Genomic DNA, 62651 nt, shown 5'->3' with positions numbered 1-62651 from the left:
AAATCAAAAGTTAGAAAAAGATATATCAAGAACACCTGATTTTAAAAATGGGTGGTAGCATTAAGATCAAAGATGAATTCAAGGCCAACCAAAACAAGACATTTAAATGTGACTAAGAGGGCTCTTTTACACAGAAAAAGGTCCTAATACATAAGTCATGAAATTTTATACATAAATAACACATCCAAAATTTTAATTAAAAATACAAAGAGCAACTAAGAGTTCAAGTTATTAGAGATTTTAACACACCACTTTGAGTTCACAACACATAAAATTGAGAAAAATAAGTCAGAGGAATTAATATAAAATTATATAACTACAAATAAACATATACTTAATAATATAACACTTACATTGTTAAAAATATTAACATCAGACTAGTAGATATACAGATATATTCGACTGTACAGAGAGTTTCTTCTCAAGAATCCATGAAACACATATTAAAACTGACTGTAGACTAGATCTCAAAGTAAACCTGAATCATCGCCAAAAACAGCACAGACCATGTTCTCCAATCATAATGTGAAACAGCTGAGAACAATAATTTCAAAACAAAAAATGCCCTAACTAGAACTTGAAACCTGTTCTCCAGGCTAACTACTGGATGAAAGAGAAAGTGAAATAAAATAAAGAAATCATGGTAGACTATTTAGAAAACAACAAAAATGGGAATATATACCAAAACTTGGTGTCTGTGTGTGTTAGTCGCTCAGTCTTGTCCGACTCTTTGCGACCCCAAGCACTATAGTCCGCCAGGCTCCTCTGTCCATGGAATTCTCCAGGCAAGAACACTGGAGTGGGTTGCCATTTCCTTCTCCAGGGGATCTTCCTGAACCAGGGATTGAACCCAGGCCTCCTGCATTGCAGGCAGACGCTTTACCGTCTGAGCTACCTTTACCTTTACTGTCTGAGCCCACCAAAACTTACAGGATGTGGCTAAAACCACACTCAGGAAAATCTGTGACATTAAAGAATGTTATTGTCAAAAAGGAAAGGGGAATTCCCTGGCAGTCACAGTGGTCAGGACTTGGTGTTTCACTGCCAGGGTTCAGGTTCAAACCCTGGTCAGGGAACTAAGATCCCACAAGCCACAGGGGAGTGGGGGATAGTAAATCTTAGGAAGGTAGGGGGAAGTTAGTAAAGACATAATTTAATGAAAAAAAAAAAGAAAAAATTCTACCTTACTCATTATATAAAAATTAATTCCAGAAAGCTTCATAAACTTAAAACTACAGTCATAAAAATACAATAGTAGCTGATGGAAATGTTATAACATGATCACATACATATACCTCAGCCCCAAATCTAGCATCTTACTTAAAAGAAAACACTAGAAATGATTCAACTATGGTATATGGTATTCAGCTATTTAACACTATTTAATATTGTAGGTATCGGCCCATGCAATTAGACAGGAGAAAACAGATATAAAAAAAGAGTAAATATATGTGTATGTATAACTGACACATTTTGCTGCACAGCAGAAACTAGTACAACACTGTAAATCAACTATACTCTAATTTTAAAAACTAATTTAAAAATGAAAAAGTAAAGCTATCTCTGTATGAAGATTATATATGATGATATATATAGAAAACCCAAGAGAAGCAATGAGAAACAGTGTTAAAAACAAACAATATAACAGATCTGTAGGATAACAGGATATAAAGACAACAAAAATAAACCACCCTCTTACAAACAATAATCATAAGATATAAGGAAAGAGGAGCCCTATTTGTAACAGCAACAACAAAAAGATAAAATACTTAGAAATAAATCTAACAACAAGGAATGTACAAGGTCTATGCAAAGAAAACTCTTAAAAACTGCTGAAAGACACAAACACAGTTTGCAATAAATATAAAGACACCTCTTTTTCTTGCATAAGATGACTCAACATTATAAAGATATCAAAATCACCTCCCAAGTTAATACTTATGTATAAGGGTGACACTCCAATTTTCTGGGGGTAAATATGGAGTTTTAAATAAATGCTGTTGGGACAACTAGATAGCCATTTGAAAAAATATGAAATTGGGTCCATATCTCACACTACACATCAGAATAACTCTAAATGGATCAGAGATTTCAATGCATAAAATTGAAACCATACAAGTATTAGAAGAGAACGTGGATGGGTGGGAAGAAATACTTTCTAATTATGACTCAAATCCAGAAGCAATAAAAGACTGATAAATTTGACCACTGCTGCTGCTGCTAAGTTGCTTCAGTCGTGTCCGACTCTGTGCGACCCCATGGACGGCAGCCCACCAGGCTCTGCCATCCCTGGGATTCTCCAGGCAAGAACACTGGAGTGGGTTGCCATTTCCTTCTCCAATGCACGAAAGTGAAAAGTGAAAGTGAAGTCGCTCAGTCGTGTCTGGCTCTCAGCGACCCCATGGACTGCAGCCTACCAGGCTCCTCCATCCATGGGATTCTCCAGGCAAGAGTACTGGAGTGGGGTGCCATTGCCTTCTCCAGAAATTAGAGGACAGACTATACAGGGACAGCATGAGGGAGTTTGGGGGATGATGGAAATGTCCTTCATCCTGATTGTAAGGGTGATTACACAAATCTATTCAAGTACTAAAAAGAAAAATCTCATAGGACTGTACATCCCCTAAAAAGTCAATGTTACCATAAGATCATTTAAACACATGAATAAATGAACGCATAAAAATTTAAAAATAATAATTTTGCAAAGAAAAAAAAATCACAATAAACAAAGTCAAATGACAAACTAGGAGAAAACGTCTGCAATTTACATCACAGATTAAGGCTAGAAAGCCATTTTTTTTTCCTTTTGCTATAAAGGACATTACCAGGACAACTGGAAGTCAAATAAAGTCTATAGATTAGATAACAGTGTAACAGTGTTGATTTCCTGAATTTGATCACTATCCTGAAGTTAAATGTCCCGGTATTTTGGGAAATACACACTGATGAATTTAGGGGTAAATGTGCATCGTGTCTGCAATTGACCCCCAAATGGTTCAGAAAAAAAATAATATGCATACAGGTGGAGAGAAATAATAAAGCAAATGTGATAAAATGCTAACATCTGGGGACTCTGAGTAAAGGGGATATAGGTATTCTTCATTCTATTTCATAACTTTCCTGTTTTAACCCAGAAATTTTTTCAAGTATTTCAAAATAAAAAGTAAAAGAAAAAAAGAATACAGGAGCTGGCTTGACAGGATAACTACAGACCAAACTGGGACAGTTTGAGCATCAAGAAATAATAATAATGGCAATGTAGTATAACACATCAAATTAAAAAAATAAGTCCACAGCAATACAATACATGATAAAGTGTTAAAAACAATAAGTTAATATCCTTAATACATGAAGGGCTCTTGTAAAATCAGTAAGAAAATGAGGAACACACTAACAGGGAAAAACTAGGCAAATGATCTTAATAGACAACTTACAAAGAAAAAGAATAAGGGCCTATAAATCTACGAAGAGATGTTCAACCTCCCGGATGATGAAATAAAGGCAAAGTAAAATAATAATGAGAAATCATATGGCAATATTTTCTTAAAATAACCATTACTGATTAGGATTCAGGAAAATGAGCATTCCAGTCAGAGTGAAAACTGATACAACCTTTTCGGAGAGTAATTTGACAATGTTTATAAATTAATTTCATGAAGGAAACCATCAGGGAGGCAGACAAAGATGTATATATCACAATGTACACTGCAGTATAATTCATAACAGCAAAATATTGGAAATAATGCCCGACATTGAAAAGAAGACAATAGACTTAGGAGTCTTGGGGCAATGGCTATGTACTACTTGGCTTAGAATTAGTTCGGCATTAAATGAACTGATGTGACCGCGCTAGTGTGCATGATTTTTTTGAGGTAATGTTCCTCATCTATGAAATGGGGATAAGATCCACTCTGCCTTCCTGCGCTATGTATATAAATATTCTCCGGGCATGGTAGAGCCCTGAATAACTGAAAGATGAGATCAGAGTTCTTGTTTTGTGGGTAAATGTGCCTCTGGTGGAGGAGGTGGCACTTTCCCAGTGGGTGAGGGTTCAAAGGGGCTGAGGTTGTGAGAGGGACTGACTCTACTCTCAGAGTACCCAGAATTTCAACAAAACTAAGAGCTGATTGTGGACAGTGGGGTAGGCCTGCCAGAAGAGAACTTTCAGCAGCTATTGGAGCCAGACTACAGGCTACGTATGAAGAGGACTGGAGCTCGGGGAAGACGAAGAGCTCATCTGCGTGTTTAAGAAATTGGAGGCTAAGATGGCGGAGGGATAGGACGGGGAGAACACTTTCTCCCCCACAAATTCATCAAAAGAACATTTAAACGCCGAGTAAATTCCACAAAACAACTTCTGAATGCCGGCAGAGGACATCAGGCGCCCAGAAAAGCAGCCCATTGTCTTCGAAAGGAGAGAGAAGAAATCCAGCTCCACCCACCAGAACACCGGCACAAGCTTCCCTAACCAAGAAACCTTGACAAGCCACCTGTACAAACCCACACACAGCGAGGAAACGCCACAATAAAGAGAACTCCACAAACTGCCACAGTACAGAAAGGAAACCCCAAACTCAGCAATTTAAACAAGATGAAGAGACAGAGGAATACCCAGCAGGTAAAGGAACAGGATCAATGCCCACCAAACCAAACCAAAGAGGAAGAGATAGGGAATCTACCTGATAAAGAATTCCAAATAATGATAGTGAAATTGATCCAAAATCTTGAAATCAAAATGGAATCACAGATAAATAGCCTGGAGACAAGGACTGAGAAGATGCAAGAAAGGTTTAACAAGGACCTAGAAGAAATAAAAAAGAGTCAATATATAATGAATAATGCAATAAATGAGATCAAAAACACTCTGGAGGCAACAAATAGTAGAATAATAGAGGCAGAAGATAGGACTAGTGAATTAGAAGATAGAATGGTAGAAATAAATGAATCAGAGAGGAAAAAAGAAAAACGAATTAAAAGAAATGAGGACAATCTCAGAGACCTCCAGGACAATATTAAACGCTACAACATTCGAATCATAGGGGTCCCAGAAGAAGAAGACAAAAAGAAAGACCATGAGAAAATACCTGAGGAGATAATAGTTGGAAACTTCCCTAAAATGGGGAAGGAAATAATCACTCAAGTCCAAGAAACCCAGAGAGTCCCAAACAGGATAAACCCAAGGCAAAACACCCCAAGACACATATCAATCAAATTAACAAAGATCAAACACAAAGAACAAATATTAAAAGCAGCAAGGGAAAAACAACAAATAACACACAAGGGAATTCCCATAAGGATAACAGCTGATCTTTCAATAGAAACTCTTCAGGCCAGGAGGGAATGGCAAGACATACTTAAAGTGATGAAAGAAAATAACCTACAGCCCAGATTATTGTACACAGCAAGGATCTCATTCAAATATGAAAGAGAAATCAAAAGCTTTACAGACAAGCAAAAGCTGAGAGAATTCAGCACTACCAAACCAGCTCTCCAACAAATACTAAAGGATATTCTCTAGACAGGAAACACAAAAAGGGTGTATAAATTTGAACCCCAAACAATAAAGTAAATGGCAACGGGATCATACTTATCAATAATTACCTTAAACGTAAATGGGTTGAATGCCCCAACCAAAAGACAAAGACTGGCTCAATGGATACAAAAACAAGACCCCTACATATGTTGTCTACAAGAGACCCACCTCAAAACAGGGGACACATACAGACTGAAAGTGAAGGGCTGGAAGAAGAGTTTCCATGCAAATAGGGACCAAAAGAAAGCAGGAGTAGCAATACTCATATCAGACAAAATAGACTTTAAAACAAAGGCTGTGAAAAGAGACAAAGACGGTCACTACATAATGATCAAAGGATCAATCCAAGAAGATATAACAATTATACATATATATGCACCCAACACGGGAGCACCGCAATACGTAAGACAAATGCTAACAAGTATGAAAGGAGAAATTAACAATAACACAATAATAGTGGGAGACTTTAATACCCCACTCACACCTATGGATAGATCAACTAAACAGAAAATTAACAAGGAAACACAAACTTTAAACGATACAATAGACCAGTTAGACCTAATTGATATCTATAGGACATTTCATCCCAAAACATTGAATTTCACCTTTTTCTCAAGCGCACACGGAACCTCCTCCAGGATAGATCACATCCTGGGCCATAAATCTAGGCTTGGCAAATTCAAAAAAATTGAGATCATTCCAAGCATCTTTTCTGACCACAAGGCAGTAAGATTAGATCTCAATTACAGGAGGAAAACTATTAAAAATTCCAACATATGGAGGCTGAACAACACGCTGCTGAATAACCAACAAATCACAGAAGAAAGCAAAAAAGAAATCAAAATTTGCATAGAAACGAAAGAAAATGAAAACACAACAAACCAAAACCTGTGGGACACTGTAAAAGCAGTCCTAAGGGGAAAGTTCATAGCAATACAGGCGTACCTCAAGAAAAAAGTCAAATAAATAACCTAACTCTACACCTAAAGCAACTAGAAAAGGAAGAAATGAAGAACCCCAGGGCTAGTAGAAGGAAAGAAATCTTAAAAATTAGGGCAGAAATAAATGCAAAAGAAACAAAGGAGACCATAGCAAAAATCAACAAAGCCAAAAGCTGGTTCTTTGAAAGGATAAATAAAATTGACAAACCATTAGCCAGACTCATCAAGAAACAAAGGGAGAAAAATCAAATCAATAAAATTAGAAATGAAAATGGAGCGATCACAACAGACAACACAGAAATACAAAGGATCATAAGAGACTACTATCAACAATTATATGCCAATAAAATGGACCACGTGGAAGAAATGGACAAATTCTTAGAAAAGTACAACTTTCCAAACCACGACCGGGAAGAAATAGAAAATCTTAACAGACCCATCACAAGCATGGAAATTGAAACTGTAATCAAAAATCTTCCAGCAAACAAAAGCCCAGGTCCAGACGGCTTCACAGCTGAATTCTACCAAAAATTTAGAGAAGAGCTAACACCTATCCTGCTCAAACTCTTCCAGAAATTGCAGAGGAAGGTAAACTGCCAAACTCATTCTATGAGGCCACCATCACCCTAATACCAAAACCTGACAAAGATCCCACAAAAAAGAAAACTACAGGCCAATATCACTGATGAACATAGAGGCAAAAATCCTTAACAAAATTCTAGCAGTCAGAATCCAACAACATACACCATGACCAAGTGGGCTTTATCCCAGGGATGCAAGGATTCTTCAATATCCGCAAATCAATCAATGTAATACACCACATTAACAAATTGAAAAATAAAAGCCATATGATTATCTCAATAGATGCAGAGAAAGCCTTTGACAAAATTCAACATCCATTTATGATCAAAACTCTCCAGAAAGCAGAAATAGAAGGAACATACCTCAACATAATCAAAGCTATATATGACAAACCCACAGCAAACATTATCCTCAATGGTGAAACATTGAAAGCATTTCCTCTAAAGTCAGGAATGAGACAAGGGTGCCCACTTTCACCATTACTATTTAACATAGTTTTGGAAGTTTTGGCCACAGCAATCAGAGCAGAAAAAGAAATAAAAGGAATCCAAATTGGAAAAGAAGAAGTAAAGCTCTCACTGTTTGCAGATGACACGATCCTCTACATAGAAAACCCTAAAGACTCCACCAGAAAATTACTAGAACTAATCAATGATTATAGTAAAGTTGCAGGATATAAAATCAACACACAGAAATCCCTTGCATTCCTATATACTAATAATGAGAAAACAGAAAGAGAAATTAAGGAAACAATTCCATTCACCATTGCAACGGAAAGAATAAAATACTTAGGAATATATCTACCTAAAGAAACTAAAGACCTATATATAGAAAACTATAAAACACTGGTGAAAGAAATCAAAGAGGACACTAATAGATGGAGAAATATACCATGTTCATGGATTGGAAGAATCAATATAGTGAAAATGAGTATACTACCCAAAGCAATCTATAGATTCAATGCAATCCCTATGAAGCTACCAACAGTATTCTTCACAGAGCTAGGAAAAATAATTTCACAATTTGTATGAAAAAAACAAAAAACCTCGAATAGCCAAAGCGATCTTGCGAAAGAAGAAGGGAACTGGAGGAATCAACCTACCTGACTTCAGGCTCTACTACAAAGCCACAGTTGTCAAGACAGTATGGTACTGGCACAAAGACAGAAATATAGATCCATGGAACAAAATAGAAAGCCCAGAGATAAATCCACGCACATATGGACACCTTATCTTTGACAAAGAAGGCAAGAATATACAATGGATTAAAGACAATCTCTTTAACAAGTGGTGCTGGGAAATCTGGTCAACCACTTGTAAAAGAATGAAACTAGACCACTTTCTAACACCATACACAAAAATAAACTCAAAATGGATTAAAGATCTCAACGTAAGACCAGAAACTATAAAACTCCTAGAGGAGAACATAGGCAAAACACTCTCCAACATACATCACAGCAGGATCCTCTATGACCCACCTCCCAGAATATTGGAAATAAATGCAAAAATAAACAAATGGGACCTAATAAAACTTAAAAGCTTCTGCATAACAAAGGAAACTATTAGCAAGGTGAAAAGACAGCCTTCAGAATGGGAGAAAATAATAGCAAATGAAGCAACTGACAAACAACCAATCTCAAAAATATACAAGCAACTCCTGCAGCTCAATTCCAGAAAAATAAATGACCTAATCAAAAAATGGGCCAAAGAACTAAATAGACATTTCCCCAAAGAAGACATACAGATGGCTAACAAACACATGAAAAGATGCTCAACATCACTCATTATCAGAGAAATGCAAATCAAAACCACTATGAGGTACCATTTCACACCAGTCAGAATGGCTGTGATCCAAAAGTCTACAAGTAATAAATGCTGGAGAGGATGTGGAGAAAAGGGAACCCTCTTACACTGTTGGTGGGAATGCAAACTAGTACAGCCACTATGGAGAACAGGGTGGAGATTCCTTAAAAAAAACTGGAAATAGAACTGCCTTATGATCCAGGAATCCCACTGCTGGGCATACACACTGAGGAAACCAGAAGGGAAAGAGGCATGTGTACCCCAATGTTCATCACAGCACTGTTTATAATAGCCAGGACATGGAAGCAACCTAGATGTCCATCAGCAGATGAGTGGATAAGAAAGCCATGGTACATATACACAATGGAGTATTACTCAGCCATTAAAAAGAATACATTTGAATCAGTTCTAATGAGGTGGATGAAACTGGAACCTATTATACAGAGTGAAGTAAGCCAGAAAGAAAAACACCAATTCAGTATACTAACGCATATATATGGAATTTAAAAAGATGGTAACAATAACCCTGTATACGAGACAGCAAAAGAGACACTGATGTATAGAACAGTCTTTTGGACTCTGTGGGAGAGGGAGAGGGTGAGATGATTTGTGAGAATGGCACTGAAATATGTATAATATCATATATGAAACGAGTCGTCAGTTCAGGTTCGATGCACGATACTGGATGCTTGGGGCTGGTGCACTGGGACGACCCAGAGGGATGGTATGGGGAGAGAGGAGGGAGGACGTTCAGGATGGGGAACACGTGTATGCCTGTGGCGGATTCATTTCGATATATGGCAGAACCAATACAATATTGTAAAGTTTAAAAAAAAATAAAATTAAAAATAAAAAAAAGAAAAAAATAATATTATGTATGTTAGTTAGATCTCCTAAGCAATGGTGGGTGTTTTACACGTTAAGCTTCATTTAATTCAAAAGAAAATCTACGAGGAAGGTGTTGTCAATATTCCCATTTTACAGATGAGGAAACTGAGGCACAGAGGCAGTAATGCAGTTACAAGAAGTGAAACAGATGATGTCTTTGAGACTGTATTTATCGACACTCAATAAACTTTGTGGGAAAGGGCATTGTCTATCTACATTGTTGGAGAAAAAAACTCAATTTCAACTCTCTCTTCTAAAAAAAAGAAATGAAGTATTTTACTTAGATCTACTAAGTAACATCCTGGATGTGTCATATGCTCTGTTTCATTTAATTAAAAAGAAAAATACCACTCCCATTTTGTAGATGAGTAAACTGAAGCACAGAGGCATTCAGGAAGTGACTAATAAATGAACGAGATGCTTTATGGTGAGCGTATTTATGGACACAGTAAAATTTGCAGAAATGGCACTGTTTGTAGATTGTTGGTGAAAAAGCTCACTGTCAACTCCATCTATTAGAAAAAAAACAAAATTAGGTATGATACTTAGATCTACCAAGCAAAGTCTGTCTTCTTTTACCTGCTTGTCTGCATTTAATTCAAAAGAAAAACTACACAGAAGGTGGAATCAATGTTCCCATTTTATAGATGAGGAAACTGAGGCCCAGAGGTATTAATGAAGTAACTAGAAAGTGAAAGAGATGCTTCTTGGTGAGTGTACCGTCTATAATTAGGAAACTTTGTGGGAAAGTGCATTGTTGGTCCAGATTATTGGGGAAAAATCTAGATTTCAACTCATTCTTCCAAAAAAAAAAAAAAAAAATTAAGTGTGTTACTTCGACTGCTAAGCAATGTCCTCGGTGTTTAGAAGGTCTGCTTCATTTAATTGAAAACAAAATCTATGAGGAAATTGTTATCAATATTCCCATTTATACTTCAGGAAGCTGAGGCATTAATGAAATTTTTAGTAAGTAAGAGAGATGCTTTTGCTAACCGTATTTATCTATAGTTAATAAACTTTATGGGTAAGGCCTCATCTATCTAGAATGTTTAGGGGAAAAACTTGATTTCAATTCTATTAAAAAAAAATTAAGTATGTTACTTAACTCTACTAAGCATGTCCTCAGTGTTTTACATGCTCTGCTTCATTTATTTTTTTAATTTAAATTTATTTATTTTGATTTGAGGCTAATTGCTTTACAAAGAAAATGCAGGAGGAAGCTGTTATCAACATTCCCATTTTATAGATGAGGAAACTGAGACACACAGACAATACTGTTGTTACTAGTTAGGGAAATACATGCTTTTTGTTGAGCGTGTTTATCTATTTAGTAAACTGTGTGGGAAAGGGCATTGTCTGGGTAGAATGCTGGGGAAAAAACCCAATTTCAATTCTCTGTATTAAAAAAAATTAAGTGAGTTGCTTAGATCTTCTAAACAATGTCCTGGTTGTTTTGCATGCTTCTCTTCATTTAATCAAAAAGAAAATCTACAAGTAAAGTGTTATCAACATTCCCATTTTATATATGAGGAAACTGAGGCACAGAGGCTTTAAGAAAGTAATTAGTAGGTGAAAGATGATGTATCAGTGAGCCTGTTTATCTATACTTAATAAACTTTGTCGACAAGGCCATTGTCTGTTAGATTTTTGGGGAAAAAAACTCAATTTCAATTCTCTTAAAAAAACTAAGTATGTTACTTAACTCTACTAGGCATGTCTTGTGTATTTTACATGCTCTGTTTCATTTAATGAAAAACAAGACTCAGTAAGGTAAAAGAAAATCTACAAGGCTGTGGGGTAAAAATAAAGATTTTAACACTCTTAAAAGAAAAAAACCAATACTATGTATGTTAGTTAGATCTCCTAAGCAATGGTGGGTGTTTTAGACATTAAGCTTCATTTAATTCAAAAGAAAATCTACGAGGAAGGTGTTGTGTTGTCAATACTCCCATTTTACAGATGAGGAAACTGAGGCACAGAGTCCGTAATGAAGTTACAAGAAGTGAAACGGATGATGTCTTTGATAGTGTATTTATCAACACTCAATAAAGTTTGTGGAAAAGGGCACTGTCTATCTATATTGTTGGAGAAAAAATCGCTATTTCAACTCCCTCTTCTAAAAAAAAGAAATGAAATCTTTTTCTTAGATCTACTAAATAACATCCTGGATGTGTCATATGGTCTGTTTCATTTAAGTAAAAAAAAAAACAGAGCAGACCAATTTTATAGATGAGTAAACTGAGGCACAGAGGCATTAAGGAAGTGACTGATAAGTGAAAGAGATGCTTTATGGTGAGAGTATTTATGCACACAGTAAAATTTGGAGAAATGGCACTATCTGTAGATTGTTGGTGAAAAAAGCTCAGTGTCAACTCCATCTACTAGGAAAAAAACAAAATTAGGTATGATACTTAGATCTACCAAGCAAAGTCTTTCTTGTTTTACTTGATTGCCTGCATTTAATTCAAAAGAAAAACTACACAGAAGGTGGAATCAACGTTCCCCTTTTATAGATGAGGAAACTGAGGCCCAGGGGTATTCATGAAGTTACTAGAAAGTGAAAGAGATGCTTTTTGGGGAGTGTACAGATCTACACTTAGGAAACTTTGTGGGAAAGTGCATTGTCAGTCCAGATTATTGGGGAAAAATCTCAATTTCAACTCATTCTTCTGAATGAAAAAACAAAATTAAGCGTGTTACTGAGACTGCTAAGCAATGTCCTCGGTGTTTTAGACGGTCTGCTTCATTTAATTGAAAACAAAATCTATGAGGAAATTGTTGTCAGTATTCCCATTTATACTTCAGGAAGCTGAGGCATTAATGAAATTTTTAGTAAGTGAGAGAGATACTTTTGCTAACCATATTTATCTATATTTAGTAAACTTTGTGGGTAAGGCCTCATCTATCTAGAATGTTTAGGGGAAAACTTGATTTTAATTCTATTTAAAAAAAAAACAAATTAAGTATGTTACTTATCTCTACTAAGCATGTCCTCAGTGTTTTACATGCTCTGCTTCATTTTTTTTTCATTTAAATTTATTTATTTTGATTTGAGGCTTTATTTACAAAGAAAATGCACGAGGAAGGTGTTATCAACATTCCCATTTTATAGATGAGGAAACTGAGAGACACATTACTGTCATTACTAGTTAGGGATATACATGCTTTTTGTTGAGCGTGTCTATGTATTTAATAAACTGTGTGGGAAAGGACATTGTCTGGCTCGATTGTTGGGGAAAAAACCCAATTTCAATTCTCTGTACTAAAAAAAAAAATTAAGTGAGTTGCTTAGATCTTCTAAGTAATGTGTTGGTTGTTTTGCACTCTCATGTTCATTTAATCAAAAAGAAAATCGACGAGTAAAGTGTTATCAACATTCCCATTTTATATATGAGGAAACTTAGGCACAGAGGCTTTAAGAAAGTAATGAGTAGGTGAAAGATGATGTATCAGTGAGCGTATTTATCTATACTTAATAAACTTTGTTGATAAGGGCATTTCTGTTAGATATTTGGAAAAAAACTCAATTTCAATTCTCATAAAAAAATTAAGTATGCTACTTAACTCTACTAAGCATGTCCTATGTATTTTACATGCTCTGTTTTTTTCATTTAATGAAAAATAAGAATCCATAAGATAAAAGAAAATCTACAAGGCTGTGGGGTAAAAATAAAGATTTTAACACTCTCAAAAGAAAAAAAAAAACAATATTATGTGTGTTAGTTAGATCTCCTAAGCAACGGAGGCTATTTTACATGTTAAGCTTCATTTAATTCAAAAGAAAATCTATGAGGAAGGTGTTGTCAATATTCCCATTTTATAGATGAGGAAACTGAGGCACAGAGGCAGTAAGGCAGTTCCAAGAAGTGAAACGGATGATGTCTTTGAGAGTGTATTTATCTACACTCAATAATACCGGGGTCCAGCCCCAGCAGGATCTAGGGATACCCTCAGGATGAACAGCGTCGGCGAAGAGAGATGAAAGTAAAAGGAGAGAGAAAGAGGCTGATATTCTTTGGCGCCCAACGTGGGGCAAAGATTCAGAGCACCTTTTCTCCGGAGTGAAGACGCAGAGCGCCTTTTCAATTGGGTTTTAGAAGCCCAGGCAGAAAAGTGAACTCAGAGAGCCTCTGTGCTCCAGGGAATAAGCCTGAAAAAAAGAGATAGAGAAAGAGAGAGAAAGAAAGAGAGAAAGAATGACACGGGGAGGCCAAGCTCTGATGAAGCCGGGTCTGCAGCTTTATTTTTAAAGGGAGCTTTTATACCCTGAGTTACACATTTCCAGACATGAAAGATACAAAGTCATGTAGAGTCAGCTCAACATTAGAGCAGTTTGACCTTCATTGGCACCAGGATGTTTTCTGCATACCTTTTCATTTACAAGGGTCTTTGTGTTATGTACATTATCTTTTGGCCCAGAGGCCTATTAACATATTTGTGACTCTTTCTTGATAAAGGTTGGTCAACCAGAAAACCTGCTTTCCCTTTATCTTTCCGGTCTGCAGTCCCCCTCAGGAAACACAGCTACATTCTTATGGAGCAAAGGTGCAGTGGGTTACAACAAAGAAAGAATGTATTAACTCAAGGGTCTTATGTTGTTAATTCCAAGGCTACTGCTTGTTTTTCTTGCATACCAACTATACTAGCTAATGCACTCCCAGGCGCACATTGGGTAAAGACAAGGAAACTCAGTAACAAACATTGGCTCAACAATGCTGTATTGTTTAATAAAACTTTTTTATCGCTCGAAGGTTATGCTTGGGGTGTTGTGAACAATCATGTGTGTTAGTTGCAAGAGTGTGGATAAACCTGCCAAGCAAACTAAAATAGTAACTGAGGGGTTAAAGTTAAAATACTCCTTTTAAGACCAGGACACTTATTAACTAGATCCTTAAGTTGATTTTCTTCAGAGAAAGGTGGTCGGAGTTAGCACCCTGTTAATGTCAGAAGAGTTGGTGAAAGGCATAATACAGTAAACAGTAGACAGACAGACTTTGCTTTGGGGGTCGATGCTCGAGCAGGTCCAGGCAGTCCCTCGAGTCCTGATCCGGCTTGCCTGTCAGGTCTCCTCAGCATGACCTTGTCATGGGTGGGATCTCCCGTGTTGGCTCCTGACACAATAAACATTGTGGGAAAAGGCATTGTCTATCTAGATTGCTGGAGAAAAAAAACTCAATGTCAACTCTCTCTTCTAAAAAAAAGAAATGAAGTTTTTACTTAGATCTACTAAGTAACATCCTGGATGTGTCATATGCACTGTTTCATTTAATTAAAAACAAAGAGCACTCCCATTATGTAGATGAGTAAACTGAGGCACAGAGGCATTAAGGAAGTTACTAATAAGAGAACGAGATGCTTTATGGTGATCGTATTTATGCAGAGTAAAATTTGCAGAAATGGCACTGTCCATAGGTTGTTGGTGAAAAAAGCTCAGTGTCAACTCCATCTATTATAAAAAAAAATTAGGTATGATACTTTGATCTACCAAGCAAAGTCTGTCTTCTTTTACCTGCTTGCCTGCATTTAATTCAAAAGAAAAACTACACAGAAGGTGTAATCAACGTTCCCATTTTATAGATGAGGAAACTGAGGCCCAGAGGTATTAATGAAGTTACTAGAAAGTGAAGTAGATGCTTTTTGGTGAGTGCACAGATCTATACTTAGGAAACTTTGTGGGAAAGTGCATTGTCAGTCCAGATTATGGGGAAAAAACTCAATTTCCAGTTATTCTTCTAAAAAAAAAACAAAATTAAGTATGTTACTTAGACTGCTAAGCAATGTCCTCGGTGTTTAGATAGTCTGCTTCATTTCAATGAAAACAAAATCTACAAGGAAATTGTTGTCAGTATTCCCATTTATACTTCAGGAAGCTGAGGCATTAATGAAATTGTTAATAAGTGAGAGAGAAGCTTTTGCTAACCATATTTATCAATATTTGGTAAACTTTGTAAGGCCTCATATCTAGAATGTTTAGGGGAAAAACTTGATTTGAATTGTATTAAAAAAACAAATTAAATATGTTACTTAACTCTACTAAGCATGTCCTCAGTGTTTTACATGCTCTGCTTCATTTATTTTTTAATTTAAATTTATTTATTTTGATTTGAGGCTTTATTTACAAAGAAAATGCACGAGGAAGGTGTTATCAACATACCCATTTTATAGATGAGGAAACTGAGACACAGAGACATGACTGTCGTTACTAGTTAGGGAAATACATGCTTTTTCTTGAGCGCGTTTATCTATTTATTAAACCGTGTGGGAAAGGGCATTGTCTGGCTAGAATGTTGGGGAAAAAACCCAATTTCAATACTCTGTATTAAAAAAAATTAAGTGAGTTGCTTAGATCTTCTAAGCAATGTTCTGGTTCTTTTGCACGCTCCTCTTCATTTAATCAAAAAGAAAATCGACGAGTAAAGTGTTATCAACATTCCCATTTTATATATGAGGAACTGAGGTGCAGAGGCTTTAAGCAAGTAATTAGTAGGTGAAAGATGATGTATCGGTGAGCCTATTTATCTATACTTAATAAACTTTGTTGATAAGGGCATTGTCTGTTAGATTTTTGGGGACAAAAACTCAATTTCAATTCTCTTAAAATAATTAAGTATGTTACTTAACTCTACTAAGCATGTCCTGTGTATTTTACATGCTCTGTTTCATTTAATGAAAAACAAGAATCAGTAAAGTAAAAGAAAATCTACAAGGCTGTGGGGTAAAAATAAAGATTTTAACACTCTTAAAAGAAAAAACACAATATTTTGTATGTTAGTTAGATCTCCTAAGCAATGGTGGGCGTTTTACACGTTAAGCTTCATTTAATTCAAAAGAAAATCTCAGAGGAAGGTTGTGTCAATATTCCCATTTTACAGATGAGTAAACTGAGGCACAGAGGCAGTAATGCAGTTACAAGAAGTGAAATGGATGATGTCTTTGAGAGTGTATTTATCTACACTCAATAAACTTTGTGGGAAAGGGCATTGTCTTTCTAGATTGTTGGAGAAAAAAACTCAATTTCAACTCTCTCTTCTAAAAAAAAGAAATGAAGTATTTTACTTAGATCTACTAAGTAACATCCTGGATGTGTCATATGCTCTGTTTCATTTAATTAAAAACAAAGAGCACTCCCATTGTGTAGATGAGTAAACTGAGGCACAGAGGCATTCAGGAAGTGACTAATAAGTGAACGAGATACTTTATGGTGAGCGTATTTATGGGCACAGTAAAATTTGCAGAAATGGCACTGTCTGTAGATTGTTGGTGAAAAAAGCTCAATGTCAACTCCATCTATTAGAAAAAAAACAAAATTAGGTATGATACTTAGATCTACCAAGCAAAGTCTGTCTTCTTTTACCTGCTTGCCTGCATTTAATTCAAAGAAAAACTACACAGAAGGTGTAATCAACGTTCCCATTTTATAGATGAGGAAACTGAGGCCCAGAGGTATTAATGAAGTAACTATAAAGTGAAAGAGATGCTTTTTGGTGAGTGTACAGATCTATAATTAGGAAACTTTGTTGGAAAGTGCATTGTCGGTCCAGAATATTGGGGGAAAATCTCGATTTCAACCCATTCTTCTGAAAGGAAAAAAAAAAAAAAAAAGAAAAAGTTAAGTGTGTTACTTAGACTGCTAAGCAGTGTCGTCGGTGTTTTAGATGGTCTGCTTCATTTAATTAAAACAAAATCTACGAGGAAATTGTTGTCAATATTCCTATTTATACTTCAGGAAGCTTAATGAAGCTTATACTTCAGGGATTAATGAATTTGCTAGTAAGTGAGAGAGATGCTTTTGCTAACCGTATTTATCCATATTTAGTAAACTTTGTGGGAAAGGGCATTGTCTATCTAGAATGTTTGGGGGAAAAACCTGATTTCTATTCTATTGAACAAAAAAACCCAAATGAAGTATGTTACTCTACTAAGCATGTCCTCAGGGTTTTACATGCTCGCCTTAATTTCGGTAGAAAGAAAATGCACGAGGAATGTGTTATCAGCATTCCCATTTTATAGAGGAGGAAATTGAGGCACAGAGACATTACTGCCATTACTAGTTAGGGAATTACGTGCTTTTTGTTGAGCATGTTTATCTATTTAGTTAAAACTGTGTGGGAAAGGGTATTTTCTGGCTAGATTGTTGGAGGAAAATCCCAATTTCAATTCTCTGTATTAAAAAAAAATTTGAGTTGCTTAGATCTTCTCAGCAATGTCCTGGTGGTTTTGCACCCTTCTCTTCATTTAATCAAAAAGAAAATCTACGAGTAAAGTGTTATCAACATGCCCATTTTATATATGAGCAAACTGAGGCGCAGAGGCTTTAAGCAAGTAATTAGTAGGTGAAAGATGATGTATTGGTGAGCCTATTCATCTATACTTAATAAACTTTGTTGACAAGGGCATTGTCTGTTAGATTTTGGGGGAAAAGAACTCAATTTCAACTCTCCTAAAATAATTAAGTATGTTACATAACTCTACTAAGCATGTCCTGCGTATTTTACATGCTGTGTATCATTTAATGAAAAACAAGAATCAGTAAGGACAAAGAAAATCTATGGTCTTAAGATTACTTACAGTCTTCTCTGGTGGTCCGGTGGTTAAGAATCCACTTTCCAATGCAGGGGATGCAGATTTGACCTCTGGCCAGGGAACTAAGATCCTACATGGCTCGGAGCTACTTAGCCACATGCGCCCACAGCTACAGAGCCCGTGTGCCTTAATGAATTATCCCACATGCCGCAACTAAGACCTGACATAGCCAAATAAATAAATAAATAACTATTTTTTAAAAGATTACTTCACAACCATGAATCATGTGCACAGTATCCACCAAGGGCCAATAAGAGGCCAGTAACTGTCCTGAGCTGACCAAGACACTGGGGCTCCCTGGTTCATCTCCAAATTCACCAGCAAAGGTGAAATCCAGGGCCATCACCATGCAGACTCTAGTGGGACTCTGCCAGGCTCCTCATAATCTGCTTCCTGACCCCAGATTAGAGTTCCTTAGCGGGGATAGCCCATGAATCTCCCTTGAGGCCCTGGGATTGAGTGAGTAGACCCAGAGATGTCTTTGGGAAAGCCCTTGCCCAGATTGCCCAGAAGAGGGCACCTGAATACCATTTTCATGTTATTCTTTCCGTCGGTCTGTGCCGTGCTGAGTTACTCAGTCCGGCCCTTTCCGAGCACCACCCCCCCCCCCACCAGGCTCCTCTGTCCATGGGGATCCTCCAGGCTAGAATACTGGAGTGGGTTGCCATGCCCTCCTCCAGGGGATCTTCCCAACCAGGGATCGAACCCAGCCTCCCACATTGCAGATGGATTCTTTACCATCTGAGCCACCAGGGAAGCCCATGAATATTGGTATGGGCAGCCTATCCCTTCTCCAGGTTATCTTCCTGATCTAGAAATTGGTCTGGGGTCTCCTGCACTGCAGGTGGATTTCTTTTACCAACTGAGCTACCAGGGAAGGCCCAACTTTTGCCACTTCTTCAGGAACTTTTTTTTTTTTTTTCTCCTTCTGTGGCCAGGAAGAGGGGAAAATTCTGGTTTGGGGCCTGCTGTGGCACCAGAGGTTCATAGCAGTGGATCTGATGGGCTCTGTGGGATTCAGGCAAGGGAGCAGAACTGAGGCCAGTCTCCAGCATCAGCAATATTCATAGCTCTGGAGTGTGTGTGCTCACCAGTGAGGGGCCATGCAAATCCTCCTTCTTTCGTGGCTGCCTGGCATTGACCCTAGTGAGGGAGAGCTCAAGACACATCGGTCCTTGTGGCACTGAGAAAATTCTCCCCGCTTCTGGGAAGCAGTGGGCTCTTTTTATTCCTCTACTTCTTTGTTCTGTCTGCTGTATTAGTGTCTTCATCATCTTCATGGTAGCAAATGTTTATTGAACACCTACAGCTTGCCAAGTTTTCTTCTGAGTGCTGCACGTGAATCTCTTCATCTTCTTTTCAGCTCTATGAACTAACTACTATTAAGATCCCGTTGTACGGATGAGGTTCAGAAAGCTTGAACCAATCTGTTCAAAGTCACAGAGCCAGTCCATTGCAGAGCTCTGATCTGATTCTGAGTCCACAGTTTGTCTTCTTCCTAGGAAGCCAGCTGCCTCTCACACTTCCTCCTCCTCACCCACATGCCTCTCCCTCTCCAGGTCGTCTCAGCGGCACAGTCTGCGTGTGGGTCCTGGGTTTGTGTGCTGTCCTCCAGGCAGTGAGCTCAGAGATGGCACTTAGCCAAGCTCTTCCCTTTCTTTGTTGGGACGGAGGCATTGTCTTAACGGGAGAAACCAGCCACTCCATATACAAGCACTATGGTTAAGGGAAGGGGCTCCAAACCTTGAAGGTTTCACAGACTAGTAATATTAGTAAAATAAAACTGGGTGTGGACAGAGGTCATAATCTTTTCATTTTACCAATTAAGACCTTGTCATTCTCCTCTTCCTACTAATATTAATAACAGAAATAATATCTAAAGCATATAGAGAAATATTACCATGTACCATATACTATTCTCAAACTTTCAATGAATTACCTGATATTATCCTCACAAAAATCATATTCAGTAGGCATTGTCGTTTTCCCCATTTTGGAGGCAAGGAAAGTGACAAAAAGAAACGTTTTGTAACTTACTCCTGACTCTGCTGAAAACCATTATAGTATATTGTCTCTCATGTGTGTTTGATAATAGATATTTTTAAAAGAAACCATCAAAGTACTTCCCTGGTGGTCCAATGGTTAAGACTCTGCACTTCCACTGCAGGGGGCATGGGTTCAATTCCTGGTTGGGGAGCTAAGATCATGAGTGCCACAGGGTGTGGCAAAAAAAAAATAAGAAGAAGAAAAGAAAAACACTAACCATCAAGCACAGCCAGAGGCCCTGATCTCAGAATTTAGGAATAACCAACTAAAAGCACAGATGGTTCAGGGTTTGTCTTGGGCAAAGCAAATGCTGTCTCTCTCTCTCTCTCTCTCTCTCTTTTTGCATTTTAATGTGAAAGTACTAATATGTGCTTTGAGAAGTAAACGTCTAGATAAATACTGAGACCTTAACCCAGTGACTAGCACATAAGAATACAGTACATACCAGCTGCGACATTTATCATTGTAATTCCCTGTGGCACAACCCTGCAAACTAACCTCTTGCTGGGAGGAAACTGAGCAAGGCAACTCTAGACTCTTCCTGTTACTGAGGTCAGGTTAAGTTTCTGTAACTGACGACACCCTCCTTCCCTCAGCTGTCTCCAATTTCCCATCCTTGAATGAACTGAAGCAGAGGAGTTTTACTTCCCATTGATTGATACTGCTGTTGCCATCAGTTCTGTTCAATTGCTCAGTCGTGTCCGACTCGTTGCAATTCATGGACTGCCGTAACCGGGCTTCCCTGTCCATCAAGAACTCTTGGGGCTTGCTCAAATTCATGTCCATCAAGTCGGTGATGTCCCCTTCTCCTCCTGCCTTCAATCTTTCCCAGCATCAGGGTCTTTCCAATGAGTCAATTCTTCCCATCAGGTGGCCAAAGTATTGGAGCTTCAGCTTCAGCATCAGTCCTTCCAATGAATATTCAGGACTGATTTCCTTTAAGATTGACTGGTTTGACCTCTTTGCTGTCCAAGGGATTCTCAAGAGTCTTCTCCAACACCACAGTTCAAAAGCATCAATTCTTCAGTACTCAGCTTTCTTTACAGGCCAACTCTCACATCCACATATGACTTCTGGAAAAACCAGAGCTTTGACTAGATAGGTCTTTGGCAGCAAAGTAATGTCTCTGCTTTTTAGTATGCTGTCTAGGTTGGTCATAGCTTTTCTTCCAAGGAGCAAGCGTCTTTTAATTTCATGGCTGAAGTCACCATCTGCAGTGATTTTGGAACCCCAAAAGATAAGTCTGTTACTGTTTCCATTGTTTCCCCATCTATTTGCCATGAAGTGATGGCATGCTCTTCCTTTCGTGATTGTTGAGTTTTAAGCCCGCTTTTTCACTCTCCTCTTTCGCTTTCATCAAGTGGTCTTCAGTTCCTCTTCACTTTCAGCCATAGGGGTGGTGTCATCTGCATATCTGAGGCTATTGATATTTCTCCTGGCAATCTTGATTCCAGCTTGTGATTCATCCATCCTGGCATTTCGCATGATGTACTCTGCATATAAGTGAAATAAACAGGGTGACGGTCTACTCGTTTCCCAATTTGGAACCAGTTCCCTGTTCCATGTCTGGTTCTAACTGTTGCTTCTTAATCTGCCTACAGATGTCTCAGGAAGCAGGTAAGGTGGTCTGATATTCCCATCTCTCGAAGAATTTCCCCCAGTTTGATGTGATCCACACAGTCAAAGGCTTTGGCATAGCCGATAAAGCAGAAGTAGATGTTTGTCTGGAATCCGCTTGCTCTTTCTATGATCCCACGGATGTCGGCAATTTGATCTCTAGTTCCTCTGCCTTTTCTAAATCCAGCGTGAACATCTGGAGGTTCTCAGTTCACATACTGTTGAAGCCTAACTTGGGGAATTTTGAGAAATACATTGCTAGCATGAGAGATGAGTGCAACTGAGTGGTAGTTGGAACACTGTTTTGGGTTGCCTTTCTTTGAGATTGGAATGAAAACTGACCTGTTCCAGGCCTGTGGCCACTGCTGAGTTTTCCTAATTTGCGGGTGCATTGAGTGCAGCACTTTCACAGCATCATCTTCAGGATTTGAAATAGCTCAGCTGTTGCCAGAGCAGCACTCAAACTTTCCATCTGAAAACCCTAGGGAACAGGGAGTCATAAACTCCTTCTGAGGCTTCTGCTGCAGCTGCTTGCAGGTTGGATGGCCACTCAGGTATTAATTTATTCATTTTTCACTGAAGGATAATTGCTTTACAGGATTCTGTTGGTTTCTGCCCAACATCAACATGAATCAGCCATAGGTGTACATATGTCCCCTCCCTCTTGAATCTCCTTCCCACTTCCCTCCCCATTCCACCCCTCTAGGTTGTTACAATGCCCCTGTTTGAGTTCCCTGAGTCACACAGCAAATTCCCAATGGCTATCTATTTTACATATGGTAATATATGGTTCCATGCTCCTCTCTGTATGCATCATGCCTTCACTAAGGTATTGAGGGTTAGTAAGAGAGGGCTCCTCAAAAGTCATCTGCAGTGGTTCTCCCCATTCATCACCCAGACCCCAAGCTTGACCATGCTCTTGACCTTTCACACCCATTCTGCCAAATAGCCTCTCATCGGGAAGGTAAAGGGAGAAAAGGAACTAGGAAAGGACAGGGCGTGCTGCTGTGCTAAGTCGATTCAGTCGTGTCCAACTCTCTGTGACGCCATGGACTGTAGCCCAGCGGGTTCCTCTGTCCATGGGATTCTCCAGGCAAGAATATTGGAGTGGGTTGCCAGGCCTTCCTTCAGGGCATCTTCCTGAGCCAGGGATGGAACCCCAGTCTCTTATGTCTCTGGGAGAGTTCTTTACCCCTAGCGCCACCTGGGAAAGGCCCTTAGGAGAGAGGATCAAGAATGATTTCTCTCACTCATATGTGAGAATAAAATCCCAGCCCTTTCCTTCTCATGTTGGAGCACGGGGCTCCACGGAGGGGGTTCTAGATAGGACCTTTGCATAAATAAACACTCTGCCTCATTAGCTTGGCCTTGGACGTCTTGGATTTGGCTCCAAGTCAATTCATCAAAAGCCATCCTTTTACCAAAAGTCAAGACACAATGACCAAATGAATAAGTGTGTCATTCTTTGAAGGATTAAGTTATTATACATGACTAATGTGCCAGAGCTTACCAAACTTACCGACCTACCGAAAACTTTATTGTTGCTTTATATATTTATTTCAACTTGCTACATAACATACAAAAATGCACATATTTAATGTATATATTTGGACAAGTTTGGACATATATACTGGAGAAGACAATGGCACCCCACTCCAACTCTTGCCTGGAAAATCCCATGGAGCCTGGAAGGCTGCAGTCCATGGGGTTGCTAAGAGTCGGACACCACTGAGTGACTTCACTTTCACTTTTCATTTTCGTGCATTGGAGAAGGAAATGGCAACCCACTCCAGCGTTCTTGCCTGGAGAATCCCAGAGACGGGGGAGCCTGGTGGGCTGCCGTCTATGGGGTCACACAGTTTCGGACATGACTGAAGAGTCTTAGCAGCAGTAGCAGTAGCAGGACATATGTACAAAACCATGATACCATCACAATGTTCTTATTTGTTTTAAGAGAAGAAATAATCTGTTTAAAATATTCTACTTATTTTTCCACGCTGGGTCTTTGTTGTGGCAGGAGAGATCTTCCATTTCTTTGCAGTGTGTGGGCTCTTTAGTTGCAGCATGTGAACTCTTAGTTGCTGTGTGTGACATCCAGCTCCTTGACCAGTGTTCCAACCCGGGCCCCCAGCACTGGGAGTGCAGAGTCCCAGCCACTGAACCACCAGAGAAGTCCCAATGCTGTTATTTTTAAATCCAGAGTTTAATGTGGTTTTCTTTGGGCAAATTGGCATGGCCAAGGGCTGGAGAGAGCCAGTTCCATAAGGTTCTGGGCCTGGACACTCCCCTTCCCCATTCTTTAGTCCCTCCTTCCTCTGGGATGGGCAACTGGAGGAGACTCTCTTCCTCTGCCAGCAAATGATCCCCTCCTCCACCCCAACCCCCAGCTACAACCCCAACCCCCAACTTGGCTGATAGCCTGCTCCTTCTCCTCACATACCCTTTCCTGGGTGGTTTCCACCTGGGAATTCCATTTGAAGAAGAAAGGCAAGGTCTTCCTGCTTCTTTTAAATAATGTGATTATCCTGCATCAGTGCTCAAGGGACCACTCTCCCTGGCTTGAGGCAGCAGACAACCAAGTGCCTTCTTTGCAGTATTAAATTAGCTGGAACCCAGGTTCTCCCCAGGATGTTGAAGGTGACAAAATATATCTGAAGGCCACATGATCAACTCTGAGCTGGGGAAGGAGGGCTAAGTTTCCACCTCTGGGAGAGGGGGAAAGTCGCACACTGGCCTAGACAGAGTTTCCTCTTGCATTTCCTCTACAGAGCCAGGAACTCCCCCTGCTGCTGGGGTAGTTTCTATCTGTGCCCCCACCCACCCCGCATATCCTCCGCAAAAGGGAAGGTGGTGAACAGAACTGGGAGAGAACCAGATGAACACCCAGCTCCCTCTCCTCCATAAAGCCCTATGAGCAGCCCCTGTAGAAGTGGCCCTTGGGGTCCTTGCCTCTGACCTCATCACCATGAATGTGACTCAGGCCTGCCTTGGAACACACTCTCCTCCCTTGGAGACCCAAGTGACCCGTCTTGCACATCTAGGTGGTCCCAGTGCTGCAGGGTGGGGGAAGGATGGGTGTTGGAGATGAGGGTGGAAGCGAATGGATGGGTCTCGGTACACCCCTCCTGGGCACCTGGGATACTTCAGAGATGTGTGTGGTCTACTGATGGTGACTGTGGATCAGCAGTTTCCATCAGATGCAATAACCCCATGTGACACACAGAACAAATATGCAGAGAATTCACAACTTTATTGAAAACACAGAAAACGTGCCCTAAAATAGTGGGTCAATGACTCGGCACGTGTATGTAGCACACTTGGCAGGCACTTGGCAGGCCCTGTGTGCTTGATGCTGAGGTATCAGAACTTCAATCTGGCTCAAAGGCACTTTCGACAAGGCTGTCATGGAGACCATTCAAGAGGAAACGGGGCTACAGAAAGGCCACTGGTGGTAGGGGACCAGGCAAGGCCGTGAGGGCAGCTGGAGTGAATGGAGGGTGGTAGAATCCAGGGCAGAGGAGGCAGAAACAGAGGGGGTAAGGGCAGCATGGGCATCAAGGGCGGCACGGGCAGCATCAAGGGGGGCACGGGGGGCACGGGCGGCAAGGGCATCAGCTCCAGGGTTATCGGCTCCAGAAGGACCCAGACACAATTCAGCTCCTGAATGAGGACGGTGTTGCAGGGTCCACCCCTGTTGCTGACCACACGGTGGGCCGGGAGCAGGGGCGGCGCATCTCTGAACCTCAGTGCTCTCTGATATTTCCTCCACTTGGCCCTTCTATGATTAAACCACACCTCCAGTCAGAGAGAAAAAGGGGGCTGGGTTAGTACATGGACCAGTTAATATCAGACAGGAAAAAACGGAGCAGGGAAATCTTGGTGACTTGAAGATGGGAAACTACACCAGGAGAAGAAGCTATTTCCTTCTGGTTAAAATTTTTTAGGACATTTACTTAAAGGCCCTCCCATCAGCTCCCCCACCCCCCACCCCCAGCAAGTGGGCACTGATGATGTGCCTGGCTCTGGACTGGCTTCTCACCTTGTCTCTCCTCCCACCTATTACTATTCCTGGCACTAACCCCACTCACTAGGCAGGCGCACCTTCGTGATGGGGGAAGTTGAGCACATGATAAAGTGGGTGCCTTTTAAAATCATACTGAGAGGAACGGGACCCATTTTGAATGACCCGTCTCTGGTGCACAGTAAATAATCAATAGGCACGGGCTGGGTTTGTAAATAAAAGCTGTCCCCAGGGACTGCTGTGACGGTTCTAGAGACGGAGCTGGTGTTGCCAGTGAGGTTTGGTCGTGGGGGCCCAGGGACTCTGTGGCTCGTCTGCTGACACCAGTGGAGTTGAAGCCCTGGACACAGCCTTAGTACCGGACTGCAGATCAGAGAGGTTTATACCGCTGCTGCTTAGTGACTTCAGTCTGTCCGACTCTGGGCGACCCTATGGACTGCAGCCTGCCAGGCTCCTCTGTCCATGGAACAAACTCGGCCCAAATTGACTAACATTCTTAAAATCTCGGCCAGCCAAGAGATGGCGGGGAGGACGCAACCACCGTTGCCTTTCTCAACTCTGCACTCTCCACCCTGCCCCACCCTCCAAATTTGCCCAGGCTCAGGACCCAGTCAGCTCCCTCTGCTCTGGGTGTGGCTGCAGGACCTTGGACCAGAGTCTCTTGTGCCCCATAGCCCTGCTCTCTAGGCGCTGCCTCTCAACCAGGAGAGCCTCATTGTCCCCTCATGATTAAGGCAAGAGCATAGGAAGAGAATTGATAAACACGTCGGTCAGGATTCACAAAATGGCTCCTTCCGAAATATGAGCCAACTTTCAACAACTGAAAGAAAAACCTGTGCTGTGGGTGCCACTGCTCCCTCAGCATCCCAGTTGTTGGAATTACATCATATTTAATGTTTTTGGATGTTTTCACTCTGCAAATTTTACATGAAACCAAAGGCCTCCTCTCTCTATCGCCTCATTTTTCCTCTCCCATCTTAGTATCTGGGCCCTTCTGATGCATGAATAGGTAGTCTTAAGGAGCCACGTTAATAAAGCTCACTGTGGAGCGGGGGATAGAGTGTACCAGGGATCAAATCTGCATAAAGATAAACAAGATGTAAAACTGGCTAACTGAAGTGCTGGCGGCTACTACTTCCATATTCCCAGTACTGCTTTCATAGAGTAACTCTTGCTGTGTGTGAAAACAAGGGGAGGTGTCCATTAAATATTTCTTTGGGAGATTCGTGCCATAGAATTTGGAAATAGATGGGAACATTCTCTCTTTTCCCTTATTTGTTTCCTGTGGGTCCTGTTCCCCTTCAGAACTCCACTAAGAGACCACTATGTGAACCCCGGAGAAGCATGTCACCAGGTTTTCTCTCCCCGTGAGCTTGCTTTGCCTTCATGAGAGAGCAGAGGCCCGGGCCTCCCAAGCCCTGGCCAGACCTGACTGTGAGCCCAGCCCCTGGCCTTAGGCTCCCAGCCTTGCTTTGCAGACCCCCACCCCCACCCCCACCCCGACCAGGTCTGCAGCCCGCATCCATCACTGCCCTCACACAGGGGCTCGGCAGCAAAGCAAATAATAAAACCTTCCTGATTTTTCTTCCTTCCTTTCTTAATTTTCTACTTTGAAAAAATATTCCCCTGATACAACTTACTCTGTTCAAAGAACAAATATTCACTTTCTGTGCCTGGAGGTACCAAGTAGTCATTACCATCTAAGTAAATGGGCGAGTACTTCAAATTAACACAAGTAAGCTACTGGCTGAGAGCCATGGACCATGGACAATCAGAGAGAACTTCTTCAAAACCAATCCCTGAAAACAGTATGAAAAGGGCAGGAAAAAATCCTTACACATAAGAAATTGCTAAAAATAATATTCACTCATATATCTGGTAGTTTCATAATGCTGCATATATGCAGTATCTCCAATAAATATATTAATAGTGCCCAATTTTCTCAGACTCAACTTTAAAATATATATCGACAAATTCCTAAGGGTTGCAAACCTTTCCTTCATCTCCATCATAATGCACAACCTACTATGTTAGCAATGTTTTCAGGCTGCACTTCAAACAATTTCAGAAAATTAAAATTTACAGCTGAAACTCTACACTGTTGTGAGTGTGAGTATGTGTGTGCTCAGTTGTGTCTGACTCTTTGCAACCCCACAGAGCCTGCCAGGCTCCTCTGTCCATGGTATTTTCCAGGCAAGAATACTGAAGCAGGTTACCAATTCCTACTCCAGGAGGTCTTCTTAAAATAGGGATGGACCCCACGTCTCTTGTGTCTCCTGCGTTGCTCTACCAAACACACAAAAACAACAGCAGGAGGATCCAGCACTTGGAATTTTAAATGATGCCCCTCCCCATCAGTCTCAGCTAAACTAAACGTACATTTGTTGCTCATACGTTGCGTCCTGAGGTGAATTATTCCCTTACCCAAATGGCTGAATACTTGAAAATTCACTCCTTGCAGAAAGAGCTGATGCCTGGCTTAAATATTTTAAATAATTTACTATACTTGGACCCCCTTGCATGCTTAGTCGCTCAGTCGTGTCCGGCTCTTTGTGACCCCATGGACTGTAGCCCACCAGGCCCCTCTGTCCATGGGGATTCTCCAGGCAAGAATATTGGAGTGAGTTGCCACTCAAGGGGTGGACCCCCTTAAAACCCAGCTATTTGGTGCATTAATTTGAATAATTCCCAAGTCAGACTCAGCCCCAACATGAGTCCACAGAGAATTGCCCCCTGAAGGGTATCAGTGTTAGAAAGAGTTTACTTTACTGAAGAGGTATCTATTCTGGCCCCAAAGTCCAGAAGTTCCAATCTTTCTTTCCAAACATAGTGAAGGCTACAAACACAAACCAATGTGAGAATGTCCAGGACAAGGTATCCAGTTCCCGAAGTGGGTTTTAGAATGGCTGTTACGCCAAACTGCTTTTTTCCAGTTTACTCACCTGCATTCAATCTTCAGTCACTCCCATGCGTCTTGCAAGCTCCTGTCTGAGGGGGAAGAATTACAAATATTCAGCATTTGACATTATGCATGAAATGAAATAATGTTGTACATGTCTCACTATCTAAGATATTTACTCAGAGAGTAGCCAAGATAACAGCATAAGAAAACTCTGAGCTTACTTCCTCCCTTGGGCACACCAAAATTACAACTATATACAGAGAAGCTATTGATGAGAATGACCTGAAAGATGAGCAGACAAGATCTTCCACAACTACAGATATGAAGAAGGAGACACGGTAAGATGGACAGGAAGGGTGGAGAAGGGGTATAGTCAAGACTCACACCCACAGGTCGGCAACCCATATGTCCTGGGCTTAGTCGCTCAGCTGTGTCCCACTCTTTGGGATGCCATGGACTGGAGCCCACCCTGCTTCTCTGTCCATGGCGATTCTCCAGGCAAGAAAACTGGAGTGGATTGCCAAGCCCTCCTCCAGGGGATCTTCCCAACCCAGGAGTCAAACCCAGGTCTCCTGCATTACAGGTAGATTCTTAACCATCTGAGCCACCAGGCAACCAGTATACAGGAGGATAGAAGAAAATGGCAACCCACTCCAGTATTCTTGCCTGGAGAATCCCATGGACGGAGAAGCCTGGTAGGCTACAGTCCATGGGGTCACAAAGAGTCAGACACGACTGAGTGACTTCACTTACTTACTTACTTACTTACTTATAATTGAAGAGATTCACCACAAGAAGCAAGGAGTCTGAGCACACTAGATTTCCTAGCCTGGGGTCCTGAGCTGGGAAGATAATCCCTCGGAACATTTGGCTTTGAAGGCCAGCAGGGCTTCCTTTCAGGAGACCCAGGAGCTGTGAGAAACTGAGACTCCACTCTGAAAGGGTGAACCCAAAATCTCACATGCTCCGGGACCCAGGGCAGAAGCAGTGATTTGAAAGGAGCCTCGGTCAGACCTACCTGTTGATCTGGAGAATCTCCTGCAGAGGCAGGAAACAACTACAGCTCACCCTGGGGACACAGATGCTGGCAGCAGCCATTTAAGGTGCTCGTTGGACCGTGAGCACTCTGCTGCTGGCAAGGGCCAGTTTGAAATCCTCCCTCTAGATTATTAGCACTGTGACCCAGCCCTCTCACCAGTCTATTGGCACTAATCCTGGCACACCCCAAACCAAGCAGCTAGCCAGGCAGGGACACAGCCTCACTCACCAACAAGTCATTTGCCATAGGAGCTTCTGAGTCCCCAGTCACCCAAGAACCACACTTGCCCACCAGAGGTCCCAGGACCCAGCCCCAAACACCGGTGGGCCAGCAGCCTATGCACTAGGCAATGCCTGGTAACCAACAGACCAGGGGTCCACCCATGGTCCTCAGCCCACCACAACAGAAGGGCTCATGCAGCCCATATAGAAAACACCCCTGGAGCATATAGCTCTGATGACCAGAGGAAGTGACAGAGTATATTTAATGTGATCAAAGGGGAAAAATCTACAGCAAAGAATACTCTACCTGGAAAAGCTATCATTCAGAGTTGAAGAAGGGATAAAGACTTTTAGAAACAAGTAAAAGCTAAGTGTTCAACACCACAACACATGCTTTACAAGAAATGTTAAAGGAACTTGTCTAAGCGAAAAAGAAAAGGCTATTAACACAAATAAGAAAAGAATAAAAAGTAAAGTTATAAGCTTTTACACAGCAAAGGAAGCCATAAAGAAAACGAAAGTCCATAGGTTTACGGAATAGAACAAAGTCTTCGCGAATGATGCAATCGACATGAGCTAAATTTTCAAAATATGCAAACAGCTCATACAACTCAATAACAACAACAAAAAACAACCCAATCAAAAAAATGAGAAGACCTAAATAGACATTTCTCCAAAGAAGACATGTGTGCATGTGTGGGCACATATGTGCTCTATCGTGTCCAACTCATTTTGAATGTATGGGACTGTAGCCTGTCAGGCTTCTCTGTGTGTGGAGTTTCCAGGACAAGAATTCATGTGGTCACAAAGAGTTGGACACAAATGTGCACACACACACACATGTCTTCTTTGGAGAAATCTCTGTTTTGGTCTTCTGCCCCTTTTTTGATTGGGTTGGGTTTTTGTTGCTGTTGTTATTAAGTTGTATGAGCTATTTCAGTAGTTTGGAAATTATGCCCAGACATTTTTTCAAAGAAGTCATATAGATGGCCATCAAGCACATGAAAAGATTCTCAACACTGCTCATCCCACATCTGGGCATAGATCTAGAAAAGAGCAAATTCTAATTAAAAAAGATACACATACACCAATGTTCACAGTGGCACTGTTTACAATAGCTAAAACATGGACGCACTCTAAGTGTTCATCAACAGATGAATGGATAAAGATGTGGTATGTATATACAATGGAATATTACTCAGCCATAAAAAGAATGAAATTCTGCCATTTGTGACCATGTGGGTGCACCTGGATAGTGTTAGGCAAAGTGAATTAATTCCAACAACGACAAACATTATAAGGTATCACTTACATGCAGTATCAAAAAACAGTAAAATGAACTCTTTTACAAAACAGAAACAGAATCACAGTGGTAGAAAACAAATTTATGGTTATTGAGGAGAGGGAATAAATTGGGAGTATGGGATTAACAGATGCACACTACCATATAAAAAATAGATAAACAAGAAGGATTTACTGCATAGCACAGGGAAGGTTATTCAGTATCTTATAATAAACTGTAATGGAAAAGAATGTGGACGAGAATACATATACAAACATATGTATATTTAAGTATAACCGAATACACTAGCTATATAAACCGCATGGTAACCACAAACCAAAAATCTATAATGGACACACATACAACAAAAGAGAAAGGAATCCAAACATTACACTAAAGAAAGCCATCAAATCACAAAGGAAGAGAGCAAAGAAGAAGAAAAGAACAAAAAGAAAAGAATGAGCAAAATGGCAGTGAATATATACCTACCAATAATTACTTTAAATATACATGAAATAAATGCTTCAATTAAAAGACACAGAGTGGCTGACTCGACACAGAAACAAATTCCACATACAGGCTGCCTACAGGAGTCTCCCTTCAGATCTAAATACTCAGACCAAAAGTGAGAGGATGGAAAAAGGTATCCCATGCAAATGTAAATCAAAAGAAAGCTGGGGTAGCAACACTTGTATCAGATAAACTAGTCTTTCAAACAGAGACCATAACAAGAGAGAGACATTATATAACGAACATAGAATCAACTCAAGAAGATGTAACAACTGTAAATATATAGGCACCCAACGTAAGAGCACCTAAAATACATACAGTAGGTACTAACAAACATAAAGGAGAAACTGACAGTAAACATGATATTCAGGACTGTGACACCCCACTTACATCACCGGGCAGATCATCCAGACAGAAAATCAATAAGGAAACACTGACCTCAAATGACATATTAGACTTAATGGACTGACAGAGCATCCCATCCAAAAGCAGCAGAATACATGTTGACATTTTAGGAATCCGTGAACTAAGGTGGACTGGAATGGGTGAATCTAGCTTGGATGACCATTGTATCTACTACTGTGGGCAGGAACCCCTTAAAAGAAAAGGAGTAGCCATCACAGTCAACAAAGGAGTCCAAATGAAGTACGTGGATGAAATCTCAAAAATGACAGCATGATCTCTGTTCATTCCCAGGGCAAACCATTCAATATCACAGTAATCCAAGTCTATGCCCCGACCAGTAATGCTGAAGAAGCTGAGGTTGAACGGTTCTATGAAGACCTACAAGACCTTCTAGAACTAACACATCCAAAAAGATGTCCTTTTCATTATAGGGGACTGGAATGCAAAAGTAGAAAGTCAAGAGATACCTGGAGTAACAGGCAAGTTTGGCCTTGGAGTACAGAATGAAACAGGGCAAAGGCTAACAGAGTTCTGCCAAGAGAATGCACTGGTCATAGCAAACACCCTCTTCCAACAACACAAAAGAAGACTCTACACATGGACATCACCAGATGGGCAATACCAAAATCAGACCGATTATATTCTTTGCAGCCAAAGACAGAGGAGTTCTATACAGTCAGCAAAACCGAGACTGGGAGCTGACTGTGGCACAGGTCATAAACTCCTTATTGGCAAATTCAGACTTAAATTGAAGAAAGTAGGGAAAAGCACTACACCATTCAGATATGACCTAAATTAAATCCCTTACAATTATACAGTGGAAGTAACAAATAGATTCGAGGGATTAGATCTGATAGACAGAGTGCCTGAAGATCTATGGACAGAGGTTCATGCTATTGTACAGGAGGCAGGGATCAAGATCATCCCCAAGGAAAAAAAAAATGAAAAAGGCAAAATGGTTGTCTGAGGAGGCCTTAGAAACAGCTATTAAAAGAAGAGAAGGGAAAGGCAAAGGAGAAAATGAAAGATATACCCATTTGAATGCAGAGTTCCAAAGAATAGCAAGGTGAGATAAGAAAGACTTCCTCAGCAATCAATGCAAAGAAATAGAGGAAAACAATAGAAGGGGAAAGACTAGAGCTCTCTTCAAGAAAATTGGAGGGGGCGGTCCTGAGATGGCAGAGGAATAGGACGGGGAGACCACTTTCTCCCCCACAAATTCATCGAAAGAACATTTGAGAGCCGAGCAAATTCCACAGAACAACTTCTGAATGCTGGCAGAGGACATCAGGCACCCATAAAAGCAGCCCATTGTCTTCAAAAGGAGGTAGGACAAAATATAAAAGATAAAAAGAGAGACAAAAGAGGTAGGGATGGAGATCCGGCCAGGGAAAGGAGTCTTAAAAAAGAGAGAAGCTTCAAAACACCAGGAAATACTCTCTCCAACGGGTCTGTGGCGAGCCTTAGAATCTCAGAGGGCAAAATAACCGGGAGGAAAAATAAATCAAGAATTAAAACCAACAGATTATGTGCCTAACAGCAACTCCCAGCGGTGCAACAGCCCAGACGCTCACATCCTCCACTAGCAAGCTGGGGAGGGACAGGGAGGAGTGGGCAGCATTGCTTAGGATAAGGACCGGGCATGAATGCCCTGAGGGCAATCTGAGGGAACTAGCTTGAGATAGCCACCCAGACTGTGGGATAGCTATCCCGCGAAAAGTCCTAACCACCACCAGGCACGCTCACAGAACAACGTACTGAGCAGAGCTAGCCGGCTGCGGACTGTCCCATCCCCCTGCTGGAGACAGGCAGGCAAGGGCAGCCAGAGCCGGAAGGGGGCAATCACGGCCACAGAGAGGCATCCTTTACCAACCTGCAAAGAGACTTTGTTGCTAACCAAGACTTCTTGGGATGCTGGAAGGTCGACATCTGCTGGGAGGGTCGCAGCCAGAGATCAGCTTCCCAGAAGAGAGAAGGCGCGCCCGTTGTACACCCAGAATACCCAGTGGCTGGGACGGGGGAGGGGATAAGTTGCAGCCTTCAACTGGGGGCGACTACGCGCGCCAAGGACCTGGTCACCTGAGCTGCTCGGACCTGCGACAGGCGCAAAACGCAGGCCCAACCAAGTCTGCACCTTTGCAGAGTACCCGAGAACCTGAACCTGAACAGCTTAGACCTGGGAAGTGCATGCAAACCAGGGCCCACATCAAGACAGTTCCCATCAGAGCAACCCAGAACTGAGCAGTGTAGACTGGGAAAGCACACATGCCATGAGTGGAGCAAACCCAGTGTGGCTGAATCACTGTGAACACACGCAGTGATATTTGTTTGCAGTGTTCTTCCCTCCCCAAAGAATGACTGAACAAGCGAGCCTAAAAAAAAGTGGCCACCACCGCGTCCCTTGTGTCATGGTGGAAATTAGACAATGAAGAGACCAGCAAACAGAAGAAGCTAACATAAACAGAGGGAACTGCTTTGGAAGAGGCAGGTGCAATAGACTGAAACCCTGTCGTTAGCACCGACTACATAGGAAGGGGCCTACAGACAGTGAGAAGTACAAGCCGGACGAAGGAACTATCTGAAAATGAACTGACCCCACCCTGTCCACTAGAGCTCCAGGGAAAGTCTTAGATATATTTTTACTATTATCATTTTTTTTAATTAAAAATTTTTTTTGTTTTATTTTATTTTTTTTGTTATTTTTAAGTCCCCATGACTCCTTTAATTTTCAATTTTATAATCTATTACTTTGCAAAAAAAAAGAAAGACCCTATTTTTAAAGCAAACTTCATATATATATATATATATATATATATATATAACTATATTTTATAATTTCTGTGACTTTTTCTTTTGCTTTTTGTTTTTTTTGGGTTTCGTTTTTGTTTTTTGTTTTTTTTTTTTTGTTTTGTTTTTTTAATATTGTATTTTTGAGGATCTAACCTCTACTCAAGATTTTTAATCTTTGCTTGTTGGTATTTGTTATCAACTTTGTACCTTTAAGAACCCAATCTTCAGTACCCATTTTTACTTGGGATCGAGATCACTGGCCTGATTGCTCTCTCCTTCTTTTGACTCTCCTTTTTCTTCACCAGGTTGCCTCTATCTCCCCGCTCCCCCTTTGCTTCTCTACCCAACAAGGTGAATCTCTGTGTGTGTTCTGGGCTGTGGAGAACACTTCAGTTCAGTTCAGTCACTCAGTTGTGTCCGACTCTTTGCAACCCCATGAATCGCAGACACCAGGCCTGCCTGTCCATCTCCAACTCTCGGAATTCAATCAGACTCACATCCATCGAGTCGGTGATGCCCTCCAAACATCTCATCCTCTGTGGTCCCCTTCTCCTCCTGCCCCCAATCCCTCCCAGCATCAGAGTCTTTTCCAATGAGTCAACTCTTCGCCTCTTCGCATGAGGTGGCCAAAGTACTGGACTTTCAGCTTTAGCATCATTCCTTCCAAAGAAATCCCAGGGCTGATCTCCTTCAGAATGGACTGGTTGGATCTCCTTGCAGCCCAAGGGACTCTCAAGAGTCTTCTTCAACACCACAGTTCAAAAGCATCAATTCTTCAGCGCTCAGCTTTCTTCACAGTCCAACTCTCACATCCATACATGACCACTGGAAAAACCATAGCCTTGACTAGACGGACCTTTGTAGGGAACAGATTACTGGCTGGATCTGTCTCTCTCTTTTTGATTCCCCCTTTTATCCTCCTGGCCACCTCTGTCTCCCTCCTGCCTCGTGTCTTCTCTATGTAACTCCTTGAACATCTCTGAGGGATCCAGACTGTGGAGAGCATATAGGGAAGTGATTACTGGCTAGCTTGCTCTCGCCCTTTTTGATTCCCCCTCTGTCCTCCCGGTCACCTCTATCTCCCTCCTCCCTCTTCTCTTCTCCTTTTAACTCTGTGTACCACTCCAGGTGTCCCTCACTGTGAAGAAACTTTTCATCATTTACCTAGATGTTTTATCATCGGTGCTGTATAGATGGAGAAGTCTTGAGGCTACTCTAAGAATAAGACTAAAAACCAGAGGCAGGAGGCTTAAGTCCAAATCCTGAGAACACCAGAGAACTCCTGAATCCAGGGAACATTAATTGATAGGAGCTCATAAAACACCTCCATACCTACACTGATACCAAGCACCACCCAAGGGCCAACAAGTTCCAGAGCAAGACATACCACACAAATTCTCCAGCAACACAGGAACAGAACTGTGAGCCTCAATATACAGGCTGCCCAAGTCACACCAAACCCACTGACATCTCAAAACTCTTTACTGGACACTTCATTGCACTCCAGAGAGAAGAAATCCAGCTCCACCCACCAGAACACCGACACAAGCTTCCCTAACCAGGGAACCTTGCCAAGCCACCCATCCAGCCCCACCCACATGAGGAACCTCCACAATAAAGAGGAACCACCAACTGCCAGAATACAGAAAGGCCATCCCAAACACAGCAATATAAACAAGACGAAAAGGCAGAGAAATTCCCGGCAGGTAAAGGAACAGGATAAATGCCCACCAAACCAAACAAAAGAGGAAGAGATAGGGAAACTACCTGATAAAGAATTCTGAATATAGTGAAAATGATCCAAAATCTTGAAAACAAATTGGAGTTACAGATAAATACCCTGGACAGAAGGATCGAGAAGATGCAAGAAAGGTTTAACAAGGACCTAAAAGAGTCAATATATAATGAATAATACAATAAATGAGATCAAAAACACTCTGGAGGGAACAAACAGTAGAATAACAGAGGCAGAAGACAGGATAAGTGAGGTAGAAGATAGATAGTGAATAGTGATCGTGAAATCGCTCATTCGTGTCAGACTCTTTGCGACCCCACGGACAATAGCCAACTGGGCTCCTCCGTCCATGGGATTTTCCAGGCAGAATTCTGGAGTGGGCTGCCATTTCTGGTAGAAATAAATGAAACAGAGGAAAAAAGTAAAATGAATTAAAAGAAATGTGGACAACCTCAGAGACCACTGGGACAATGTGAAATGCCCCAATATTCGAGTCATAGGAGTCCCAGAAGCAGACGACAAAAAGAAAGACCATGAGAAAATACTCGAGGAGATAATACTTGAAAACTTCCCTAAAATGGGGAAGGATAATCATCCTAGTCCAAGAAACCCAGAGAGTCCCAAACAGGATAAACCCAAGGCAAAACACCCCAAGACACATATTAATCAAATTAACAAAGGTCAAACACAAAGAAGACATATTAAAAGCAGCAAGGGAAAAACAACAAATAACACAAGGGGATTCCCATAACAATAACAGCTGATCGTTCAATAGAAACACTTCAGGCCAGGAGGGAATGGCAGGACATACTTAAAGTGATGAAAGAAAATAACCTACAGCCCAGATTACTGTACCCAGCAAGGATCTCATTCAAATATGAAGGAGAAATCAAAAGCTTTCAGTTCAGTTCAGTCACTCAGTCGTGGCCCACTCTTTGCCACCCCATGAACTGCAGCACGCCAAGCCTCCCTGTCCATCACCAACTCCCAGAGTTCACTCAGACTCACGCCCATCGAGTGGGTGATGCCATCCAGCCACCTCATCCTCTGTGGTCCCCTTCTCCTCCTGCCCCCAATCCCTCCCAGCATCAGAGTTTTTTCCAATGACTCAACTCTTCACATGAGGTGGCCGAAGTACTGGAGTTTCACCTTTAGCATCATTCCTTCCAAGGAACACCCAGGACTGATCTCTTTTAGAATGGACTGGTTGGATCTCCTCAGAGTCCAAGGGATTCTCAAGAGTCTTCTCCAACACCTCAGTTCAAAAGCATCAGTGCTGGACAGGGTGTGGAGAAAAGGGAACCCTCTTTCACTGTTGGTGAGAATGCAAACTAGTACAACCACTATGGGGAACAGTGTAGAGATTCCTTAAAAAATTGGAAACAGAACTGCCATATAACCCAACAATCCCACTGCTGGGCATACACACTGACGAAATGAGACTCGAAAGAGACACGTGTACCCCAATGTTCATCGCAGCAGTGTTTATAATAGCCAGGACATGGAAGCAACTTAGATGTCCATCAGCAGATGAATGGATGAGAAAGCAGTGGTACATATACACAATGGAATAGTACTCAGCCATTAAAAAGAATGCATTTGAATCCGTTCTAATGAGGTGGATGAAACTGGAGCCTATTATACCGAGTGAAGTACGCCAGAAAGAAAACCACCAATATAGTATACTAACGCATATATATGGAAGTCAGAAAGAAGGTAACGATAATCCTGTATGTGAGGCAGCAAAAGAGACACAGATGTATAGAACAATCTTTTGGACTCTGTGGGAGAAGGTGAGGGTGGGATGATGTGGGAGAATGGCATTGAAACATGTAAAATATCATATGTGAAACGAATCTCCAGCACAGGTTTGATGCATGATACAGGGTGCTCGGGGCTGGTGCACTGGGATGACCCAGGGGGATGGGATGCAGAGGGCAGTGGGAGGGGGGTTCAGGATGGGGGACTCATGTACACTCCTGGCGGATTCAAGTCAGTGTATGGCAAAACCAATACAATATTGTAAAGTAAAATAAATTAATTAAAAAAAAAACTTGTCATGGGGATATAATATACAGCACAGGAATTGTAGTTAATATTATGGTATTACTTTGTATGGTGGCACAGGATAACCAAACTTATTGTTGTAGTCACTGCACAATGTATACAAATGATGAATCATGAGTTGTACACCTAAAACCAGTGTAATAGTCTATGTCAACTATACATCAATAACATTACAAACAAAAATAACAAAATTAAAAGAAAAGAAAATTAGAGATACCAAGGGAACATTTCATGCAAAGATGGGCACAATAAAGGACAGACATGGTGGGGACCTAACAGAAGCAGAAGACATTAAGAAGAAGTGGCAAGAATACACAGAAGAACTATACAAAAACGTTCTTCATGACCCAGATAACCACGATGGTGTGATCACTCACCTGGAGCCAGACATCCTGGAATGTGAAGTCAAGTGGGACTTAGGAAGCATCGCTTCCTACAAAGCTAGTATAAGTGATGGAATTCCAGATAAGCTATTTCAAATCCTGAAAGATGATGCTGTGAAAGTGCTGCACTCAATATGCCAGCAAATTCGGAAAACTCAGCAGTGGCCACAGGACTGGAAAAGGTCAGTTTTCATCCCAATCCCAAAGAAAGGCAATGCCAAAGAATGCTCAAACTACCACACAGTTGCACTCATCTCACACGCTAGTAAAGTAATGCTCAAAATTCTCCAAGCCAGGCTTCAACAGTGCATGAATGATGAACTTCCAACAAGAGATCAAATAACCAACATCCGCTGGATCATCAAAAAAGCAAGAGAGTTCCAGATAAACATCTATTTCTGCTTTAATGACTATGCTAAAGCCTTTAACCGTGTGGATCACAATAAACTGTGGAAAATTCTTCAAGAGATGGAAATACTAGACCATCTGACCTGCTTCCTGAGAAATCTGTATGCAGGTCAGGAAGCAACAGTTAGAACTGGACACGGAACAACAGACTCGTTTCAAATCGGGACAGGAGATTGTCGACGCTGTATATTGTCACCCTGCTTATTTAACTTATATGCAGAGCACATCATGAGGAACACTGGGCTGGATGAAGCACAAGCTGGAATCAAGATTGCCAGGAGAAATATCAACAACCTCAGATATGCAGATGACACCACCCTTATGGCAGACAGTGAAGAAGAACTAAAGAGCCTCTTGAAGAAAGTGAAAGAGGAGAGTGAAAAAGTTGGCTTAAAACTCAACATTCAGAAAATTAAGATCATAGCATCTGGTCCCATCACTTCATGGCAAATAGATGGCGGACAGTGGAAATGGTGGCAGACTTTATTTTTCGGGGCTCCAAAATCACTGCAGATGGTGATTTCAGCCATGAAATTAAAAGGCGCTTGTTCCTTGGGAGGAAAGTTATGACCAACCTAGACAGCATATTACAAAGCAGAGGCATTACTTTGCCAACAAAGGTTCATCTAGTCAAAGCTCTGGTTTTTCCAGTAGTCGTGTATGAATGTGAGAGTTGGACGATAAAAGCTGAGTGCAGAAGAATTAATGCTTTTGAACTGTGATGTTGTAGAAGACTCTTGAGAGTCCCTTGGACTGCAAGGGGATCCAAGCAGCCCATCCTAAAGGAAATCAGTCCTGAATATTCATTGAAAGGACTGATGCTGAAGCTGAAACTCCAATACTTTGGCCACCTGATGGGAAGAACTGACTCACTGGAAAAGACCCTGATGCTGGGAAAGATTGAAGGCAGGAGGCCACGGGGATGAAAGAGGATGAAATGGTTGGATGGCATCACTGACTCAATGGACATAAGTTTGAGTAAACGCCGGGAGTTGGTGATGGACAGGGAGGTCTGGCGTACTGCAGTCCATGGGATTGCGAAGAGTCAAACACGACTGAGCAACTGAACTGAACTGAACTGAACACATTCTCATGTGCACATGGAACATTCTCCACAAAACAAGCCTCAATACATTTAAGAAAACTGAAATGGTATCAAGCATCTTTTCCAACTACAATGCTGTGAGACTAGAAATCAACTACAAGGAAAAAAGCTTCAAAAAAACACAAACACGTGGAGGCTAAACAAAATGCTACCGAACAATGAATGAGTCACTGAAGGAAAAATATAAATAAACAAACGGCAACAAATGAAAATGAAAACACAATAATCCAAAATCTATGGGATGCACTAAAAGCAGTTTTCAGAGGGAGGTTTGTAGTAATTCAAGCTTTCCTCAGGAAATAAGAAAAATCTCACATAAGCAACCTAACTGCACACCTAAAGGAACTAGAAAAAGGAGAACTAACAAAACCCAAAGTTAGTACAAGGGAGAAATCACAAAAATCAGAGAAGAAATAAATGAAATATATTTTAAAATATATAAAATAGCAATGCAAATAAGAGTTGATTCTTTGAAAAAGGAAATAAAATTAATAAATCTTTCGCCAGACACATCAAGGAAAAGAGGGTCCAAATCGATAAAATCAGAAATGAAAAAGAAGTTACAACCAATGCCACAGAAATACAAAGGATCATAAGAGACTACTATGAACAATTAATAAGACATCAACAAAATGGATAACCTAGAGGAAATTAACAAATTCCTAGAAATGTAGAGTCTACCTAGACTGGAGCAAGAAGAAATAGAAAATTTGAACAGATCAATTACTAGTAATGAAACTGAATTGGAAAATTAAAAAGGATTTATTTAATTTAGCAGCAGCAATATAGCCAATATCTTATAATAACTTTAAATGAAGAATAACCTATAAAAATTTTCAGTCGGTATGTTGCACATCTGAAACTAATAGAATATTTGAAATCAACTACACCTCAATAAAACAGACATCACTAATCACGAGAGAAACGCAAACCAAAACTACAATGAGATATCACCTCACACATGCCAGAATGGCTAACATCAAAAAGACTACAAATAGCAAATGTTGGTAAGCTTGTGGAGAAAAGAGAACACTTGCACACTGTTGGTGGGAATGTAAATTGGTGCAGCCACTGCAGAAAACAGTATGGAGGTTTCTCAAAAACTTAAAAACAGAACTACCGTAAGACCCCGAAATTTCAATCCCGGGTATATATCTAAAAAGAAGAAAAACTAACCCCAAAAGATACATGCACCCCAATGTTCATACCAGCATTATTCACAACAGCCAAGATATGGAAGAAACGTAAGTGTCCATCAACATAGGCATGGATAAAGAAGATATGGTATATACATACTCAACATTAAAAAGAATGAAATACTACTCAACATTAAAAAGAATGAAATTTTGCCATCTGCAACAACATGGATGGACTTGGAGGGTATTATGCTCAGTGAAATAAATAAGTAGGACAGAGAAAGGCAGATAGTGTATGATGCCACTTATATGTGGAATCTAAAAATGAAAACAAACTATTGAATACAACCAAAAAAGAAGCCTCACAGATATAGAGAATAACCTAGTGGTTACCAGTGAGGAGAGACAGGAGAGAGGGACAAGATAGGGGTAGTGGATTAATAAGTACAAACTACTATGTATAAAATAAATAAGCTACAAGGATACATTGTACAGCACAGGGAATACAGCCAATATTTCATAAGAACTATAGTGGAGTACAACCTTTAAAAACTGCGAATCACTATGTTGTACACCTAAAACATATAATATCGTATATCAACTATTCCTCAATTTTTTAAAAAAGATAACTTTAAAGTCTCCACCAAAAATCTATTAGAACTAATAAATGAATTCAGTACCGTTTCAGGATTCAAGATTAATATATAGCCATGTGTTGCTTTTTTCCTATACACTTAATAATAAGCTATCAGAGGAAGCAAGAAAACAATCCCATTTACAATAGCATTAAAAAGAATAAAATTTTAAATAGCATTATACCTAAGAATAATCTTAACCAAGGAGGTTTGGTTTCACCAAAGGAAGTGAAATAAACTTTCACCAAGTGAAAGATCTATACTCTGAAAACTATAAAACACTGCTGAAGGAATGTAAAAATTATACAAAGAAATGGAAAGATAATCTATGTTCTTGGATTGGAAGAATTAATATTGCTAAAATATCCATACAACCCAAAGCAATCTACAGATTTAATGCAAGCCCTATCAAAATACATGACAGGGAAGGAAATTTAAAAAAAGAGGGGCTACGTGTATATGTATAGCTCACTCATTTTGCTTTACTGGAGAAACTAATACAACATTGTAAAGCAACTATACTCCAATAAAAATTAATTAAAAAAAAAAAGAACCTACAAAAAGGTGAAATATATGACATTGTTTACCCAACAATAAATTCACCCAAAGAATAAATAATCCTGAAATTTATGTGAAACTACAAAGGACCCCCAAATGGCCAAAGTCATCTTGAGAAAAAAGAACAAAGCTAGAGGTTTCACACTCCCTGGCTTCAGACTATACCACAAAGCTATAGTCATCAATGCACTTCCCTGGCAGTCCAGTGGTTAAGACATCTGACACTGCCCTTTCACTACAGGGGGCTTGGGTCAGATCCCTGGTCAGAGATGATTCTGAATGCCATGGGGTGTAGCAAAAAAACAAACAAACAAACAAAAAAACTCAATATGGTACTGGCATTAAAAACAGGCACACAGATCACGAGAACAGACTAGAAAACTCAGAAATAAACCCAAGTACTTATCGTCAATTAATCTATGACAAAGCAGGTAAGAATATACAACAGGGAAAACAGTCTCTTTAATAAGTGGTGCTAGGAATACTGCACAGCTGCATGTAAAAGAAATTAGAACAATTTTCTCACAGAACATTAAAAAAATAAGCTCAAAATGGATTAATGACCTAAATGTAAGCCTACCAGGCTTCTCCCTCCATGGGATTCTCCAGGCAAGAGTACTGGAGTGGGTTGCCATTTCCCTCTCCAGGGGATCTTCCCGACCCAGGGATCGAAACCAGGTCTCCCGCATTCCAGGCAGACGCTTTAACCTCTGAGCCACCAGGGAAGCCCAAATGTAAGACTAGATACTATAAAACTCCTAGAGGAAAACATAGGCAGAACACTCTTTGACATGAATCACAGCAATACTTTTAGGGAACTGTCTCCTAAGGCCAAAAAAAACAAAAACAAAAACAAAAACAAACAAATGAGATCTAATTAAACTTAGAAGCTTTTTGCACAGCAAGGGAAACCATATACAAAACAAAAGGACAACCTACTGGACGAGAGAAAATTTTTGTAAAGGATATTACTGACAAGGACTTAATATCCAATTTTTACAAAACACGTCGGGCTTCCCTCATAGCTCAGTCGGTAAAGAATCCGCCTGCAATGCAGGCAACCCTGGTTCTATTCCTGGGTCGGGAAGATCTGCTGGAGAAGGGATAGGCTACCCACCCCAGTATTCTTGGGCTTCCCTTGTGTGGCTCAGCTGGTAAAGAATCCGCCTGCAATGCAGAAGACCTGGGTTCGAGCCCTGGATTGGGAAGATCCCCCGTAGAAGGCAAAGGCTACCCACTCTAGCATTCTGGCCTGGACACGACTGAGTGACTTTCACTCCACTTCATACAACTCAGTATCAGAAAACAAAGAACCTAATGCAAAAATGGGCAGAAGACCTGAATAGACATTTTGCCCAAGAAGATACACAGATGGCCAACAGACATATGAATAAAAAAAGCTCAACGCTGTTAATCGTCAGAGAAACGCAAATCAAAACCATAATGAGATCACCTCATACCTGTCAAATGGCTATCATCAAAAGGATAACAAATGTTGGCAAGGATATGGAGAAAAGGGAATCCTACACTGTGGGAATGTAAACTGGTGCAGCCACTATGGAAAACAGTATGGAGGTTTCTCCAAAAACCTAAAAATAGAACTATCCTACGATCCAGCAATTCCGCTCTTGGGTAGATATCAAAGAAAACGAAAACAGTAATTCAAAATGATATTTGCACCTCAAAGTTCACAGCAGCATTATTTACAACAGCCAAAATATGAAAGCAACCTAAGTGCCCAGTAACAGATACATGGATAAAGAAGATGTGGTATATATATACAATGGAATACTTCTCAGTCATACAAATGAATGAAATTATGCTATTTGTAACAATGTGGATGGACCTAGAGAGTATTATGTTTAGTGAAATAAGTCAGACACAGAAAGACAAACACTGTATGATTTCACTTACATGTGGAATCTAATAAATGAAACAAATGAACAAATGTAACTAAACAGAGACATAATTATACATACAGAGAAAAAAAAAAACAGGTGGTTGTCTGAAAGGAGGGGTGGGGGAAGGAGAGAAATAGGTGAAGGAGATTAAGAGGTAAAAACTTCCAGTTGAAAAATAAATGAATAACTGGTATGAAATGTACAGTGTGGGGAATATAGTCAATAATTATAGAATATCTTTTATGGTGACAGACTCACGGTGATCATTTTTACATGTATAGAAATAATGAATCACTATGTTGTAGAACGGGAACTAACATATTGTTGTAGGTCAATTATACTTCAAAAGGAAACAAACTAAAAAAAGAGAGATTAGATTGGTGGTTACCAGAGGGAGTCAGGTGGGGGACCTGGGTGAAGGCAGTCAAAAGGTATAAATGAGATGTAGGCAGTTCTAGACACCCAAATCAAGGGGCATCTTGAGTTTGACACTTGAGAAACGGAGAAATTGGGCTGATTCTTAGAATTATCACACAGCAAAAGCCAACCGAACTTGGAGTAATCTGAACAAACTGAACAGAAAATACTGAGCCAAAGTTGATGCTATTTACCATCCCTTCTCATTAAATCATCTACCACCATGGAGGTTTCCATGATATGGTTTGCCTACAGGCTCTCCAATCAGTCCCTCTCTGTCTCTTGCAAATTTCTGTCACTCTTTCAATATGCCCTAGCTCAGTGAGTATACCACCCGCCATTCAGTTGGGCAAATCAGAAATTCAGATATTTTGCTTAATCATTTCCTTTTACTCCTATGTCCAAACTACCATGAACTGCTGTCAATTTACCTTCTAAATACCTCTTTAACCTGTTCACTTCTATCCATTACCACTACCTGGACCAACACACCATCACCTCTGGCCTTGCCTACTGAACAGCCTCCTAAGATCAAATCTCAGCCACATCCCAGCTGTGTGGATCTTGGGCAAGTCTCTTCACGTCTCTGGGCTTCAGTTTTTTAACAGGTGAAGCGGGGATAAAAAACAGTAGCTACCACATTCATATAGGGTTGTGAAGATGCAATGACAATCTGTAGAAAACCCTTTAGGACCAGTGCGTAACACAGTGAGTGCAACGTAAATGATAGCTTTTAAAATTTTATCTGCATTCACAGACACTCAGCAATCCATTCATTCTCCACCCTGTAGCTTGCTTTAGGGACAGTTCTACCTCAGGCACAAACTTTAAGGGTAACTAAAAATTCAGTAATTAAGATAAAGGATCTTTTAACGTAGTAGTCCCTGGTGGCTCAGAGGGTAAAGCGTCTGCCTGCAATGCAGGAGACCTGGGGTCGATCCCTGGGTCAGGAAGATCCCCTGGAGAAGGAAATGGCAACCCACTCCAGTACTCTTGCCTGGAAAATCCCATGGACAGAGAAGCCTGGTAGACTGCAGTCCCTGGGATCGCAAAGAGTCGGACACGACTGAGCGACTTCACTTCCACTTTTCTTTCAATGTAGTATTTGAAAGGCTTCCCTGGGGGCTCAGCTGGTGAAGCATCCTCTTGCAATGCAGGAGACCTGGGTTCGATCCCTGGGTTGGGAAGATCCCCTGGAGAATGGAACTGCTACCCACTCCAGTATTCTGGCCTAGAGAATTCCATGGACTATACAGTCCATGGGGTCCCAAAGAGTCTGACACGACTGAGCGACTTTCACTTTCACGTTCAATGTAGTCTTTACATTAATGCAAATATAATCCATGAATAACTGATGACCAGTATTTCAAATCAAAGTAGAATCCAACCGCGCACGTACTCCACCATGCCTCAGGTGACTCATTTGTTAACTGTGGGCCGACAGTTTCCCGACGTGACTTATTCAAACTCCCCACCGTAATACTGCCTCGATTCCCACCGGGCAGAGGAGCCCCCGCCCCCGCCCCACGCCCTGGGGTTTTCAACTCCGGAGCTGAGGACAAGGACCCGCTCGCCTCAGCCGACGCCCCCAGAGCTGCCCGCTTACTGCGTGGCCACGTTGAGATACGGAGTGCGGTGGAAAACTGCCTCCAGCTCCCGCAGCTGCTCCAGCGTGAAGGTGTGCCGGGAGACTCGGTGGCGCCTGTCTGCCGCCTTCCGAACCTCGACGGCGGCTCCCGGGCGCTGCTCCTCCCCGCCCTTCTCTCCACCTTCGCCGCCGCTCGCGCCCGCCTCAGCCTCTACCTCAGCCTTGGCCTCGCGGCTTTCCCCATCCGGGGGGCCCGCATCTCCCGCGCCCACATCGCCGCCTTCCTTTTCTTCTCTTTCATATCCCGTCTCTTTCCCCTCCGCGGCTGCTCCCTGCTCAGGTTCGGACTGAGCCTTCGGCTCCTCTCCCCTCTCTCCAGGAAGCGAGACCTTCGCGGGCTCAGCCTCTGCAAGAGAAGAAACCCAAAGCCAAAGATCAGGCCGTCGAGCGAGCCCGCTGAGGAAGAGGCAGGAACCCGCCGCGTCTGAGGAGGAATCCTCCCGCTCGCCCCTCCCTAGGGAAATTCGTTTCCAGGAACCCTGTGAACCGAGCGCCCAGCCTGCCACTGACCATGAGCTTCTTCCCGATTCTCCTTGACCCCCAGCCTGAGGAAGCCCACGACGGCCGCGTCGGTGTTGGCATCGGCATTGTGGCCACGCTGCGGCTGAGGCTTCATGTTCCGACCGCTGTCCAGGAGGCTGTGCCTTCAGCGGAGGCTGTCCTGGATCTCCCGAGACCCCGGCTCTGGACTCCAGGCTAGAAGGGCGGCCCGCAATGTGGCACCGTTAGGGCGACTCTGGCGTCGGGTCAGGACTAGAGTCCGGATACATGCTCTCTGGGGGTTTATCACCGGCTGCTGGGGGTTGGGTCAGCTGAGGTGCGCATGCGGCAGGAGCTTGGCTGTCCTGGGGGCCGGGGCGGGGTGGGCAGGAGGTGCGGGGGCGGGGGAGACTCCAGGTGCGCACCACGGGGGGCGCTGGTAGGGAGCATGAGTGAGAGCAGAACTCAGGCCCCCAAGTTGCAACTTAGCTGACCAAGGTGCGCCCTTGGTCTGGCGTCTTCCCAGACCAAGGGCCTGTGCCTGATTTGTGGACGGGAAGAGCAGGCCCTCACCCTAGCTCCGTAGACCTTGGAGAAACGTTTGGGGACTATCTCCTGGCTCAGCCCGCCATATCCAGCAGCCAGTACTAAGGAGAAGCAATCGAACTAATAGGTTCACCCCTTGGTGTCGCCAGGGACTGGTTCCGGGACACGCCGGCGATACCAAAATCTGCGCATGCTCAAGTCCCATAGCTGGACCTCCGCATCTGCGGATGTGAAACCCACAGATACGGAGGGCCGTCTGTTTGTCTACAGAAACAAACAAACAAACAAAAAAAAAAAACAAAAACAAAAAAAAAAAAACCCGTGTATAAGTGGACCAGCTAGGCCTTTGCTTGCTCTGAGTTTTTGCAGAGGCCGAAGTCCGAGTCTGCCATACTCCAGCAGTCTCCAGGAGCAGGAGTACAGGGTTGGGTTTTCTGAGCAGGTGGAGTGCTCAGATGCACTATGAAAACAAAACAAAACCCAGCCCACCCCCTTAAGAAAGGACGTTAGCCTATTTTAGTAACGAATCCACATCAAATTGCAAGTGTAGAAACCTGCACAGTGTTTAGAACACTCAAGAATGCTTATGGGGTACAGAGAGAGCCCCTTCCTTTTGTTTTTGCCTTTGTTGCAACTATGTATCGAGCTACATCTTTATAAACAGTTCCTATTCCTTCTGGCTGTAAATCCTCTATAGGGGTATACATGTCCCCTGTGGTGGACCCCTGTGGACATGGCTAAATTACCTGGTTTCTTGCAGCTGCCTCCCCCACCCCCTTATCTCGCCTCATTATGTTTTCTAGAAACCTTCCTGAGCCCTTGCTGAGGAATAAATAAATTTTATTTATTGTCAAATAAAAGAGAGCCAGGCCAGATTGCAGGCTCTATGATTTTTCCTTGAAGAAGTGTTTTACGGAGGCCCCAAGGCAACCCACTCCAGTACTCTTGCCTGGAAATTCCCATGGACGGATGAGCCTGGTAGGCTGCAGTCCATGGGGTCACTAAGAGCCGGGCACGACTGAGCGACTTCACTATCACTTTTCACTTTCATGCATTGGAGAAGGAAATGGCAACCCACTCCAGTGTTCTTGCCTGGAGAATCCCAGGGACGGAGGAGCCTAGTGGGCTGCCGTCTACGGGGTCGCACAGAGTCGGACACGACTGAAGCGACTTAGCAGCATCAGCAAGACTTTTTAATATCCTAAATACTGAAAATAACTTCTAACAGTGGGCCCTATACTTGAAAATGTACCTATCTTGTGTTATCTTACACAACCGTTTTTGTCCACCCCATTTGAGATCAGAATCAAAATCATTTTTGTAGACTCCTAAATGTATCGTGGGACCGGGTCTTCTCACCTACAGTGCCTAAGGCATAATGCCTTCTGCTTCATGTTTCTGGAGAGTGGGTAAGAAATTAACTAAAAAAGGGTTTGGGGACCAATTCTTTTTCAAAAAGATGGTAAGAGATGGCAATCTGATACCTCTTCCTGATTTTAACCAAGACGTTTCCTCCTCATGTTGGCCCTGGTTGAGTTCATCAGGCCTCTGCCTTGCTTGGCTTGATAGCCTATGCGCAATTTTGGCTTAATATTAGTTATCTCATGAGAGACCTATTAGAGTTTTCATCATGATTTGCATTAGACTGCCTGAGAATTCTATGACAGCTCAGGAAGCGTGTCCCTTCACAGCTCAGATTTCCACAGTGAATGTGTGTTTTCCCAACTGTAGTAACCCATGTGACCCTTGACAAACGTTGCCTTACTTTGGCATCAGGCATGGTAGTGTTTTTCTTTAAATTTTACTTAACTGCACACTTTTAAAACCTTAAATACTGAAGGGAGCCTCAAGTCATAACCACAAATCATGGTTTGATGTATTAGATTTATGGGAGTGAGGGGCCCTGGAGCCAGATTGTTGGCATCTAAATCCTGGCTGTGCTAACCATTTGCTAGCTGGCTAAACTGTTAGGTTTACTTATTCTCACTTAATCTTGGTCTCTACATCTGTAAAACGAGGATAGCAATAGGAACTACGTCACCAGGGTATTGTGAGAATTAACTGAGATGATAAAGACAAAACGCTAGCAATGGCCATACTATGCTGTCCTACGTTTCTGACTGTAGTCAATTGTGTGGTTTATTTATTTATTCACAAAGGTCCATGAAAGAAGAGAGATGATGGTTATTCTCTGGAAGTTGGCAATGAGGACAGAGAGTTTTCTTGTGAACATGTCGCTGCCATGTTTTCGTCCCTATGTATGCTTCAGTCGCTGAGGAAGGCTATCTTATATCTTATATCTGGGTATATCTTTCCTTTTCTCCTTTGCTTTTCGCTTCTCTTCTTTTCACAGCTATTTGTAAGGCCTCCTCAGACCTCAGCGATCAATGCAAAGAAAGAGAGGAAAACAATAGAATGGGAAAGACTAGAGATCTCGTCAAGAAAATTAGAGATACCAAGGGAACATTTCATGCAAAGATGGGCTCAGTAAAGGACAGAAATGGTATGGACCTAACAGAAGCAGAAGATATTAGGAAGAGGTGGCAAGAATACACAGAAGAAATATACAAAAAAGATCTTCACGACACAGAAAATCACGATGGTGTGATCACTCACACTCAGCTAGAGCCAGACATCCTGGAATGTGAAGTCAAGTGGGCCTTAGGAAGCATCACTATGAACAGAGCTAGTGGAGGTGATGGAATTCCAGTTGAGCTATTTCAAATCCTGAAAGATGATGCTGTGAAAGTGCTGCACTCAATATGCCAGCAAATTTGGAAAACTCAGCAGTGGCCACAGGACTGGAAAAGGTCAGTTTTCATTCCAATCCCAAAGAAAGGCAATACCAAAGAATGCTCAAAGTACCACACAATTGCACTCGTCTCACATGCTAGTAAAGTAATGCTCGAAATTCTCCAAGCCAGGCTTCAGCAATACGTGAACTTCCAGATGTTCAAGCTGGTTTTAGAAAAGGCGGAGGAACCAGGGATCAAATTGCCAACATCTGCTGGATCATCGAAAAAGCAAGAGACTTCCAGAAAAAACATCTATTTCTGCTTTATTGACTATGCCAAATCCTTTGACTGTGTGGATCACAATAAACTGTGGAAAATTCTGAAAGAGGTGGGAATACCAGACCACCTGACCTGCCTCCGGAGGAACCTGTATGCAGGTCAGGACGCAACAGTTAGAACTGGACATGGAACAACAGACTGGTTCCAAATAGGTAAAGGAGTACGTTAGGGCTGTATATTGTCACCCTGCTTATTTAACTCATATGCAGAGTACATCATGAGAAACGCTGGGCTGGAAGAAGCACAAGCTGGAATCAAGATTGCCGAGAGAAATATCAACAACCTCAGATACGCAGATGACACCACCGTTATGGCAGAAAGTGAAGAAGAACTAAAGAGCCTCTTGATGAAAGTGAAAGAGGAGAGTGAAAAAGCTGGGTTAAAGCTCAACATTCAGAAAACTAAGATCATGGCATCTGGTCCCATCACATCATGGCAAATAGATGGGGCAACAGTGGAATCAATGGCTGACTTTATTTTCTGGGCTCCAAAATCACTGCAGATGGTGATTGCAGCCATGAAATTAAAAGACCCTTACTCCTTGGAAGCAAAGTTATGACCAACCTAAAAAGCATATTAAAAAGCGGAGACATTACTTTGTCAACAAAGGTCCGTCTAGTCAAGGCTATGGTTTTTCCAGTGGTCACGTGTGGATGTGAGAGTTGAACTATAAAGAAAGCTGAGTGCCGAAGAATTGATGCTTTTGAACTGTGGTGTTGGAGAAGACTCTTGAGAGTCCCTTGGACTGCAAGGAGATCCAACCAGTCCATCCTAAAGGAGATCAGTCCTAGGTGCTCATTGCAAGGACTGATGTTGAAGCTGAAACTCCAATACTTTGGCCACCTGATGCAAAGATCTGACTCACTGGAAAAAACCCTGATGCTGGGAAAGATTGAGGGCAGGAGGAGAAGGGGATGACAGAAGATGAGATGGCTGGATGGCATCACCGACTCAATGGACATGGGTTTGGGTGGACTCTGGGAGTTGGTGATGGACAGGGAGGCCTGGCGTGCTGTGGTTCATGGGGTCGCAAAGATTTGGACACGACTGAGTGACTGAAGTAAACTGAAGAGAAGGTTCAGGTAAGGAAGTTCCATAATTTACTAGATGTTAAGAAATTATGTAATCATGCAGTGGCTCTTTTCTAACCAATTATGCAACAGCTCTTTCTAACCCCTCCCCAAATTATCATAGTACATAATCACACTATTCTTTGTGGATAACCTTAGCTAGGCTCTATAGAACCACTAGATCACTTTACCAGATTTACAAGGTAGTTTTAACAAAGATTCAAGATATAACTGAGCTAAACAGAACAATGCAGCAACAATAAAAATCTCCATCTATAATATCTCAAGAGATCCTTTCTGGGAGTAGCTGTGATGACTTATTTTATTAAACAACTTGACCTAGCCACAGGGTGTTCAGATATTGGTCAAGCATTATACTGGGTGTGTTCGTGAGTGTGTTTTCTGAATGAGATGAAGGTTTGAATGGGTAGATTGAGCAACGCTGTTTGCTTTCCCTAATGCAAAAAGGATGAACACGCTTCTATCTTGAAAAGAGGGAACTCTTCCTCCCTGACCACTTGATCTGGGACATGGATCTTTTCATGCCTTAGGACTAGAACTGAAACATCAGCTCTTCGTGGGTCTTGAGCCTGTTGGCTTTCAGACTGGAACTCACAGCATCAGCTCTGCTGGATCTTGGGCTTTTGGAATCAAACTGGAACTAAACTATCAACTGTCCTAGTTCTCAAAATTTTGGACTCACAGTGGAACTATAGCATCAGCTCTCCTATGTCTCCAATCGCCAACTGCTCTAGAGAACTTTGCTTAATACAGTTCCTTTCTTTTTTTCTCATGGTTAAATTTTAGCTCAACTTCATCTAAGTAGGTCAGTGAAGTTCTAGCTTACATGCAAAACAAACAAACAAAACAAAACCAAGCCTTATGCTTCCAAAGTAAAATATGAAGTCCCATCTTCATCTCTTTTTTTGAGCAATGTGTTATTATATATAGTGAATGAAAAATAATTGGATAGGGTTTATTTAGTTCCATAGATGATGGATACAAAGCAAATAGAAGTTAATCAGAAATTCAGCAGATTCTTCAGAGTCATTTGAGAAACAATATTCAGTAAATCATGTTTATTTACACAAAAAACACCTTCAAAAATCATGACACTTTGTGTTTTTCCCTACTTCTCACTTAAATTTTGATCATCCATTTGTAAAAATCATGAATATTATTGCAGTGTAATAAATATCCCATTCTTTCATTAATCCAGTATTGCTTGACTTTTTTTTGCAACCCTATGGACTATACAGTCCATGAAATTCTCCAGGCCAGAATACTGGAGTGGGTAGCCTTTCCCTTTTCCAGGGGATCTTCCCAACCCAGGGATCGAACCCAGGTCTCCCACACTTAAGGTGGATTCTTTACCAGCTGAGTCACCAGGGAAGCCCAAGGAAGGTCCCCTGGAGAAGGAAATGGCAACCCACTCCAGTATTCTTGCTTGGACAATCCCAAGGACAGAGGATCCTGGCAGACTACAGTCCATAGGGTCACAAGGGTCGGACATGACTTAGCACTTTCTTTCTTTCTCATTAATCCAGTATTATTTATTGAGCACCTTCTACATGCCCAACATAGTACTACATTGGGTTATTGTTGTTTAATTGCTCAGTCGTGTCCGACTCTTTGCGACCCCATAGCCTATAGCCCGCCAGGCTCCTCTGTCATGGGATTTTCCAGGCAAGAGTACTGGAGTGGATTGCCATTTGGGTACACACTGATTAATAAGAAAGATATGATCACTCGTTTTTATGGGCACTACAGTTTGGTGGGAGTGAAAGGCAATAAGCAAGTAAACACACAAACCAAGAAAGGAATTTTTACTAACTTGGAGAGAAGAGAGTAAATCACTGTAGTTAAGGATTCTATTTGTACTTGTCCTCACTCTTCATGTAAAAATACATTTAGTTCAAAGACAGGAACGTAAAGGAGAACACAAAATATTTTCTAATCATCTTATTTCCAAGAATAGTACAGACCCGACAAAAATGAATACATGGCTTTAGTGACTTTGCCTTTCTGTTCCATACAGTTTCCCAAAAACCTCCTCTGGCACCTTTTATTTACATATGCTTTTCATGAAAATTGCATTTTTGGCACTATGTTATCTTAAGGAAGCTAACCACCTTTGAGAACTATGCCAGCAGCAGGCAGATTCCACATAGTTATAGTCAATAAACTCTCAGGGAAAAGGCAGACCTGAGGAAACCTACTCTAAAGAATGGCACAAATCTTCATGGAGTGAGTAGTCTGTTGTTCATATAGTAGGGGATAAGAAGATGAACCATAAAGGGATACTGTCTTCAAATGCCCCTATTATGTAGGTGCTGCTGCTGCTGCTAAGTCGCATCAGTCGTGTCCGACCCTGTGCGACCCCACAGAGCACCAGGCTCCTCTGTCCCTGGGATTCTCCAGGCAAGAATACTGGAGTGGGTTGTCATTTCCTTCTCAAATGCATGCATGCATGCATGCTAAGTCGCTTCAGTCATGTCCGACTCTGTGCAACCCTATAGACGGCAGCCCACCAGGCTCCTCTGTCCCTGGGATTCTCCAGGCAAGAATACTGGAGTGGGTTGCCATTTCCTTCTCCTATTATGTAGTAGAGTTTAAAAAAAAAACTACAAGAACATATTGTACATAACCAAAGTAGAAAATTCCAGAAGAATTTCTTCTATCTGCCATTTTAGATTCCAAAATGGTAGAAACAGGGTAACGGTGGCCATCTCACTGCCCTCCCAAGACCTTAGAGGAGACACATATGCTATGCTAAGTCACTTCAGTCATGTCCGACTCTGTGCAACCCCATAGACAGCAGCCCACCAGGCTCCCCCGTCCCTGGGATTCTCCAGGCAAGAACACTGGAGTGGGTTGCCATTTCCTTCTCCAATGCATGAAAGTGAAAAGTGAAAGTGAAGTCGCTCAGTCGTGTCTGACTCTTAGCTACCCCATGGACTGCAGCCTAACAGGCTCCTCCGTCCATGGGATTTTCCAAGCAAGAGTACTGGAGTGGAGTGCCATTGCCTTTCCCGAGCTTAGAAAACCCTTGTATCCCCAACCCCAGCTCAGAGCCTAGCACATAATTAAATAAATGAATAACATACATTCTTATGTTATTACTAATTGCCTTATCAAGTATAATAAGATCCATTTTAGGTATTATGGAAAGGAACAAAAATGAAGAGGAAAGGACAGGAATAAATATTTTATATAGAGGAGACACATACACATATATAAAATATTTATTCCTGTCCTTTCCTCTTCATTTTTGTTCCTTTCCATAATACCTAAAATGGATCTTATTATACTTGATAAGGCAATTAGTAATAACATAAGAATGTATTTGATTTATTTAATTATCTGCTAGGCTCTGAGCTGGGGTTGGGGATACAAGGGTTTTCTAAGTTCCTACACAGTAAATTTCAAGGATATTTAAGAAGTCCATTGGTCAGTATGGTAGCCACTATATACGTGTCACTACTAACCAACTGAAATGTGGCTAGTCTGAATTGAGATGTGCTATGAGTATAAAAGTACATAACAGATTTTGAAGATTTAGTTAGAAATGTCAAATATTTCATTACTAACTTTGTATACTGATGACATGTCAAAATAATAATTTGGACACAACTTAATAAAATATACTAACATAACTTCACCTGTTTCTTTTTACGTTTTAAGTGTCTCTACTAGAGAATTCTACATTGCATATGGGGCTTACATTATATTTCTATGGGACAGTACTGGTCTAGTGGGAAGGACTGATAAATATAATTAAGAATGCTAAGTATTGGATTGGGGTGTATAGAAAAATTTCTCGACAGTAATTAAGACATCAAATATTTCACTCATCTTTATTTTCTTTTTACTGCCACACAGTCATTTATGAAAGATGACATACGTACAAAATTCTTGAAAAGTACTAATGCTTTGCAGGTACAGTTCAGTTCAGTCACTCGGTTGTGTCCGACTTTTTCCAACCCCATGAACCACAGCATGCCAGGCCTCCCTGTCCATCACCAACTCCCAGAGCTTACTCAAACTCATGTCCACTGATGTACTCCTTTCCCAATTTGGAACAAGTTCATTGTCCCATGTCTGGTTCTAACTGTTGCCTCTTGACCTGCATACAGATTTCTCAGAAGGCAGGTGAGGTGGTCTGGTATTCCCATCTCTTTAAGAATGTTCCACAGTTTGTTATGATCCACACAATCAAACGCTTTAGCATAGTCAATAAAACAGAATTGGATGTTTTTCTGTAACTCTTTTGCTTTTACTATGATCCGACAGATCTCTGGTTGAGATTCGTATTTGGTAAGGTCCCTGATGATCCAATTCAATATTTATTGCTCATGTACGTGGTATCTGGACTCGTATAAGATAACAAAGCAAGGGGCTTCCTTTAAAGGACCTACACAAAAAGAAGAGCTGGCTTAGAGCCACTGCTGTCAGTTGAATCTTTGAAAAGGCTTGTTTCGAACTATATAAGAGATTGGGAAGATAACAGTATAGCTCAGTGCCTAGCCTATAGTATGTGCTCAATAAATTTGAGCTATTATTCCTTTCCAGAGTAATTAACTACATATTCTTTAATCTATTTACTGTTATCTATTATTTGTATTTAGTTTTTTATTATTTGGCTTACTGTTTGCTTCCACTACCATTTAAAAAGTTTGTTAGGACCACAACCCCTAAAAGAACTTATTCCAGTGCCACTCTGCAGAGCACTAGGTACAGTACACTTCCCACACCAAGTCCTCAGTCAGTGCTGCTGTGGGTTATGGTGAAAGAATTTTTAAGAACCTCTCTGCCTATGGTATAATAACATCTGGGTTCTCTTCCTGGACATCTGGGTTCTCTTCCTGTATTTCCAATTCATTCAACCTCACCTCTAGTAGTCCATATTTTTTTTCCATATGAGTGCCGCCAGAGCAAGCAGAGTGAATGACCATATATGTGGAATATTTGAGGATCTCAGAAAGGTGTCTGTCTCTCTTATATACCATCCTTCTTCTCTTCTGATTATTTCTTTTTAGTTCAAACAGAAGTATCATGCCCACTGATTACTTTAAAATAGATTCTCCTTTGACAAATGAGAAAATGTGGGTGCAGAAACTCAGTTAATAAATGGAGCTGGAATTAAAGCTCCAAAACCCAAGCAGGTTCCTTGCTCTTGGTATACTGTAATTTTACAAATACAGCTATCACTCAAAAGAAGAGAAAATCTATTTCCTCAACTTCCTTTTGAAATGAAAAATTATAGAGATGATAACTACATATAGGGCCTATTACTACCAAATCTTTAAAAGGCTTAAGCTTCTGTTTTTCTGGAAAATTTCCAGCTAGCTTGGGATGCTACATCCTTGATTCATGTTAGGGATTTAAATATGGACCAGAAACTTGAGCACAAAAGTATCATGAATTTATATATAAAATTACAGGACCCCTGTCCTATAGCACACTTCCTGATGCTAATGTCAAGGTAAAGACTAGGGCCTCTAAGTTGCTACATTGAGCCCTCCTCCTTCATGACTGAGAAGAGATTTTCCTTATCTATATATTTTTTTTTTTCTGGCTATGATGCCATTTTCCCCCAACCTCTCCAAAATTCCATTCTTCCTCTCATTTCTCAGGCCAACTTGCTTTGGTCAACTGCATTAAATTTCTTATTTGTTCTCAAAGGGAAAACAAACCAGAAAGGGGAACAGGGAGGGAGAAAGTGACTAGGCCTAAATGGCTGAAATCTTTATACTCCATTTTCCACTGCAAACACAGAAAGGGTGAAAGCTTCTCTATTAAGGGTTATTGTTGCTGTTCACTTGCTAAGTTGTGTCCAGCCATTTGTGACTCTTGGACTGCAGCATGCCAGGCTTCCCAGTCCTTCACTATCTCCTGGAGTTTGCTCAAACTCACGTCCATTGAGTCGGTGATGCCTTCCAATTATCTCATCCTCTGTCACTCCCTTCTCCTCCTGCCCTCAATCTTCCTCAGCATCAGGGTTTTTTCCAGTGAGTTGGCTCTACACATCAGATGGCCCAAGTATTGGAGCTTCAACTTTAGCATCGCACTTCCAATTAATATTCAGGACTGATTTCCTTTAGGATGGACTGATTTGATCGCCATGCAGTCCAAGGGACTCTCAAGAGTCTTCTCCAACACCACAGTTCAAAAGCATCAATTCTTCGGCACTCAGCTTTCTTTATAGTTCAACTCTCACATCCACACGTGACCACTGGAAAAACCATAGCCTTGACTAGACGGACCTTTGTTGACAAAGTAATGTCTCCGCTTTTTAATATGCTTTTTAGGTTGGTCATAACTTTGCTTCCAAGGAGTAAGGGTCTTTTAATTTCATGGCTGCAATCACCATCTGCAGTGATTTTGGAGCCCAGAAAATAAAGTCAGCCATTGATTCCACTGTTGCCCCATCTATTTGCCATGATGTGATGGGACCAGATGCCATGATCTTAGTTTTCTGAATGTTGAGCTTTAACCCAGCTTTTTCACTCTCCTCTTTCACTTTCATCAAGAGGCTCTTTAGTTCTTCTTCACTTTCTGCCATAACGGTGGTGTCATCTGCGTATCTGAGGTTGTTGATATTTCTCTCGGCAATCTTGATTCCAGCTTGTGCTTCTTCCAGCCCAGCGTTTCTCATGATGTACTCTGCATATGAGTTAAATAAGCAGGGTGACAATATACAGCCCTAACGTACTCCTTTACCTATTTGGAACCAGTCTGTTGTTCCATGTCCAGTTCTAACTGTTGCGTCCTGACCTGCATACAGGTTCCTCCGGAGGCAGGTCAGGTGGTCTGGTATTCCCACCTCTTTCAGAATTTTCCACAGTTTATTGTGATCCACACAGTCAAAGGATTTGGCATAGTCAATAAAGCAGAAATAGATGTTTTTTCTGGAAGTCTCTTGCTTTTTCGATGATCCAGCAGATGTTGGCAATTTGATCCCTGGTTCCTCCGCCTTTTCTAAAACCAGCTTGAACATCTGGAAGTTCACGTATTGCTGAAGCCTGGCTTGGAGAATTTCGAGCATTACTTTACTAGCATGTGAGACGAGTGCAATTGTGTGGTACTTTGAGCATTCTTTGGTATTGCCTTTCTTTGGGATTGGAATGAAAACTGACCTTTTCCAGTCCTGTGGCCACTGCTGAGTTTTCCAAATTTGCTGGCATATTGAGTGCAGCACTTTCACAGCATCATCTTTCAGGATTTGAAATAGCTCAACTGGAATTCCATCACCTCCACTAGCTCTGTTCATAGTGATGCTTCCTAAGGCCCACTTGACTTCACATTCCAGGATGTCTGGCTCTAGCTGAGTGTGAGTGATCACACCATCGTGATTTTCTGTGTCGTGAAGATCTTTTTTGTATATTTCTTCTGTGTATTCTTGCCACCTCTTCCTAATATCTTCTGCTTCTGTTAGGTCCATACCATTTCTGTCCTTTACTGAGCCCATCTTTGCATGAAATGTTCCCTTGGTATCTCTAATTTTCTTGACGAGATCTCTAGTCTTTCCCATTCTATTGTTTTCCTCTCTTTCTTTGCATTGATCGCTGAGGTCTGAGGAGGCCTTACAAATAGCTGTGAAAAGAAGAGAAGCGAAAAGCAAAGGAGAAAAGGAAAGATATACCCAGATATAAGATATAAGATAGCCTTCCTCAGCGACTGAAGCATACATAGGGACGAAAACATGGCAGCGACATGTTCACAAGAAAACTCTCTGTCCTCATTGCCAACTTCCAGAGAATAACCATCATCTCTCTTCTTTCATGGACCTTTGTGAATAAATAAATAAACCACACAATTGACTACAGTCAGAAACGTAGGACAGCATAGTATGGCCATTGCTAGCGTTTTGTCTTTATCATCTCAGTTAATTCTCACAATACCCTGGTGACGTAGTTCCTATTGCTATCCTCGTTTTACAGATGTAGAGACCAAGATTAAGTGAGAATAAGTAAACCTAACAGTTTAGCCAGCTAGCAAATGGTTAGCACAGCCAGGATTTAGATGCCAACAATCTGGCTCCAGGGCCCCTCACTCCCATAAATCTAATACATCAAACCATGATTTGTGGTTATGACTTGAGGCTCCCTTCAGTATTTAAGGTTTTAAAAGTGTGCAGTTAAGTAAAATTTAAAGAAAAACACTACCATGCCTGATGCCAAAGTAAGGCAACGTTTGTCAAGGGTCACATGGGTTACTACAGTTGGGAAAACACACATTCACTGTGGAAATCTGAGCTGTGAAGGGACACGCTTCCTGAGCTGTCATAGAATTCTCAGGCAGTCTAATGCAAATCATGATGAAAACTCTAATAGGTCTCTCATGAGATAACTAATATTAAGCCAAAATTGCGCATAGGCTATCAAGCCAAGCAAGGCAGAGGCCTGATGAACTCAACCAGGGCCAACATGAGGAGGAAACGTCTTGGTTAAAATCAGGAAGAGGTATCAGATTGCCATCTCTTACCATCTTTTTGAAAAAGAATTGGTCCCCAAACCCTTTTTTAGTTAATTTCTTACCCACTCTCCAGAAACATGAAGCAGAAGGCATTATGCCTTAGGCACTGTAGGTGAGAAGACCCGGTCCCACGATACATTTAGGAGTCTACAAAAATGATTTTGATTCTGATCTCAAATGGGGTGGACAAAAACGGTTGTGTAAGATAACACAAGATAGGTACATTTTCAAGTATAGGGCCCACTGTTAGAAGTTATTTTCAGTATTTAGGATATTAAAAAGTCTTGCTGATGCTGCTAAGTCGCTTCAGTCGTGTCCGACTCTGTGCGACCCCGTAGACGGCAGCCCACTAGGCTCCTCCGTCCCTGGGATTCTCCAGGCAAGAACACTGGAGTGGGTTGCCATTTCCTTCTCCAATGCATGAAAGTGAAAAGTGATAGTGAAGTCGCTCAGTCGTGCCCGGCTCTTAGTGACCCCATGGACTGCAGCCTACCAGGCTCATCCGTCCATGGGAATTTCCAGGCAAGAGTACTGGAGTGGGTTGCCTTGGGGCCTCCGTAAAACACTTCTTCAAGGAAAAATCATAGAGCCTGCAATCTGGCCTGGCTCTCTTTTATTTGACAATAAATAAAATTTATTTATTCCTCAGCAAGGGCTCAGGAAGGTTTCTAGAAAACATAATGAGGCGAGATAAGGGGGTGGGGGAGGCAGCTGCAAGAAACCAGGTAATTTAGCCATGTCCACAGGGGTCCACCACAGGGGACATGTATACCCCTATAGAGGATTTACAGCCAGAAGGAATAGGAACTGTTTATAAAGATGTAGCTCGATACATAGTTGCAACAAAGGCAAAAACAAAAGGAAGGGGCTCTCTCTGTACCCCATAAGCATTCTTGAGTGTTCTAAACACTGTGCAGGTTTCTACACTTGCAATTTGATGTGGATTCGTTACTAAAATAGGCTAACGTCCTTTCTTAAGGGGGTGGGCTGGGTTTTGTTTTGTTTTCATAGTGCATCTGAGCACTCCACCTGCTCAGAAAACCCAACCCTGTACTCCTGCTCCTGGAGACTGCTGGAGTATGGCAGACTCGGACTTCGGCCTCTGCAAAAACTCAGAGCAAGCAAAGGCCTAGCTGGTCCACTTATACACGGGTTTTTTTTTTTTTGTTTTTGTTTTTTTTTTTTTGTTTGTTTGTTTGTTTCTGTAGACAAACAGACGGCCCTCCGTATCTGTGGGTTTCACATCCGCAGATGCGGAGGTCCAGCTATGGGACTTGAGCATGCGCAGATTTTGGTATCGCCGGCGTGTCCCGGAACCAGTCCCTGGCGACACCAAGGGGTGAACCTATTAGTTCGATTGCTTCTCCTTAGTACTGGCTGCTGGATATGGCGGGCTGAGCCAGGAGATAGTCCCCAAACGTTTCTCCAAGGTCTACGGAGCTAGGGTGAGGGCCTGCTCTTCCCGTCCACAAATCAGGCACAGGCCCTTGGTCTGGGAAGACGCCAGACCAAGGGCGCACCTTGGTCAGCTAAGTTGCAACTTGGGGGCCTGAGTTCTGCTCTCACTCATGCTCCCTACCAGCGCCCCCCGTGGTGCGCACCTGGAGTCTCCCCCGCCCCCGCACCTCCTGCCCACCCCGCCCCGGCCCCCAGGACAGCCAAGCTCCTGCCGCATGCGCACCTCAGCTGACCCAACCCCCAGCAGCCGGTGATAAACCCCCAGAGAGCATGTATCCGGACTCTAGTCCTGACCCGACGCCAGAGTCGCCCTAACGGTGCCACATTGCGGGCCGCCCTTCTAGCCTGGAGTCCAGAGCCGGGGTCTCGGGAGATCCAGGACAGCCTCCG

General features: G+C 41.6%; 1 protein-coding gene across 1 annotated transcript; it reads right to left on the bottom strand.

The window, feature by feature from the left end:
- Positions 1-25374: 25374 nt before the first annotated feature.
- Positions 25375-29003, bottom strand: LOC129638431 (homeobox protein ESX1-like). Its single transcript, XM_055562845.1, has 2 exons — positions 28956-29003; positions 25375-25787 (listed from the first exon to the last, which is right to left on the bottom strand). Exons 1-2 carry the CDS (start codon positions 28959-28961, stop codon positions 25395-25397), a joined length of 399 nt encoding a protein of 132 aa, XP_055418820.1. The 5' UTR covers positions 28962-29003; the 3' UTR covers positions 25375-25394.
- Between the last annotated feature and the right edge of the window lie 33648 nt (positions 29004-62651).

The sequence above is a fragment of the Bubalus kerabau genome, chromosome X (assembly GCF_029407905.1).
Source record: "Bubalus kerabau isolate K-KA32 ecotype Philippines breed swamp buffalo chromosome X, PCC_UOA_SB_1v2, whole genome shotgun sequence".
NCBI lineage: Eukaryota > Metazoa > Chordata > Mammalia > Artiodactyla > Bovidae > Bubalus > Bubalus kerabau.
Note: the sequence above shows the minus strand (reverse complement) of the source record. Positions and strands in the feature narration are given on the sequence as shown.